General features: G+C 35.3%; 3 protein-coding genes across 8 annotated transcripts; all 3 read right to left on the reverse strand.

Annotated features, from left to right (window-relative positions):
• Positions 1-9,559: 9,559 nt before the first annotated feature.
• On the reverse strand, positions 9,560-21,454 carry LOC131636972 (protein FLX-like 2). The gene is made up of 5 exons (XM_058907548.1): positions 21,309-21,454; positions 20,614-21,193; positions 11,760-11,902; positions 11,565-11,662; positions 9,560-10,315 (listed from the first exon to the last, which is right to left on the reverse strand). The coding sequence occupies exons 2-5, from the start codon at positions 21,189-21,191 to the stop codon at positions 9,827-9,829; spliced, it is 1,308 nt and encodes a 435-aa protein (XP_058763531.1). The 5' UTR covers positions 21,192-21,193; positions 21,309-21,454; the 3' UTR covers positions 9,560-9,826.
• A 14,324-nt stretch (positions 21,455-35,778) lies between these two features.
• On the reverse strand, positions 35,779-40,838 carry LOC131636971 (uncharacterized). Of its 5 annotated transcripts, none has more exons than XM_058907547.1 (4): positions 40,432-40,838; positions 40,207-40,217; positions 39,601-39,681; positions 35,779-39,502 (listed from the first exon to the last, which is right to left on the reverse strand). In XM_058907547.1, exon 4 carries the CDS (start codon positions 37,701-37,703, stop codon positions 35,940-35,942), a length of 1,764 nt encoding a protein of 587 aa, XP_058763530.1. In that variant the 5' UTR covers positions 37,704-39,502; positions 39,601-39,681; positions 40,207-40,217; positions 40,432-40,838; the 3' UTR covers positions 35,779-35,939. The 5 variants fall into 5 exon arrangements, with proteins under 5 accessions (XP_058763530.1, XP_058763528.1, XP_058763527.1 ...); XM_058907545.1 differs by having other exon boundaries at positions 35,779-39,238; positions 39,345-39,502; positions 39,601-40,217; XM_058907544.1 differs by having other exon boundaries at positions 35,779-39,238; positions 39,335-39,502; positions 39,601-40,217.
• A 6,940-nt stretch (positions 40,839-47,778) lies between these two features.
• On the reverse strand, positions 47,779-52,349 carry LOC131636966 (uncharacterized). 2 transcript variants are annotated; one of them, XM_058907537.1, is made up of 7 exons: positions 52,196-52,349; positions 50,657-50,722; positions 49,758-50,204; positions 49,518-49,663; positions 48,914-49,190; positions 48,497-48,769; positions 47,779-48,415 (listed from the first exon to the last, which is right to left on the reverse strand). In XM_058907537.1, the coding sequence occupies exons 3-7, from the start codon at positions 50,064-50,066 to the stop codon at positions 47,924-47,926; spliced, it is 1,497 nt and encodes a 498-aa protein (XP_058763520.1). In that variant the 5' UTR covers positions 50,067-50,204; positions 50,657-50,722; positions 52,196-52,349; the 3' UTR covers positions 47,779-47,923. The 2 variants fall into 2 exon arrangements, with proteins under 2 accessions (XP_058763520.1, XP_058763521.1); XM_058907538.1 differs by lacking the exon at positions 50,657-50,722 and having other exon boundaries at positions 52,196-52,345.
• Between the last annotated feature and the right edge of the window lie 19,740 nt (positions 52,350-72,089).

The raw sequence follows: 72,089 nt of genomic DNA on the forward strand, positions 1-72,089 counted from the left end.
ACTCGTCTTGAGAAGTTCATTAAGAAGTTGATCCATCTCTATAACGACAGTTCTAATATGGTCCTCAAGCGCCTCTTGAAGTTGCATGTCTTTGATATATTTAGAGAGAGATTGTACATGTCTCTATTATACGTTTTTTTTCTTGTCCTTTAAGCCTTGTTTTGGTTTTTATTTATATCATTGAGTCACCTCTTCAATTGCGTATTTGAGGATCAAGTTTTAGATCTTAATATTTTAGCATGCATAATTCAAATTGTTTGTGTTTAAGTATGAGCATTATGCTTTCAGTTAAATAATATATATATTTTGGATCAAGAACCATATTTAATATTAGTTCAAGTCACTGAAGGTGAGTGAAACACAAGAAAGGGGGTTTGAATTGGGTTTCAAGATTTAAAATCAAATTCTTCCTAAGTCAAAAACAAAGAACACAAGAACAAAAATAAATAACACAGTTATTTTTATCTTGGTTCATTGTTAACGAAATTACTCCAGTCCACCCGCCAAGGTGATTTTGCCTTATCAACAAGGACTTAATCCACTATAACCAAATTAATTATAGTAGCCACAAAAAATACTAATTGTCACTTGTTGTAAACCATAAATACTAATTGTCAATGTCTTCTTGAGAATTCTGACTAAAGCCCTAGTCTCTCGAGGAACTATCAACTTCACTCATTGAATACAAAGGTTTGTGTTTAAAAGGATGCTTCTTGAAAGCATATTACACAAGTTTGAAATAGAATCAAATAACACGACAGTGTTAAGCAAGTATCGAACAAAAGCTCACTTGCTGCAAGTTAACGAACAAAAGTTCACTTGCTTACAAAACTATACAAAGAAATAATCAAAGAGATTTATGCAGCGATTTAGCGTAGTTTTGTAATGTTTTTCGTCAGTTTCTTCAATCTTCCAAGTCTTACTTTTATATCCCAAAATGAAATCAGTTGGAGGGTAGAATCGGAATACTCAATTCCAACTCTTTTGTTCCAACGGTTAGTGAAGGAGTGGTTGATAACATAGTATCGTCCTTGCGCCACCCTATCCGGGTAGTGGAGGCATGTGTACTTTGTACTGTTTCTCTCACATAAACCAAATTTGATCTTTATCTTCTAATCTTCAGAGGCTTCTGATAGTAGATGTTGAAGCGTGTTTAGAATGATCAAAACTTGAGTCACCAGAACCTAAGTCATGAGAGTCTTCAAAACTTGTTCAAACAGAATTATCTTCAGAGTCTTCAGCACTTGGTCTTTGAATATTTAGAGCCTAAGGCTTCAAAGTCTTCAAAACTAGTTCATCCAGAACCTTGTCTTCAGAGTCTTCAGCACTTGGTCTTCAGAAGCTTTGTCTTCAGAATCTTCAGAACTTGTTCATGTAGAACCTTGTCTTCAGAATCTTCAGAACTTGGACAATAGAATCTCAGAGCTAGAGGAGGCCCCAAAAGCTCTTTCATTAGAGTCACGATCAGAAGCTGTATCACTAATGTTCATCAGAACCGTTGTTATAGAAGCATTCTAGAACTTGAGTGAATTTTGTAAACACGTTGGTTTCTTCCAGAGTCAGAGTGTGTTGAGTTCAGAACCTAATGATGTCACACGTCCTTTTCTTTAGAGTCACAACCTGTTAGCAAAAGCTACACACTAGACAGAAATGTTAGAGTACTAAATTGTTCTCTAAGATATCATGTAATGTTATCACCAAAACATAAGGCTAGATGCAGAACTAAATCTTGTTCTTACAATCTTCCCCTTTTTATGATGACAAAACCATTTATTTTGATGAACAATTTATACTAGGTTTAAATTACATAAAAACGTATTCAGAGTTAGGTAAACAGCTCCCCCTGAGAAGTATACTCTCAAAACTCGTTTAAGTTCGTTCATAGGCTCCCCCTGAGCACAAGACTTACAAAATAATTTTGAAGTATAAAAAGGTAGCATGGAAGGAATACTTCTCTGTTTTCATATCCATCAGAGTGTGACTAGAAATACCTGGATCTTCATCTCAGATCCTGGATTACTATCAGAACACGATGAATTGACATAACATGGTAGAACCTTGTAGACATAACCTGTTTATGAATTTGCGCTAAGCTTCAAAACGAGGTTATTCTAGAATCTTTACCATGTTCAGAACATCTTAACTTGTTGGCTTCTCAGATCTTGACTAGTCTTCTGACTATCTTCCAGAGTTTTGCCTGTCTATAAAATTTCAGTAAACTTTTTCAAAGTTCCTGAGTCAAACATTGTTAGATGCAAAAATAAAAAACTCTTATTTCTTTTATCATGTATTGGAAAGATCTTATAAGAGTAGATATACTAAAATCATCTTTTGCTTCTCCCCCTTTGTCGGAAATAAAAAAGACTTTAACAAAATAACCAAAAAGACAACACTTCATTGATTAATTCAATAAACTACAAAATTTAAGAGCGGATGTTTGGGACAGTTTATGGAAATAATTATTAATGTGAATTATAACACACTTGCCTAAAACACTAGAATAAAAACGAGACAAACTTTCATTTATGATTAATGGAAAGTACAAGATAGGGACAATGAATCGAAACACGTAACCAGAGGAAACTACAAGAGAATTCACTCAACATAGTCAAACATCTTGCTTCATTATACAACCAAAACATCAGCAACCGTTCCGTTTCTGATCCTATTAACTATTCTTACTCGTATGCAAAGTTCAGACAGCAGTCTTCCATAAGGAATGAAAGAGGATATATTGTTTCTCGAAGTTAGAACAGTCTCCTTGAGATAGTTAAAGATGGTCTTATGAAGGTTGAAGTGATTCTTGAAACAAGAAAGAACAGAAAATTTGTGTCTTCATATGTGAGGACTTCTGTGTCTCTTTCCCTGGAACGAAAGTTTGACAGAAGCGCTTGATGCCAGATTCTTGCAACAAGACGAATAATCAATGGAGAGGAGGATCCATTGGCTTGATTGACCATGTCCAAAAAGAGAAGAATATGATTTCCAACGAAGGTGTTGTTGAACTGATGGTCTTCCACAGTCATGCATAAGTCGCGACACTCTATTGGGTTAGCAATAAAGGTTCGGGTGATTCTTATTAGATGGCCAAACACAAAGGAATGGATTTAGTTTCCATCAAACATAACCAATGCATTAATCTAGAAATCTTTCACAAGATTTGGAAAATTGGGTCCATTTAACATGGCGAAATAATTTTTTCCATCTTTACGCTTTTACATGCCTTAAGAGATTGAGACCTATAGATTTCAGCTCGATAAGGTTGACTGTCTTTTTAATAATCATTGACAACAGTTGTTCATCTCCTTGGAAAGTTCTTGAAGAGATGGTGATATAGGAGAATGAGATGATAAAAAGTGTGATGTGAATGAAGGAATGAGGGTAGTAAAGAGATATAAGTAGAGAGAAAAGAAGTGTAATTGACACGCAAAAGATTCGATTTAGATAATTATCTAACTCGAGACACCCAAAAGGGCTTAAGGATCAGAGAGAATTAATTACATGACACTGTTTTCAAGGAGGATGTCAGCAATTGGTGGATTTGAGGAATTGTGGATTTTGATTTTTTTAGTTTTGGGGAAGAAGTTGAATCAAATTAAAACCCAGAAAATAAATGTAACATCCGTTCTTTCTGTCGCTAAGTCTGTTACAAAAATTAAAAATTACACGTCGGCAAAAAATTGACGTCGTTAGTGAAATTTAGACGAAAAAATTAACGTAACACATTTTGAAAATTTGAGATACTTAAACAGTCGTTTTTAAAATTGAGATATCAAAATGAACCCCGCCCTAATTATACCGGACAAAAAAAAAGGGTATTTTGACAATTTTAAAGGAAGAGCTTCATGTTATCTTGGTTGATGTAATCTGGATTGGTGTTTTGAAAAGTAATAAATTGAAATGTTTATTGTGGTTTCAAATTGATATTACATTTCTTACCTTTGCTTTTTTTTTAGGGGTGACAAACGAGTTTGTTCGTCCCATTTAATCACACCCCACAAAAATTTTAATTAAATAGAGCGGGATGGGAGCATTGTGTAAGACGCAGGATTAAAACATTGATCTGTCTCAAAAAAATGAGGATGGGTGGTGTAGGTCCACGAACACCACACCTATATAGTTTTAAAATTATAAAAATTTATATTAGAGTCTACGTCTACAAAAGCTCGTAAAAAATAGAACAGTGCGGGACGATCATAATAAATGATGCGGATTTAAAACTTTGATTCGTCTCGCATAAAGGAACAGACAAATTATGCATACTAACTGAACGAATTTATTTTGTCACCTCTACTTTTTATATAGATTTCTTCTTACTATGTAATCATAATCAAAACGCTAAATATTAACGCATCTCTTGAAATAAAATTCAAACATTAATTTTCCGTGTTATAAGAGGTTAACATCTTTCACCTTATCGAAATCTCCTTTATTATATTATATGTTAGTTTAGCTTTGGTAGTTAGAAATTAGTTGCAGTTAGTTTTCACTATCACCAAGTGCACAACTGAAAAAAAGTAAAATAAACAACAAGAGAAGATAATTTAAACAATTAATAGATGGAATAGTTAATTAAAAAGCTAAAAATAAAATACCGTTATTAGCAGTTAGTGTAGTGGGTAGCCACTAAAGTTGAAAATGTCTGATGTGGAAATTGGCTGCATGTGAACCATATGAGATGTGGGGATGACAATGAACAAGGACAAGAGATACGAAATTGTTTCTCATTTTTCTATTCTTTGCACATTAAATGAAATGAAATGAAACTCTACAATGCACAAAGACACTTTCCAGAGGAAAATGACTTGAGAGAATTGTTTTCTCCAAAAAAAAACATAAGTCCAAAATACTAATACCATCATCACATTTTTTTCCATTAAAAATTTTTGATACTATTTCTTCAAAATATATATATATATATATATATATATATATATATATATATATATATATATATATATATATATATATATATATATATATATATATATATATATATATATATATATATATATATATATATATATATATATAGTCTCGCGGTGAAATTATGAGATGAGATTTTGAATTGGTAGAGAAAGTTTTTGGTGCAACAGAGAGGATGTTGACTTGTAAAGTTAATATTCCAAGCAAATCTTTGAGAGAATAAAAATAACGTGAGAATGATGTAAGAACAAGAATTGCATCTGCAAATAATCTATAGGTTTTGATGATAACAATTGAGTATTTGTGAAAGAACTATTTTATGTTCTGATGTTTGTTTGTATGCAAGACTATGTTTATTTAAGTTATCAGATGAAACAAACATTATCAAGAAATGCGTTGAAGATCTTTTGCGAGATACTATGTGTAATGCATGTCGCAAGCATATTGAAGAAGCGAGTATGCTTCTGTATCTAATCACAATCGGAAAAATCCAAGGATGTCTGATATTGCTGTTGCAATGCTCATATGGATTCTGTTCTTAGAGTGGTTCTATCTCTGAAGCCAGAGTAGATTCTGAAGGTATAATCCTCTGAAGAACCAAGTGCTGAAGACTCTAAAGACGCAGTTCTAAAGATTCTGAAGACTGAAGGTTCTGAAGACCAAGTGCCAAAAGATTCTAAAGACAATTTTCTAAGTAAACAAGGTTTTAAGCGAACAAGTTCTGAAAACTCAAGGCTTGACTATCTGGAGATTTAAGTACCATGACTCTACTCATGCTTCAAACATCTACCATCAGAAACCTCTATAGTTCAGAAAACAAATGTTACTGTTAGCAATGATTAGTACACAGTACGAAAAATCTCTATCCCACTACTTCTCCATTAGCTTGAATTGTGAAAAAGAAAACACGTGGCCGTACTACTCTCAATCATTGTGCAACGACACTTTTTCAATAGCCAGCTGTCCTTCAACGGCTCTAATTTTCTTAGCTATATAAAGGAAAAGATCATATGTTTAAGGTTGTTGGTGGTGGTGTTCAATGTTCAAATGAAATTTGTCACTGTTGGAACATAACATAATCGTCAATCAGTATAACAACAACAAGAACGACTGTTGATCAAATGGCTCTTTAATTATGTTGTTGATAATGAAGATGATCATGGAAGCTTCAATTAAAAATTCACAACATGAATGTTGTGCTCTGAAGTGATCATTGAATTAAATAGAGTAAGGGCGCTGCTGTCCAGAATACTCTAAGGTAAATCAAGATGAGGAAGTTCTTCTCTTTGCTATGTCAAGATCAACAAAGCTTTCAGAAGCTTATGAAGAAGAAGACGTAAGAAATTCAAGTGCTTTGGGTAGTTGTCTGTGAAGAAGCTACTTGAAGAAAAGAATACCACGCATTGAAAAACAATGTAATATTCTTAGTGTGTATTAGGATCTTCTGATGTAACTAATTGAGTTTACACATGCTTGTGTAAAAGCATTATATTGTAGACAAACCTTGTAAAAACAAATAGTTGTTTGTTATTTCTAAAAGACCAATTGGTCAGAAGCTTTAGGAAGGTTCTCAACAATTCTTCCAAAGGACCAGTTGGTTAGAAGCTTTAAGAATGTATTGTGTTCCTCAAAGAACCGGCTAGGTCAGAAGCTTTGGGAAGACTAAGATTGTAGTCTTAGTGGTGGTTAGTCATAATAGTTGTTTGTGAAAAGTGTAATCAGTTTGGTTATAGTAGATTATGTCCTTGAGTTCAAGGAGAAATTACCTTGGCAGGGTGGACTGGACTAGCTTGAGGGTTTCTCAAGTGAACCAAGATATATTGTATGCTATTTACTCTTACTTATGCTTTACTCTAATGTTTATTCTTTTGTGATGCATTTGAAAATATCGCGTAACACAACTATGTTAAGAGACAAAAAATTTGTCAAGAGTGAAAAACCCAATTCAAACCCCCCCCCCTTTCTTGTGTTTTCCTCACACCTTCAAATGAGAATGAATTTCAATATTTGAAATTGAACGCTTCACCCTTATTATATATTAAGAGTGGTTGAAATTGTTCGTGTATGATGCGGCGTGTTGGATGGGTTGTCATCTGCAGGGTCGTCTTTGAGGACGTGCAAGGTGGGCTACCGCACAGGGCCAAAAATTTGTCACACTTAAACCGTAGTTAAATAGGGCCTCATAAAATGTTTGCCACAATTAAACCTTAGTTAAACAGGGCCTCTATTGTTTTGTCGTAGTTAAACTGTGAGTAATCTACACGGAACCTCCAAAAAATTGAGATGACCTTAGTCGTCTTATTGAATCGGGCGGTAATTGATGCGATGAAGTGTAATATTGTTTGTTTATGACTAAATGAAAGTCCACATATTTTGTCATTGTTCCAATGAATGTTTGTCTTTTTCTATAGGTCTTGCAAATGACACCGAACAAGAGAAATATTCGTATTTAAATTTTACCGTTTTGATAATAGAATTGTCTTCAATAAAGCTCAAAACCTTTTACAATGTAAAATTCAAGTACAATACGTGAGTTTTACATCTAGCGTGAGACTATTATTACATGACGACTCTAATAGGAGGTTAAATAAACCTATAAAAAAACTCATTGTGAAAATTTAGAAGAACTTAAACTTCACCAGAATGATTTTACGCTTTGTTTGGTAGGTTGGAGGAAAGGGAGAAGATGGGTTTAAAAAAATAGAAGAATTCTATAAAAAGAAAGAAAAAAAGATTTATTTGTGAAGGATTTTAGAGAATTAAAAACAATAGAGGCCCTGTTTAACTAAGGTTTAAAAATTTGTGTTGGACGAAGAATTTGAAGATTTTAAAAGTCTTAAATAAATTGTTCAAACATAATTTATATTGTTATATTATTTTAAAAATCAAAAATAATTAATAATGAACATTACTTTATCACTATACAAAATCTTTTTTTAAAAAAACATATTAAAAAGTTCTTTATATTTTCTTTAAAAATCATTTTTGGAAATCCTCCCTTATACACCCCTCCAAACTTCTAAAATAAAACCTAATGAACTTGCTGCCTAATTCAAAACAAACAACAAATGGACATAAAAACAACATATGAAGAACCAGCAGAAAGCAGCAACTACAGAATGGAAGGAAACACATTTTGGTTGTGAATGTTCTCTTAGTATATGACAGTGGGGCCATGTGATTCAAATAACATGTTCTCTCTTAGTTGGAATTTGGGTCATAATTCAAAACAACAACACATGAAACAATACTTTGAACATAAAGGAATTTACACTGCCTCCAATTTCAATTCATTATAGTGACATGCTGCATGCATGCACGCTGCACATAGTGATGAGAAGTCATACTCAACCTATCAACAAAACTATATACCACAAATTGAAAGATTCGAATAATGAACAACTTGTTATGACTACTACCTTTTTGTCCCTGTACTTTAAAGAAGCGATACAAGAAGACAAATAGAGACTAGAAATTAATGTAGAGATTCAAATGAACAACACATGGGAGGGACACATGGGGGAGGTTTAACACCTCTAAGTTGTCCGTCCCGTTTAGACTTGTCCCGCAAACAAAAAGCGGTAATTGACAGGACGGATACTGTTGAGGGCGCGGATTTAAAATTCTGTCCCGCCCTACAAAAAAATGAAGGAGGATTCGCAAGCACTGCATCTTTAAAGACTAAAAATTACAAAAGTTTATGTTAATACATGCGCCAGTAAAAAACAAGCAGTATTTGACCAGACGAATATTGTTGAGGGCACGGGTTTAAAATTTTGTCCCGCCCTACAAAAAAATGAAGGAGGATTCACCGGCACTGCATCTTTAAAGATAAAAATTACAAAAATTTATGTTAATACATGCGCCAGTAAAAAAAACAAGTGGTACTTGACAGAACAAATATTGTTGAGGGCGCAGGTCTAAAATTTTGTCTCGTCCTACAAAAAAATGGAGGATTCGCGGGCACTACATCTTTAAAGACTAAAAATTACAAAAATTTATATTAATATCTGCGCCAGTAGTAAAAAACAAGTTGGACATGGCAAACATAGTAAAATGTGTGGGTCCAAAACCTTCACTCGTTCCGCGAAAAGTGCAAGCAAAAGAGACGTTTGGCTAGCTAGAATTCGGGATACAAAATTAAATTAAATATGAGCATTCAAGGAGAAGTCAAGAGGTACAAGACCATGCTTTTCTAAAAACGATTACAATAAACAGAATAAAGTCAATTACAAAGTGCTTATTCTTGTGCATGAATCCCCAAAGCAATGAAGATGTTTGCTAAGTTAAAAAAGTTGACAAAATCTGAATTTAAACCCTACACTATCTTAGCCTCTTCTCTTTCCCTTTTTGAGGAAACCTACTTAGTATTGAAGTAAAGCAAGTTGAAACTAGAATACTTATTTATCAAGAATTTTATTTAAGCTTTAAATAGTTTCAAGCTCCTTCATACACCAACTGATTAAGTAACAACACGGTCAAAATTTGATAATAGCAAAAGAGTGGATACATATCTTATAGGAGTGTAGTTGGAAGGCAAAATTACTTGACTTGCATAAGATCAAACATTTTCTTTGATATAAGAGTTGGACATAGCTTAAGGTGTTATAAAATTAAAAGCTAAAAGGAAGAGTAAGCAATAGATAGATGTTGCTTGCTTCACACAATAATAAAAAGATAGATGTTCATTGATAATTTGATACACATCAATTCTAAAGCAAATATATGCTGTAAGAATGCATTTTCTCAATGACTAATACATTTTTCTTGGTGGCATATGGTAAAAAGACAGTCCCGACTTTCGTGAGATTCACTTTCAGGTAGGCATTAGTCAAAAGCTCCATGCATTGGGATTCTATCTGACTTGAATCTGCCATATATTTATGATTGAAATGGAAGCTCATCTCCTGGCAGGGTTTACACCTCGGGTGGCATCATATCCACCACCACCCACGTTACGAGCGGGCGGTGTTGCAGACCCATAAGGCATGTTGTTCAAAGGTGGAACTTGTCCCTGTGGACCAGCACCACCTCTTGATTGTGCATCATAGCCAGCTGATCTTGATGGATCATAAGCAGGTCCTCTTTGTACTTCATAACCCGAACCTCTCTGTGGATCATAACCAGTCCTCTGAGCGTCAAACATTTGTCCTCTCGTTGCATCGTAAGCAGGTCCTCTAAATGCATCGTAGCCATTCAACCTTTGTGGGTCGTAAGTAGAACCACTCTGTGTGCCGTAAGTAGGCCCTGCAGATGCAATGTAACCAGGCCCTCCTCTGGTAGCCTCGTAACCAGTCCCTGCAGAAGCTGGACCAGGTTGAGCTCCAGCAGGAGTAGTTGTAGGAGCATTGCCACCACCACTACTGGCAGTAGGGAGAGAACCGCGTCCCTGTTAAAAAAAATGCATGACAGAGCATTAATATTCAAAATTCACATGGAAGATAAAGAATATAGCCCTCCTAAATGGTAGTTCCCGCAGCACAATAAAATCTGTTACATTCTAGCACTGGATTTTTTAGCACAAAATAACCAAACAGTTGAACATACAACTTCTATTACGCAGATCTATATTTCCTCCAAATCAGGTTAATTTTCTCTGCACATGCAAGAAATAAATCCCTCTATATTGTAATCAAGCAGACCAATACTACAGATTTTAACAGTGGACATAACTCTACAGATACCAGATATAACAACAGACATAAATACAGATTTTTAAATTCTTTATCCAAGTAACCAACACAACTTTTATATGTCAAGTTTATACCATCAGAATGGTGAAAAGTAAATATTAATGAGTGCCTATATTATACAAATCAGATAACTGTTAAATCTTGTGATATATCAGATCAAAGTCTGTTGAACTCGGGTATTCTCCAGATTTTAGGAGACATAACAAGAATAGTCATTCCCGGATAGCGGCACGGAGCGGCCAACCCCACAAGTGGAATAGCAGGATAGCGTATAGCGGGATGACCGCTCTATTTGATCATATTTTGGACAAATTACATATAATAATTATAAACTTATATTTAATGTAAAATTAAACAAATAACTCAACTCATAAAATATTCATAAATCAAAGCACACGTGACTATTGAAGTGCATAATCGACTATGAAGGAATGATAAGGTTGAGTCTGAACTCAAATTTGATTGAAAAACTTAATTATCCTTAAAACATTGTAACTTTATGGGGTAATTTACGATTTTTTTAAAGGGGAAAAGGATAGCGGGCCAGAAACCGCTCTGCTCTGCTATCCCGCTACTTACCCTATAGTGGCCGCTATAGTGTTCTGCACCGCTAAGGCTCTTCCCATAGCAGTTGGCCTCCGCTCCGCTCTGTTATAGCGGGATAGCGCCGCTATTGACTACGTTACAAAACTACTGCTAAGCATTATAGATATTTAAGAAACAATCATCAGGTTGGATTTAAAGTATTATAATTCCAGCAACATTTCATTGGATAGACTTCATAAAAATAACTGAATAAGTCAACACAAGCAAAAACTAATCCAGACACTAATCGTTATCAAAGAAACTTCAGGAATAATAAGTTAATAAATATAGATAACAGACTATAATGATGCACTCCCGCAGGGAACTTAAAACAACGTAACACATGGGGTCATCACACACCTGTGCAACAGCATAACCATCTTCATATGCATTTTGTCCCACAGGAAGACCAGAAGCCTCTTTATTATTAGTTCCAGAGGTGCCACCATATGGCCCACCTAAATTTTATTGCACGCCATGATCAATCCACAAAACATGAAAAATTGAAGACTAAGGACTCTAACGTAGAAAGAACATAACAGAGGAGATACATACTACTTCGATCAGAGTTAGCCGTGTTTGTAAGTTCCGCTCGAAGCTTCTCCACTTCCCTACTCATAGAAACATAGTTCTTTTCCATCACCTGAAGTGACTCAAGGTGGTCATTGTATAATTTCTTTTCATAATCATAAGTGGCCCTGCATGACCAGAACAACAGAACATCAGGGGCACTAAACATGGTATTCTGACGCTACACTAGCAAGATGTAAGGAAAGAGAGAATAGAAATAATGGGCTGGTTCAGGTTAACTTGGGTGAATTCCAGGTGGAAATTGGTGGATTGGTAGTTCATTATGTGAATCTGATGAACGGGTCAATTGGAAGTCATGGACTGGATTCAAGGGTTACATTGGTGGCTATTTGGATGCTAGATAGAATGGACATACGGACATGAAGAATGGAAAATTTACCAATAAACGAAAATACAGACCCAAAGCTGTTAGACCTGTTTTTGACTTCTAATCCTAACATTTTCAACCATCTAAACTGAACCAATCAGGTCTGCATAACAAATAGAAGTTTAGGATGACGCCCTGGTATTACAGGCTAAGTCTTATTCCCTCCCTGGCAATCAAATCGCTAAGAAAATCTAAAGATTTTGGAATGAAAACACCCCCATGAGTTTGAATGACTAAGCAAATGAAATGGCTCAGAATACAAACTGCGTGAGGGGAATCTTTCAAAGACTAGGTATTGTTCAAAACAAAATGACCATTGGTCTTGACTCATAATAGAGAGATTTCAACTTCGGAAGTCAAGAGGGCAGATTCTATACTTATGAAATTAGGATTTTGAGGTCAACAGATTCTAGGATATAACCAAGCTAAAGAAATCTACCAGGTTTAAGTGGAATTTTAATGACAGCAGATATAATCATTTCTGAGCAACTTAAAAGAAAGATAAAATCAGTTCTGAGAAATTGATGCAATTTGGAGGAAAGAAAAATTATGTAAGGAAATTACAATTACAGGGATTTCTGGAAAATATTAGTTAACCAGTTAAGCAGATAGAACAGAATAAAACGTTGCAGCTCAGAGCACAAGTCTACATCACTGTAGGACAAAGGTAAAGACATAACAGTGTTGAAAGATAGAAACTAGGGATCAACGAGGGATGGATTGCAATAGACCAAAGATGGTTTCTATTGATAAATCTGAACATCTAGGGAAAGGGGAAAATACTACAACCATTGCTATAAACCTCATAACTCAACTTACTAGAATGAAGAACAACCCATGCGTAAAGCTAAGCTAATAAAAAGGGAAAGGCCCTACTTTAAATAAAAAATATTAGTGCCCTAATGATATTGGATCCATAAACATGAATAGAGTTAGACAGGCTGGAAAGAACATTAATACTAACTAAAATTAAAAACCTGGCTTTAAAGCTTCATACATTTTTGCTGTCTGCTCCTATACTCTAAAGCTTCTAAACAAAAACAAAAATTGCATCTCAAAACACAAATTTCAGTACTGTATGATAGGAAGCAATGCTCCTACAATGACATTTAAGCATAGTTATCTTGAACACATCATGCATGGAAATATGGATATGCATTAGGCCGCAACAAGCATTATGGTCCCCACACATTATTTTTCATTATTCCCCTTAAGATTGTAGATTTAGAAAGAACTTTAAAGGTTCGGATATACTAGGATGATAGAGAGTTGGTAATGACTAATGAGGAAGAGGTAACATTTTAGAGGGGAAGTCGGGAACAAGAGATGCGAGAGTTTTAAGATATGCCAATAAAACCTAAAGATAAAATAAATCCACATTGTTACAACCACAACAGCCGCAATGCTTGTAATCATGGCAGCCACAACTGCAAATGTGATCATATTCACAACTGCAACCGCAATTTGAAACCGTGGAATCTAGCACATTTGACATTAATATAACAATATTTTCTTTAAAGTGAAACCAGTATGCAGCACAAAGGATGGGATATTCAGAACAAAGTATCATGTATGTCTATTGATAGACTATAGTAACCATGCATTACATGTGTAATAATAATAGAAGAAATATAGAATCTAATCATAGGAGATAACCTAAAATATGCTAAAGTTGAAAACTGATCCTAGGAGAAAAGCCAATATACTGTAACATAAAAGGAGAAAATCAGAGAGCTGGCTAGTGAGTCATAACCAATAAAAGTCATTGTCAGAATGACCAAGGTAGTCAGACTCGAGATCCTACTCAAGATCGGATAGGGGTAACAAGATCGTGAATCGGGGGATCGTAGCACGGATCGTAAGATCCTACTAAATTTAAAAATTCATATACAATACATATAAATTAATAATATTATTTATGACGGAACATAATTTAGTAGAAAAAAATTCAAATAACACTAAAATCATTTTAAAAAACTGAAATTTCAAAAGATATTTTTTTGAAAAGTTGTTTTTAACCTGAGAAGATAGAGAATGGTATATTGAATGAGATGATTGCTGTATTAAATGTGAAAATTTAGTGTGAGAGAATTAGAGTGAATTTGTAATTTGGGAAGTAACATTAATCGTGGGTTATTTTGGGAAGTTGCATAAATCATTTATTATTGGGTGGGTGGATATTAATTACTCCCTATTATTAGGCAGAAACCATTTAAATGCGGAGAAAATATATAGTACGATACAAATTTCACTTAAAAAAGAAACGTTTTTAGGGTTTTTCTGAAACCGGGTCACGAACCCGACCCGCGAGCCCAAACTTCTGGAGGCTATGAACAGATACGATACTTCTTCCCAAAGACGGCGATTCCACCGTTTTCACGTGGTATCACGACGATCCTGTCCGTTCCTACCAGAATCCGATTCTGGTGACTTTCCAGCACGGTGGGGAGTTGCAAGATCGTAAAGTCGTACGATCCTACGTGTGGGATCGCGATTTTGACTACCATGAGAATGACCATCAATGGAAAAAGAAGTCGTCCCTAATAGGACTCATGTGGGAAGAGAGTCGCCACCGAAATGATTGCCAGTGGGAATAAAAGCTTTTGATATGATCAGTTCATAAGAAAAGAATTGCATGACAAACACCAAAGAAGAAGAAGCAAGACTATAACAATAGCAAATCATGTTGCGGAGTTACAATAGAACCAACCCAGGTCAAATCTTGCTAGAGGAGACAGAAATTGCACTGAAAAATGGTTGTTTGCAAAAGAAACTGTGCCACCATGCTCCAGAACACAGAAAAAGAATGGATCTAGATCCAGATTGCACTGCAACCTTCGTGTGTAAAAACATTGCCGAAAGGTTCACCAGACCCACCACCACGAGCAACAAAGGCGGTGGCTAAATTTGGAAATTGTGGAGGCTCGTGCAATCGTCTGTCGGATCAGAAGGAGGTTTTGGGACAATGTAGATCGGTACATGGTGCTTCGAATGTCGGTGGACCCCAGAAAACGACACCATAAAGTGCTATGGAGCAGCTGTAGATGGTGGCTGGTCCCCATGATGGTTCCTTGAATGACAAGGATAATGGTTGTTAAAGGTGACTGCGGCTAAGGAGCCGGAATACATTCTGAAACTTATAACTGACAGCGGAATAGTAACAGGTCATAGAGGATCGAGCCAGATTATAACATGTTGAAGTTATGGGATTTTAGATAAAAGGAGAAGAGAAATAATAAGAAATACATTTATAGTGAATTGTTTGATATTGACTTGATATTAAAGACTAACACTAATCCCTATTTATAGAAATACATAGACTCAATCTTAAATAAAGTAGGGAAATCATGAAATGAAAACTAAGAAAAATATCACAATTAATCCTAGGAGATACCTGAGATATTTTAACATAATATCAAGATATTACGAGATATCATTTATATTCTAACAACAGATAAGGTATATGTATACAGTTGATCCCTTTTTTCCCTTTATTATAATGATAACAAGATTTTCTTTAAGGTGAACCCAGTACGATGATTGAGTATACAATGGGGGCATCCATATAATTTAGTGACTGCACTTTACCCACTAAACCAAACTTAAATATTATGCAAAGCAAAAAAAGTACCCGCAATGCTGATACTCTCATCAGAGAGACAGTCAAACTGAGAATTTCAGATGATATATAAGTAAGATATTACAATAAAAAAAATTGCAGCCAAGTGCAAACGGCTCACCCAACATGAGGAAAAATGTAAAAATGGAATGAAGTTCAAAAAAAACAATACTAGGCATCACCCTACTAGTAGACTAGTATTTGACTAAAGAACACACCAAAGATGGTTTATGGTTGCCATTGAATAGTATGAAGATCTACTACAACAACAACAACAACAACAACAACAACAACAACAACAACAACAACAACCAAGCCTTATCCCACTAAGTGGGGAAATAATACAAAGATCTAAAGGGAAAAAATAGTAAAGATTTAATCCTAACCCTATCAGAACTGAGTGATGTAGATGATAACCCACTTTAGCTAGCAAAGAACATGGAGAGCCTCGGCTTAAGAAAGAAACTATAACAAATAGTGCACAGCAGATATGGGATTCAGGCCCGTGCATCAAGCTAGTCAAATTGGAAAGAACTTTCACACCAACATTAAACAAATCAGACTTTAACACATTGATGTCAAAGATTCAACTCCTAAGTCATAAAATCCATATTAAAAGCATTTACCCCATTGATATAACACCCTTGATTCAGCATCACATAGACATCCTAGTATCAACTACTGCTGAGCAGTGTACCAACAGAAAAACTGTACATTGAAAAAAGACATGATAACACTTAACTGACAACAATCCAAGCACACAACCATGAATTCTAGATCAAGGTAGTCAGACTCGAGATCCTACTCAAGATCGGATAGGGGTAACAAGATCGTGAATCGGGGGATCGTAGCACGGATCGTAAGATCCTACTAAATTTAAAAATTCATATACAATACATATAAATTAATAATATTATTTATGACGGAACATAATTTAGTAGAAAAAAATTCAAATAACACTAAAATCATTTTAAAAAACTGAAATTTCAAAAGATATTTTTTTGAAAAGTTGTTTTTAACCTGAGAAGATAGAGAATGGTATATTGAATGAGATGATTGCTGTATTAAATGTGAAAATTTAGTGTGAGAGAATTAGAGTGAATTTGTAATTTGGGAAGTAACATTAATCGTGGGTTATTTTGGGAAGTTGCATAAATCATTTATTATTGGGTGGGTGGATATTAATTACTCCCTATTATTAGGCAGAAACCATTTAAATGCGGAGAAAATATATAGTACGATACAAATTTCACTTAAAAAAGAAACGTTTTTAGGGTTTTTCTGAAACCGGGTCACGAACCCGACCCGCGAGCCCAAACTTCTGGAGGCTATGAACAGATACGATACTTCTTCCCAAAGACGGCGATTCCACCGTTTTCACGTGGTATCACGACGATCCTGTCCGTTCCTACCAGAATCCGATTCTGGTGACTTTCCAGCACGGTGGGGAGTTGCAAGATCGTAAAGTCGTACGATCCTACGTGTGGGATCGCGATTTTGACTACCATGTTCTAGATCGAGAAATACCAAGTACTAAATGACTCTAGTATTGATAACCCGTAAATCACGTACTAACTTATTCAATATCTAGTACCATCTCTGGAATCTTTTTGCTTAGGTTATGCTTGATATTTGTGAGGAGCTGAAGGATGGTAACAAATTAGCAAAAGAAAAGTCAAATACATGTAAAACAGACGAGCAGATCACCTCAATAAAGACAACCAGAAAGGGCCAAGGGAAGAGACCAGAGAAAACCATTCAACCTAGCTATCCTAATTAATCAAATCTTATTTTGAAAATCGTAAGAGATCAATAAAAAATGGCACTTTAAGTAAAGATAAGTGACATGCAAAAACATAAACTGGTATATTTGTATATGAACCTCAAATTATTTCAAGATTCAAGTCATAAACTAAATGACATAAAAATGCCTGGCTACAAAAAGTTGACTAAAAAAGTGACGGGCTACACAAAGTTCAAGGGCAAGTTGTGATTCATCAGAATGAATCCAGATGCATCATAATGAATCGAGATTTATGTTGGATTCATGTCTAATATAGATATACAACAATTTGTATTGATTGGATTGAATTTTCTTTTGTAGTAAGGCTTGTGTCACAAGGTACAGATAACCATACCCATTATGACAGTCAGAAGGATGACAAAGCATCATGAAAGTAAGAGCACTTCATGCTAAACTAAAATCATAAATAAGAGGAGGGACTGCAATAACAGATAACGCCATTAGAGGTTTTTCCCTCCTATTTAATGGAAAAACAAATTTAATTAGACTGCTAAGCGAAAAGGGAAGTACAACCTGTGGCATTGGTATGAATTCCTCTAAAACAGATAATATTAAGGGCCTGTTTGTTTGTGCATCTTTAAAAGAAAAAACAACCTGTGGCTTGGTGAGAATTCCTCTAAAACAGATAATAGCAAGGGCCTATTTGTTTGAGCTTCTTTAAAAGAATAAGTGCTTAATTAAAAGTAGGGATAAACAACAAAGACAAACTAAAAGCATTAGGTTCTAAAATCATTTGTAACATTGAATCATTATGTTGGTAATTGGAAGTTTATTTTATTATTATCAAATGTTGTATATGCAGTAACTACTGTAGGGAGTCAGACTTATAAATAATATAGGTTGAAAGGGTAAAGGGAGGGCATTATGTATTCTGTGGGTTGTAAGTTGTTGGTTTGGGAGAGATTAGGCTCTTTCATTCCTAGAGGTTGGTTTATTTGTTCAATTGCTAATTGTAAACAGTTTGTATTATTTCTCAATTCAATAACTGCCTTGCTGGAAGTTACATCCGCGGGCTTTGTTCCTCTGTTCTACCGTTTCTATTCCTATTCTTTATTCACATAATCATCATATCCTGAATATACCTATTGAGTTATGACTGGTATAGTACCAGTTATCAAAGATATTGCCATTAATAAACAGTTATACAGTTTCTATGCCATTATTTTTCTATGCTTTAAACAATGACAAACTAAATAGTTTATTGGTAAAACAACATAAGTCTCTCCTTTCTCATTGTGGAAAACCTCTCAAGATAATCAGAGGACAGAACACTTTTCCAAAGTCTAAACTCAGGGAACACGCACTGCATCAACAAAAAATGCAAAAACTCTGGAGGGGAAAAGTAACAGTAGAACAATTCATGGACAAGGTAGCATTTATTTCTAAGTTTGCAAACTAACAGAATATTTCAGGAGGTCTGTGAACCTGCAGCATATTATTAGTGATAATCATATACATGATTGTCAGGATCGCAATTTAGATCCTAAAATATCATGCGCGCCTGCAACCTTCCACTATGTTGAATTGGTTGGAAGATCGTGGAAAGAGAAGAAATGGTCGGCGCGTGGAGGAAACGTGTGGAATCGTGAGATTCACGCGACCGTTTAGGGACTCGTAACCTTTCAATTGAGAAATTGCATAGGACACGAATTTCTCATTATTTATCCATTCAATGAATCAATTCCTTTCCTTCTTCCATTTTTCTCTATAAATTCTGATTAATTTCTTCAACCCTTTTCATCTTTGAAAGTGCAATTCATATTATCTCTTCAGTTTCTCTTTCTTTCTCACAAAACGATCATAGTGGGATCCTAATTTTGACATGTTAAAGTTGTTTTCCTAGTTATTTCCATAGTTTTATATATTTGGTGAGATCTTATGATCCGTGTTACAGTTACAGTCCTACGATTTACGCTTTCTCTACAATGAAGTCTAACATCTCAACTATGTGGGCACCCTAGACAACCACAATCAATCATACATTAAAACCTCATAAGTCTAAAAAAAATTAAAACTTCCTAGATTTGAGTCCCTATAAATTCTACCATGCAAAAGTGGGCACAGCAAAAGGATCATTACTTGTCGTTCAAATTGGTTTAGTGATATTCATCTTCTCCAGCAATTGTGATTTATCCAATCCCAATTCTCAACTCTTCTAAGAATCAAATAATTCACAATGTTTCCACTAAATTTAATGAATTGTATGCAACGCAAGTAATTTCAAAGTTTAATTCTTTTCTTGAATGGCCATAAAAATGAAAGGGCCAATAAGAGCCAATAATCTCCCACTAGCACTAGATCCAATAAGACATTAACTTAATATCTACTGGCCAGATCAAAGGCTGTGCAGCATGGGTATTCCAAAATTCATATCCTACCAATACCCAGTACTCGTTGGTACTTTTTCTACCATATTGTATGTTTTTTATTCCAATTTTTCACTATATAACCATTTATCAGACACCTGTTAAATAAATATCTTCTTCCTATGATAATTTTCTTGATTATGTATAGTTATTTCTCAATTCTATTTTGGTTTATGATGTAGTGAATTATAAAAGATGCTTTCTTGCTCTTTTTTTGTTAACTATTATACTTATGATATGAAAGACATTCCTTTGTATATTATTAGTGTACCTATATCTTAGTTTTTCTATAAGCCCCTCTATCCCGTACCCATATGCAGCAAAGATCAAAGGCCAAATATTTCAAAGATGTGTACCAAAAGAGATAGACAAGAACCAAAATGGGGAAAGTATAGGAGGATTTGCTGAGTTGACAGGTTAGTTAAGCTAAAAGAGATAGCTTATAAGTTGAAACCAGCTTCTGTTCTCCAAATTTGTCAAAAACTATCTAATTTAAGATATCCATAAACACCTATATAAGCCTCTAAGGATGAAAATCTATAAACTTATTTCAATCAAAAAATTCCTATAAATTAGAAATTAACCCAACCTAGGCCTTGTTTGGTGAATCTATTAAGAGAATTGTGTAACTATGCATTTAATATACTGAGCTAAAAGATTACCTGCAATGCTGATACTCTTGTCGAAGCCGCTCAAGCTCCGATATAAGAGCTGGAATCTGCTGCACATCAACATGAACCCTCTGAATCTCCTGATTCAAATGCTGAGCTTTCGCCATAAGCTCCTCCCTCACAACCACCAAACTCTGCGCCTCCCCACGCGCCTTCTGCAACTCCATCTTCACCGGCTCCACCGCCTTCAACTCCATCTCCATCTTCGCAATCTTATCAACCACAGCTCGCATCTGCTGCTCCCTCTCCGCCTTAAGCGATCCAACATGCGCGTGCAACATCTGCAGCTCATGCTGCGCCCCCGCAAGCTCCTGTCTCAAAACACCATGTGTAGCAGCCAGCCTCTGATTCTCAGTGGCTAACCTCTGCATTTCGCCGTGCTGCGACGCGAGTTTCTGTTCCATCACCTGAGGCGGCGGCATGAGATCAAACGGACCTGGTGGTGGAAGCGCGTGGTGGTGCATTGCGGGACCTAGTTGGTCGTGGTGGAGCATGACGGGACCTGGTGGATGATGTGGATGCGGACGGCGTAAATGCTGTGGAGGTGGCATGCGGCCTTTGCTTCCCATACCTGAAAGTAAAGATGATGCGAGAGTTGTGAAATTAGGGCAAAATAGGGGAAAGAATTGGGAAATTTTGAAATTGTGAAATGGAAGTGATTGAAAGAAGAGAAAGAGGATTGATACCGTGGGAGTGAAGAATTGGAAACCCTAATTTGAAGTGGAAGGTGAAGAATGAAGAGGAAGGAGATTGGTTTTTTTGTTACACTGCAAGCAAGTAACGTATGCAAGTGATCGCGTTCATAGACTTTGTATGCATCAAAACTTACTATTCTTTTTTTCTTTTTTTTTTTTTTTGATAAGTAGAAAACTTACTAATTTTTTTTTACAAATAAAGTTTGATTGTTATTATTGAGGGGGACAAATTTGAATAGTCCAATTGATAGAGACTAATCTATAGTTTTTCTTATATTTTCGGTTGTTTAATTTAAGTTGTATAACTATAAGGGTTATTTCGATCGGACTCAAATGATTATTTTAGATTTGTTGAAAATTGAACCCGACCGACTCATTGTAGATATAGAGTTCATAATGTTCTTAAGTTATTGTTTTTTTTTATGTAATTTAATAGTAGTATTGTGTACTTACAAAAATACAAGATATGCAATATTAAATTATGATTATTATTTAATTTATGATTTAAAATATGATAATGATCAAATTAATATTAAATAATATTAAAAATATTATCACGAAATAATAATTTTTATTTCAATAATAAAAAATTAATTCTTCTTTAACGATATTCTAAAATTTTGATAGATTTTTTAAAAAAATTATTAAAAAATAAATGTTTGTGAATTTATAAAAAATGAGTCGGTTTCATAAATTTATCCCGATAAATAGTAAACATTGTCGATACTCGTTGTTTTTCTAACCACTTAGGAGTGGAATTGAAACAAGTGGGGGAAGCTTCTACTTCTCTGAGGTGTGTAGGTGTGGAGAGTTCGCGCAACTAATTGCAAGAGTGCAGGTGTTGTTAAGGTGATGTTGTTTCTCGAATCCGGAGAGAGTACGGATTTAAGATTCATGTCTGCCGACCTGGTCAAAAGTTCCTTGAGAGGAGATGATCATTTACTTGTGTGGTTCGCATCTCTAGGAGTGGAGAGCAATATTGTGGCTATTGATATGTCTATTGTGTGTGGGTTTCTTGATGTTTTTTCTGGGGGATATTTCTGACTTGCCCCTAGAGCAGGAAGTTGGATCAACTTGATGTTATCCTTGCTATAAACTGGTTGGATTTCAACCATGTCCATATTAATTGTTTCGACAAGATAGTGTCATTTATTGAGCTTGTGGAGGAGAAGGATTTGTTTGTATCTGCTAAGCAAGTAGATGAATCTGTGAAAATGGTGTTTATGGTGTTAGCTTCGTTGGATGCCAAGGCCAAGAGAGTAATTAGTGATTTACCAATCGTTTGTGAATTTCCAGAAGTGTTCCCCGAAGACATCAGTGACTTCCCGCCAGAGTGTTAAGTAGAGTTTACGATAGACGTGGTACTTGGTACTAGTCATGTTTCGATGGTTCTCTATCGAATGTCTGCTACAGAGTTGAGTGAATTGAAAAAGCAACTAGAGAATTTTTTTGAGAAGAAGTTCATTCGGCCTAGTGTTTCACTGTGGGGTGCGCCGGTGTTAATAAAAGAAAAAAGTAAAGAAATGGCTAAAGAAAAGTGCTATGGTTAAAGAAAAGTGAGAGAAAGTAAAGAAATATTTTTAGAGAGAGTGAGGAGTGACATAGATAACTCATGTTTTCTAGATGTAAAAATATGAAGGGAGATACCTCTATTTATAGGCTAGAAGTTCACACAAAAAAGGAAAGATCCATGAGCCAAAATAGTCTATGTTTGGTTGCCCGGTAGAAAGCGTCAAAATCAATTATGGGCCTGTAAAATCAATTTTGGAGTGTTTGGCATTCTCAAACAGTCTGCCGCTGTTAGAATCCCATTTGTGCATAGTTTGTATATATGTTTTGTGGTATTTCTGAAACTCTTGTGCCAAATTTGATTACTTTTTGATATAATAGTATGTAAATAAATAACTTTATGTTTATTTTCTAAATTAAGTTAGTTTATTAACTCTTGTTATGTTTTCTTTAGGTTTTAACAACTTTTGGGCAAGATGGAATGAGAAGAATGATCAAAGCAAGCTTGCAATGAGGGTGGAATGGAAAAAGAAGAAGATTTGTGCAAGGAGGTCCGCTCAGCGGAGTCCAAGCGGACCCAGGCAGGGATGCAGCAATTTTTTTCATCAGCAAGTCCGCTCAGCGGAGCTGAAGCGGACGTGGGCAGTGAAGAGCAGAAAATTTACCTCCGCTCAGCGGACCTTGAAGACAAAACAGATATTTTTACTGCTCCGCTCAGCGGACCCCCTCCGCTCAGCGGACCTACTTTTTCAACTTTTGTTCTTAGCCACATAAAATTTATGATTAAGCTTGGTTAGCTTGGTTCTTATCATAACACACATTGGGAAAGAAAAGTTAGGGCAAGAGAAGAAGAGAACAACCATTTTTAAGAGAAAATCAAGATTTCCAAACAACTTTCTTTGATCTTCTTGAGTTTGATGTCACTAAATCTTGGTTTGTTGCTTGTTGTTGGAGCTTCCATGGATATGGAGGGCTAAGTTCCATCTTGTGTCAAGATTAGAGGTAGTTAGTGTGTAAATATGTACTTTCTTTGATCTATTATGTATGAACTTGGTTAATGATTAATACATGGTGAATATCTTGTTATTTATGTTTCATTTGTTGTTTTGGATTACTATTGAGAGATATGTTTCAAAGCTAGACCTAAAAGATATTCATCTATCAATAAACAAACTCTAGAGATAGATTTGTGAGTTGATATTCACAAGTATCAAGCTTTTAAGATTATCATGTTGATTGTCGGCATGAGAGATCATCTGACGGTGAATATGATAATAATCACGATATTGCTTTAGAGATAAACAGTATCGAGAGGATACGTGATTGTATTAATCATGAATAGGTTCATATATATAATCTTTAGAGTACATATGAAGCAAACTAATGAACACTAATCTTGACACAGTTTTACCAAATCGTTTTAAACTCGAATTTATTGTCTTTAATTTCTTTTAATGCTATTTATCTTTCATGATACTAAAAACATCCAGAGCCTTAACTCAAAATACACTAAGCTGTAGAACGGCGATAATATCGCATCAATCCCTGAGGAGACGATACTAAAAATACTTATCCTATACATTTCTAACAGCCGCCACCGTGCTTTTTCTTGTTCAAAATTGATTTTTTATGAAGCTACAATTCCTAGCTTCTTGAAATCAATTCTAGGAATCAATTCTCCCTTTCCATCAATTTTTCTTTTTTGCCATTAAATTGAACAATATCCTTAATTCTCACCATCTTTTTTTACCCTTTTCGTCATCTTTACACATCCAAAAGTCATTTTGATAAAAATATTCAAACAACATTTTTCATACAAATCACTTTTATTGTGAATATATCCAAACATAAATCACTTTATATTAAACTCAATTTTAACTAAAATCAATTCTACAAAATCAATTCTTTCAAAATTAATTTGTTTCACCGCATAACCAAACACACACATAAATGAACCAATCGATTAGGACCTAAGGCCAATTGATTGGGAGCCTGAAACCATCATTTGTAGAGGCTCAAAATGGGGAAAATGGATATAAAGACGTTTTCGTTCATTAAGAAACTGTCACAATCATTTATGGACAATGTTTGCATTAACCAAATCTATTAGGTATATGTTCCAATCGATTGGACAACTCAAAACTTTGTCCAAAATATTCTGATAATTCCTGATTCAACTGGTTGCGCTCCAAAATGCTTTTAGGTTATTTAATTTGAGAAATAGAGGCTTTAAAACATGTTTTATTGTGTATGTGATTTATCCATATTAATTTACGAGAATGCCCTTGTATTTTTACAAAACACGATTCACTCAGACACGATTAAGCGATCTTTCACACTTCCTCTCTTTTACACTTAGAAGCTTCAAAAATTGTTGAATAAAGTAATCATATAAGCACTTGCTTGAGTCTTCTTGGAGATGAGGTTTAATATATCTTCAAGTTAAATGCCTTCAATAGAGGATGTTTGCAGTGATCATTAAACCCCATTTCATCTACTTGATTCGGAGGAAAAGCTTTGAACAACACTATCTTATGCATCTTTAAATTTTTGAATATTCATAGGTTATCATCAAAGGTTGCATCAAATTTCCATCTATAAACCCAATCCAAGTTGCCATCGTCAAAAGCACATCATCAATGGCAAACCACAATTGTCGTCTTTTTCCTTTGATCACTTCTTTGAATACCCTACAAAACATGGTTTCATATTATGAAGTTCTCCATATGATTTAATCGAATCATTCCTCATCCCTTTAAACCAACCCATGTACCATACCTTCAGAGTGAAAACTAACAACTTACATTTCTCAGGGGGCTTGCTACCCAAAAATTCAAAAGAATGTCGACCAATTCCATGTATTCATCAAGAATAGTTGTTTAATCGTAAGTTCTCATTCAAAGTTGCTTTTGGAGTTTCCATTTGATTCGGCACTCTTAGATTCTTTTGCTGAAGGATTTTCAGAAAGATATTTCTTCCTTTTCACCAACAAAGACGAACATAGACCCTTGATTGACCGCCTCCTTCCCCTAAGCCTTGAGGAGAACACCTTACAGATGATGACCATATTCCAGGCCTACAATGAGCCCGTAGTCTCTAATGTCGGGAAAAGTCACCAATGTGGTTTATGACTACATCTTACTAGGGTCTAAGAGGTTGAAAATGGATGTGATCTATAATTTTGGCTTCTCGAAGTTGTTATCTCTGGAACTCTAAGGTTGCAGATTATTTGTTTTCCATCGACGCCTTAAGTTCACCTTCTAAGAGAAGGGAGACAAACGTCTCAATCTTTAAAGAATGTTATATATGATTTTCAGGGCCTGAGGATGAAGCAATGAGGACCTTCTCCCGACGGGGGCTTATGCTCATGACTTTGCTAGCCCTCGATCACGGGAGACTAAAATTTCATGTTGTTATTCTTCCACAGTTTGTCATGTTATGATGTTTGAGAAAGTGATTTGAAAGATTATATTTCATTTCCACAGACGACACCAATATTCCTTTCTGTAAGAAAGCTTTTCTTAAAGATGTACATGTTAAATATTTGTTGTATTGTTGTGGAGGAAAGGTGGTACTTTCAAATACTCTAACTTAAGTCCATGATTGTCATATATGAGAGATATAAAGTAAAAAAAAAATTGTATACCTTTATTTGATAATTGTCATCCCTTATATAGAAGTTCTACAAGAGTTTTTGGAAACTTATTGTCTTTGTTCCAATCAACATCGTCCAAGCGAACATATTGTTAGAACAAGATTTGTTCTGATCAATTATCTTAGTTTTGATGATAACAATAATATGAATTTTGCTTAAGATAATATGGTACTCTAATCCAATGCAATTTCCTTTTCAGGAAATATATAAAGAGTATGCATAAATCAGCGCTCAGAAGCTTTGTCTCAAATGGTTCAGCATGCAACATCAGAACATGGTCTGGCAAGACATCAGAAGATGGTCGAAGCAGAATCAGAACATGGATCTATGGAAGCATCAGAAGAACAAGAGATTAGAAGCACTGAAGTTCTGATGGTATCACGCTCAGAAGCACTTCAAGGTCAGAAGATCAGAAGATGCTATGCACCAAGTTGTTTGACTCTGATGATATTCAAACGTTGTATTCACAAACATCAGATCAGAAGAAAGTACAAGTGGCAGGCTACGCTGACTGACAAAAGGAACGTTAGAAGCTATTAAAGGCAACGTCAGTAGACACAGCGTGAACAAGGCTCGAGGTAGTTGACAAAAGCGTATAACATTAAATGCAAAGCTGTACGGAACACGCAAAGCATTTAATACATTCAACGGTCATCTTCTCAAACGCCTATATATATGAAGTTCTGATGAGAAGCAAGGTTAACCAACTCTGAACAAAATTATTCTGAAAGACTTGCTGAAACTCTGTTCAAATCAAAACTCAGAATCTTCATCTTCATCAAAGCTCACTACATTGCTTTTGTAATATATTAGTGAGATTAAGCTTAAACGTTAAGAGAAATATCACAGTTTGTGATTATAGCTTTTAAGAAGCATTGTAATACTCTTAGAAAGATTACATTAAGTTGTAAGTAACTAGAGTGATCGTGTTGATCAGAATACTCTAGGAAGTCTTAGCTTGTGTCTAAGCAGTTGTAATTAGAGTGATCACGTGGTGGTCAGGATACTCTAAGAAAGTCTTAGCTTGTGTCTAAGCAGTTGTTCCTGGAGTGATCAGGTTGTGATCAGGATACTCTAGAAGACTTAGTTGCGGACTAAGTGGAAAACCATTGTAATCCGTGCGATTAGTGGATTAAATCCTCAGTTGAGGTAAATCATCTCTGCGGGGGTGGACTGGAGTAGTTTAGTTAACAACGAACCAGGATAAAAATAACTGTGCAATTTATTTTTATCTGTCAAGTTTTAAAGCTACACTTATTCAAACCCCCCCTTTCTAAGTGTTTTTCTATCCTTCAATTGGTATCAGAGCGCCGGTTCTAAGGTGCAAGCACTTAACCGTGTTTAGAAAAGATTCAGGAAGAGAAAAACGCTTCATTAAAAGATGGCTGGTGAATCTCAAGCAAATCCAACTCCATCTACATCTGGCTCTGCTGAGCAACACAATGGAAACAATGGTTATACTAGACCACCAGTATTTGATGGTGAAAACTTTGAATACTGGAAAGATAAACTGGAAAGTTACTTTCTTGGTCTAGATGGTGATCTATGGGATCTTCTGATGGATGGTTACAAACATCCAGTAAATGCCAGAGGCGTAAAGCTGACAAGGCAAGAAATGAATGATGATCAGAAAAAGCTTTTCAGGAATCATCATAAATGCAGAACTGTTTTGCTGAATGCTATCTCTCATGCTGAGTATGAGAAGATATCTAACAGGGAAACGGCCTATGACATATATGAGTCCTTGAAAATGACTCATGAAGGAAACGCTCAAGTCAAGGAGACCAAAGCTCTTGCATTAATCCAGAAGTATGAAGCCTTCAAGATGGAGGATGATGAAGACATTGAAAAGATGTTTTCAAGATTTCAAACTTTGACTGCTGGATTGAGAGTTCTTGACAAAGGCTACACCAAGGCTGATCATGTAAAGAAGATCATCAGAAGTTTGCCCAGAAGATGGGGCCCAATGGTAACTGCATTCAAGATTGCAAAGAATCTGAATGAAGTTTCTTTGGAAGAGCTTATCAGCGCCTTGAGAAGCCATGAAATTGAGCTGGACGCAAATGAGCCTCAAAAGAAAGGTAAGTCTATTGCATTAAAATCTAATATCAAGAAATGCACTAACGCTTTTCAGGCTAGAGAAGAAGATCCTGAAGAATCAGAATCTGAAGAAGAAGATGAACTGTCCTTGATCTCCAGAAGGCTAAATCAACTCTGGAAGAACAAGCATAGGAAGTTCAGAGGCGTCAGAAGTTCAAAGAAATTTGAACGTGGAGAATCTTCTGATGACAGAAGATCTGACAAGAAGAAGGCTGTCTGCTATGAGTGCAATGAGCCTGGACATTACAAGAATGAGTGTCCGAAACTTCAGAAAGAAAATCCCAAAAAGAAGTTTCATAAGAAGAAAGGTCTTATGGCAACCTGGGATGAATCAGAAGATGACTCAGACTCTGAAGATGAGCAGGCCAACTGTGCGCTGATGGCGACAGAAGATGACGGATCAGAATCTACATCAGAATCAGATTCTGAAGAGGTATTTTCTGAACTATCTAGAAAAGAGTTAGTTTCCAGTCTAACAGAACTTCTGGAACTCAAAGCCCATCTTAGTATCAAATACAAAAAGCTGAAGAAGCAATTTGAATTTGAAACTAAGAAGCTGGAATTGGAAAATTCTGAACTGAAGGAAAAAGTTTTAAATTTATCCAAAAACAGTGGATCTCCTTCTGAAACAGAAAAGGCCATTCCTAGCATGAATCATATTCTGAAAGAATATGACTTTGTAAGTATAAGAGTGCGCCTAAGAGGGGGGGGGGTGAATTAGGTTTTTTAAAAATTTAATCGGTTTTATGAAACTTGTACTTATTTTTTTGGTTAAGTGTTTGAAGGCTTTTGATGGTTTGTATCTTTATCTTGGTAATGGTGATGAAAGCGGTAAATACGGAAAGATAAAGAACACAACGATATATACTGGTTCCCCTCACAATCCGAGAGTACTCCAGTCCCCTTTCAAACACGAAAGAGATTTCACTATAGTTAGAATTATTGTACAAGCCTATGCCTACTATCTAACCTATAGGGTGATCAAAGGTTCTTAACACCTTTAAGATCAATCAACACTAATGTGAATGAAGAACAATCCTCTTCAAACACACCACTTACTTCCAACAATCCTGGATAGTAAGGAAACAATACTATCTTATTTTCAACAATCCTGAAAAATAAGATATAATTTCTAAGTATAATTTGAGTAGAAGTTTGTAGAGCAATATCAATCTTGGATTGATCTTCTTCTTCAAATAAACAATTCTCAAAATGAATATAAGTGTTCACAATGTATGCATGAAACTTTGAATGGATTTCTCAATGAAAATGTGTATAGAAAGTTTCACTTGAAAATAAGATTTGATGAACACTTGGAAATATTGAAAGATGAAGAATATATGGCTTATGAATTGTTAATGAAGAAGGTGAATAATGATTTTGAAATATGTAGTATTTATAATGTGTTAAACACCTCTTTGAATGGTTATTTATCCATGAACCAATGCAATGATCAAGTGGTATGAAAAGGAATTCGTTTGAATAAGATCATGCAATGAAAAAACACACTGGTTCAGTAGGAACCGGTTCCTGCCTGGGACAACCCGGTTCCTGCTGAACGTTACAGCAGAAAATTTGAATTTTGAACTTGGGAACCGGTTCCTGCATAGGGACAACCCGGTTCCTCATAGTAAACCACAGATTGCTGAAAATTGAAAATGCTGGGAACCGGTTCCCCCATAGGGACAACCCGGTTCCTAAAACCTTTATTTTGGATTTTTACTTTGAAAAAGGTTTTAAAAGAACTTTTGAAAGATGATACTTTGTAGTATGATTATGATATGCATGAAAATATATTTGTGAACAATTATATGTCAAAGTGAGTATTGTTTATACCTTTGACATTTTAGCTTGATCCTTGAATCTTCACAAATTCTTCAAGACTTTGAAATGATGTATTTTTGCTTGATACTTGAAATTCTTTTTGCACATCCTTTATAAAAGCTTGATGTCCATATTGTCTTCATCAAAACATACTATGCTTGAGAAGCTTGCATTTACATTCTCCCCCTTTTTGATGATGACAACCAAGTCTTGAAAATGTTTTGAAAAAGAGTTGTTTTGTGCTTTTGAAATTATGTAGAACAATGCAAGGCTCCCCCTATGTTAGAGACTCCCCCTAAATCCATGATTCCTTGATTTATGGTGATGAGTTTCATTTGATAATTTTAACAATTGCCTGCATTTTTCTTTGAAACAAAACAACAAACACATGCATATTCTTCTCCCCCTTTGTTATTATCAAAAAGGATGGGGAAAAAGATAAAAAGTATATGAAAAATAACACAAACATAAATTCAACACAAACATAAATTTAAACGATACGAAACGTAGTTTTTTACGATTACAACACACAAACATAAATAGTCCTAAACATCACGAACATAAAATGGAACATTGTCTAGAAAACATAAGTAAAATACGAATAATAGAAAGAAAACATTACATAGAAATTAAAGCACATAATTTAGTCACTTTCATCCATATGTTCTTCATCATCATCCTCTTGTTCTTCTTCTTCTTCATCACTTCCTTCCTCTCCCTCATAATGAGCTAAGATACGCCTTTGAGTCCGTTGAATTTCCCGCATTTGTCTTCTCAGAAGGTTATGCTCATAGTTATTCTCCCTCTTGTTGTTATCAATGGATGTTTGAATAGAACAAAGCTTGGCAAACATCATATCCATTGTGTATCCACCTTCGGGACGTTGAGGATCTTGTGGCACGGCTGGCTCAAAATCAACTTTGTAAACAAATCTACCTTCACGATCCATAACTATTCCTGTATTTTTAAGAGCAGTAGCGGTGGTGATAGCACACTCTTGTTCATCCATATTTTTCTTTGGTTCCCGTTGGAGGAGAACACCAGCATTCCGAACAATATGAGAGATGGCCCTTGCATAAGGTAAGCCTCCTTTAAGGGAAGCCATAAGCTGCATGTGGCGCATAATTAAAAGCGCCCAATTGACTTCAATGCCCCGCCTTAGAGCAAGCAAAACCATCAACTCGAACTCATTGACCCTGGAATGGTTAGAATTCTTTGGAAATAAAACATAAGCAATGATAAGATGGAGCATCCTATCACTCACCGATAAGCTTGAACCGAACATGTTAAACTTGATAGCAAGCTGTTGGCGAACTGACTCGCGTTGAGTTGGTCGGCACATATCCACAAAAACATCAATCTTACTATACGGTTGCCAATCCTCCGGTATGTTACCTTGAAGGAGCACTAAGCCTTGAGATGGAATTCCTAACACTCTTCCAAATTCCTCAACATCTAAGCATATTTCCTTATTTGAAACTTTTGACAGTAATGTGAAATCATCAAATTCATCGGTTACTATCCTAAGATTGTGGTAAAATTCTCTAACCAAATCCGGATAATAATCACCATGGTCAAGCACAAAATTGGCTACCCCTGCATTAGCTAGTCTACCCGGAAAATTGAAGCTATGATTAGGGAAATCGGGTAGTTTACCGTATTTTGCCGCAAGGAGTTTTCGACTCCGGATGTTGAATGTGAGTCTCCGACTCTTGACCGTTGGTTGGATCTCTTGAGGATCTTCACTTGTCTCTCCCATTTTGTTCTTTCCCTTTGCACTTCTTGAAACTTTGGGTGCCATTGTTGAAAGGAGTTGAAAGTTGGGGTTTAAGTTGAGGTTTTAGGATTTGGTGAGTGGAGAAGGATTTGAGTGAATTGTGTGAAAGAGTGGAGGATTATATAGTGTTTAGAGGTAGTGGGTGTTTTAATTTTGAGAGTTTATGGTGAGATAATGGAGCTTTTAATGGAGTTGAATAATGAAGGTGGAAGGGTTTGGAGAAGATGAAGATGAGTGAATATATTGAATGAGAGTAAATGAGTGGATGTGAGTGGGTGAGTGTGTTTTTAATATATATAAAAAGCATTTAAAACTTAAAATAATAAACAACTTTTATGTTACAGCCAAACAAAGAAAATCTGGAAAAACATACGTGGGAACCGGTTCGTCCCTACATGGGAACCGGTTCCTGAAGAACACAAAAACAACGCCTCTGGAAATTACTATGGGGAACCGGTTCGTCCCTACATGGGAACCGGTTCCTAGACTGAAAATTTCCAAAAAACTTTAATTTTATGAAATATAAAGCATTCATATCATACATAATTACCAAGTCATAATAAATGAATATTTATAAAGTACTTTTAACTTATAAAAATGTTAAAAATGTGTACCTTTGATGTATGAAAATGAAGAAAAAATCTTAAACATCACCTTCGTCTAAAATTCCAAGCTCTCGTCGAATTTTGTAAAACGATTCTTTTGGGAGAGGCTTGGTGAAGATATCCGCAAGTTGATTATGAGTATCTACAAAAGTGACTTCAACATCTCCTTTAAGCACATGATCGCGAAGAAAATGATGTCGAATGTCTATGTGTTTGGTTCTTGAATGCATGACCGGATTCTTTGTAATATTTATAGCACTTGTATTGTCGCATCGAAGAGGAATACATCCGAGATCAAGTCCGTAGTCACGAAGTTGTTGCTTAAGCCAAAGAATTTGTGCACAACAACTACCTGCTGCTATGTATTCTGCTTCGGCCGTACTAAGAGCAACACATGCTTGCTTTTTACAAGCCCATGATACTAATGCATTTCCAAGAATGTGACAAGTACCACTTGTGCTTTTACGATCAGTTTTACATCCTGCATAATCCGCGTCAGAATAACCAATTAAATTGCAAATGCTACCTTTAGGATACCATAAGCCAACGTTGGTTGTTCCTTTGAGATACTTCATGATCCTTTTAACCGCCATAAGATGTGATTCCTTTGGATTTGCTTGGAAGCGAGCACAAAGACAAACACTAAACATTATGTCAGGACGGCTTGCCGTCAAATACAATAAAGAACCAATCATACCTCGATACTTGGTAATATCAATTGGAGTACCGGATTCATCTTGATCAACATATGTACCGGAGCCCATTGGAGTATTCATTGCTTTACAATTGTCCATATCAAACTTCTTTAATAGTTCTTTACAATATTTGGATTGATTGATAAAGATTCCATTTTTGAGTTGCTTAATTTGTAGTCCAAGAAAGTAATTCATCTTTCCCATCATAGACATCTCGAATTCTCCTTGCATCATCAATGAGAATTCCTCACACATTTCTTTGTTAGTCGATCCAAAAATGATATCATCAACATAGACTTGAACCAATAAAGTGTTACTCTTGATTTTCTTAATGAACAAAGTTTTATCAACCTTACCCTTTTCGAAACCCTTTTCACACAAAAAATTGCTAAGTCTATCATACCATGCTCTTGGTGCTTGCTTTAAGCCATAAAGAGCCTTTCTCAACTTAAAGACATGTGTAGTATTCTTGAAATCTTCAAATCCCGGGGGTTGTTTGACATAGACTTCTTCATTGATGTAGCCATTCAAGAATGCGCTCTTGACGTCCATTTGATAAAGCTGAAAATTTAATGAACATGCATAAGCAAGTAAAAGACGAATAGCTTCTAACCTTGCAACCGGAGCAAATGTTTCTTCAAAGTCAATTCCTTCTTCTTGATTGTAACCTTGGGCCACCAATCTTGCTTTGTTTCGAACAATTATACCATTCTCATCAAGTTTGTTCTTAAACACCCATCGAGTACCTATGATGTGTTTGTTACTTGGTCTAGGAACAAGTTCCCAAACTTGATTTCTCTCGAATTGATTTAATTCTTCTTGCATTGCATTTATCCATTGATCGTCTCCTAAGGCTTCATCAACTTTGGAAGGTTCAATTTGAGAAACAAAAGCCATGTGTAAGCAAGCATCTTTGAGATTTAATCTTGTTGCAACTCCTTGACTAATATCACCAATAACTTTATCAATAGGATGATCTCTATGAGTTCTCCATTCTTTTGGTAGATCATTGGTGTTTGATTCTTGTTGTACACTTTCTTGTTGAACACTTTCTTGTTGTACTTCCGGTGCCTTCACAATTATATCATTTGAAAGTTCTTCCGGGGGTAAATCTAAAGGATCATCATCATCATCACAAACAACTAATTCCTCTTTGGAAGTGTTAGTCTCATCAAAAGATACATGCATGGATTCTTCAATAGTTAAAGTTCTTTTATTATAAATTCTATATGCTTTACTAGAAAGAGAATAACCAAGAAATATACCTTCGTCGGATTTCTCATCAAACTTACCAAGATTGTCTTTGTCATTGTTTAGAACAAAGCACTTGCATCCAAAAATGTGAAAGTGAGCAATGTTTGGCTTTCTTCCTTTGAAGAGTTCATATGGAGTCTTCTTTAAGATAGGTCTAATGATTACTCGATTTCCAACATAACATGCCGTACTAACCGCATCTGCCCAAAAATGTTTAGGAAGATTTGCATCACTAAGCATTGTTCTTGCAAGTTCCACTAGAAACCTATTTTTCCTTTCGACTACTCCATTTTGTTGTGGAGTTCTTGGTGCTGAAAAATTATGAGAGATACCATGTTCTTCACAAAATTCTTCAAACGATGTATTTTGAAACTCTCCACCATGATCACTTCTTATGGATACAATCTTTAATGATTTTTCATTTTGGATTTGTTTTGCATACTTCTTAAAGGCTCTAAAAGCATCACTTTTCTGCACAAGAAACAAAGTCCAAGAATATCTAGAATAATCATCAACAATAACTAAAGCGTATACATTACCTCCGAAGCTTCTTGTCCTTGATGGACCAAATAAATCCATATGCAATAATTGAAGTGGTCTTGTTGTAGTCACCACATTCTTTGGTTTGAAAGATGATTTGGTTTGCTTTCCCTTTTGACATGCATCACATAATTTATCTTTGACAAACTTTATCTTAGGTAGGCCAATAACAAGATCATGTTTGGTTAATTTATTTAAATGATCCATATGAATATGGACTGCTTTTTTATGCCATAACCATGATTCATTATTGTTTACCAAAAGACATTTTACTTTCAAAGATAAATCATTTAAAGAAATCATAAAAATGTTATTAATTCTTGTACCTTTGAGTTTTACCTCATTGGTGACTTCATCGATGATCAAGCATTCTTCCTTAGTGAATTTGATCTTGAAGCCTTTGTCACAAAGTTGGCTAATGCTTAGAAGATTATGCTTTAGTCCTTGAACATAAAGAACATCTTCAATGGATGTGAAAGGTGGTGCACCAACTTTGCCTTTGCCAAGAATTCTTCCCTTATTGTTGTCTCCATAAGTGACAAAACCCTTGGCCTTTAACTTTAGATCTGAAAATTGGTTTAGGTCACCCGTCATATGCTTTGAACAACCACTATCTAGATACCATAGGTTTGAAGTGGTCTTCAAGCATACCTACAAAACAAATTAAGTTTTGTTAGGTACCCAAATGGCTTTGGGTCCATCATAGTTAGTTCCTTTCTTCACCCATACATAATGTCTACTAGGAACACTAAAGTTCCTTACATAACAAGCATTGGGTGTGTGACCAATAATACCACAATAAAAACAAGTAGGTTCAAAGTTACTTCTATATCTAGGAGGATAAGATTTCTTCTTAACAAAGTTCTTCCTTTTAGGATAATGTTGCATTACTTTAGGTTTGATCACTTTCTCTTGAATTGGTTGGTTACTAGCCTTGACAAAGATAGTCTTATTGGATGTTGGTTTATCAAATTTAGAGAAACCAAGTCCGCTCTTATCATTGGAATATCTTTGTGTGCTAAGAACATTTTCCAATCCAATTTGCCCTTTTTCATATCTTTCTAAAACACGTTTTAATTGGACAATTTGGAAGGAAAGTGATTCACAATTCTTGCATGCAACATTATCTTCTTGAACACTAATCATTTTTTCTTTGTCATCTTTATGTTCTACTTCAATTATCTTAACCTTCTCTTCTAACGATGATATTATTTTCTTTTGAGATGAGATAGTTTTATAGAGAATTTTACATTCTTTTAATAATTCTTCTATTGCACCTTGCGCACCATTATCAAAAAGAGAATCATCATAACTAACCTCGCCTTCTTCATCGTCGGAGTGGTGTGATGCCATTAGTGCTAGGTTTGCACTTTCGTCACTATCGGAGTCCGATGAGGAACTTACTTCATTATCTTCCCATGCTATGTAGGCCTTTTTATTTTTGAACTCCCTTTTGCCTTTGAATACATTTTTCTTCGAAAGCTTTGGACATTCCGGCTTTATGTGTCCTTGTTTCCCACATTCATAGCATGTAACTTCTTGTGATGAAGTGGATGCTTCTTTATCTTTATGCTTTGAGAATTTCTTTCTTTTGACATAGTTAGTATTATCAATATTATTTTTATTACCAAAAAATTTGCCTAACCTTTTTACAAGAAGCAAGAAGTTTTCATCTTCATCCGATGCATCTTTCATTTTGCTTTCTATTGAATCTACTTTTAATGCAATGCCTTTGGATTTCTTTTCTAAGTTCTCATGCTTTTCCAATCTTCCAAGTTCTGTCTCATATTCTTGAAGTTTTCCAAATAATGTTGCGGAAGTAAGTTTTGATAAATTCTTCTTTTCAGATATCGCCGTCACTTTTGGTTGCCACTCTCTTGTCAAAGATCTGAGCACTTTAAGATTAAGTTCTTCGGCAGTAAGAGTCTTACCAAGTGCCTTCAAGTGATTTGTCAAATGTACGAATCGTTTTTGCAAATCGAGAATAGTTTCTCCGGGCTTCATTCTAAACAGTTCGTACTCTTGGCTTAAAGTATTCAACCTTGATCTTTTAACTTCAGCGGTACCTTCATGAGTTTCTACAAGAGTATCCCAAATTTCCTTTGATGTTGTACATGTTGATATTCGGAAGAATTCATCCATACTAAGAGCACCATGAAGAAGACTGATCGCCTTTTTGTCAGCAAGAACCCTTTTTCTATCATTATCATCCCATGACGCTTTAGGTTTCTCCGATCCAACACCATTAACGACCGTTATAGGAACATGAGGACCTTGTATGACAGCCTCCCAAACTTCTTCTCCTTTTGCTTCTAAATGAGCCTTCATTTGGATTTTCCAAAAATCAAAGTATTCACCACAAAATAATGGAGGTTTGTTGTTACTACCACCATCTCTAAAAACTGGATTCTGATTTGCGGAAGCCATTCTGGATCTTTAGGAACAGGTTACCTATAACCTGCTCTGATACCAAATGTAAGTATAAGAGTGCGCCTAAGAGGGGGGGGGGGGGGGTGAATTAGGTTTTTTAAAAATTTAATCGGTTTTATGAAACTTGTACTTATTTTTTGGTTAAGTGTTTGAAGGCTTTTGATGGTTTGTATCTTTATCTTGGTAATGGTGATGAAAGCGGTAAATACGGAAAGATAAAGAACACAACGATATATACTGGTTCCCCTCACAATCCGAGAGTACTCCAGTCCCCTTTCAAACACGAAAGAGATTTCACTATAGTTAGAATTATTGTACAAGCCTATGCCTACTATCTAACCTATAGGGTGATCAAAGGTTCTTAACACCTTTAAGATCAATCAACACTAATGTGAATGAAGAACAATCCTCTTCAAACACACCACTTACTTCCAACAATCCTGGATAGTAAGGAAACAATACTATCTTATTTTCAACAATCCTGAAAAATAAGATATAATTTCTAAGTATAATTTGAGTAGAAGTTTGTAGAGCAATATCAATCTTGGATTGATCTTCTTCTTCAAATAAACAATTCTCAAAATGAATATAAGTGTTCACAATGTATGCATGAAACTTTGAATGGATTTCTCAATGAAAATGTGTATAGAAAGTTTCACTTGAAAATAAGATTTGATGAACACTTGGAAATATTGAAAGATGAAGAATATATGGCTTATGAATTGTTAATGAAGAAGGTGAATAATGATTTTGAAATATGTAGTATTTATAATGTGTTAAACACCTCTTTGAATGGTTATTTATCCATGAACCAATGCAATGATCAAGTGGTATGAAAAGGAATTCGTTTGAATAAGATCATGCAATGAAAAAACACACTGGTTCAGTAGGAACCGGTTCCTGCCTGGGACAACCCGGTTCCTGCTGAACGTTACAGCAGAAAATTTGAATTTTGAACTTGGGAACCGGTTCCTGCATAGGGACAACCCGGTTCCTCATAGTAAACCACAGATTGCTGAAAATTGAAAATGCTGGGAACCGGTTCCCCCATAGGGACAACCCGGTTCCTAAAACCTTTATTTTGGATTTTTACTTTGAAAAAGGTTTTAAAAGAACTTTTGAAAGATGATACTTTGTAGTAGGGCTGGACAACGGGCCGGGTTGGGCGGTTTCGGGCCCAAAACCCTCACCCAATTCAAACCGCGGTTGAGATAAATAGACCCATTTCCGCCCATTATTTTCAACGGTTTGAACGGGTTGGGTTAGAGCGGATCACGGGTTAATTTAAACGGTTCAATCGGGTTATTATGTTGATTTTATTTTTGAGCCCAATAACATATTTTGAGCATTTTAAAAAAAATAAATAACAGAGATGACAAGAACCAATATACAAATCAAAGCATAAAAGAATACAAAATCTGCAAAAGAATAATGATAATCTTATAAATTTAACATTTTATAAAGAGACTAAGCAGGTTCAAGGTTCAGAGATATTATTGCTCTATATAAATCCTTCAGCTGCCTAAACAATCCTACATAGAGAGAAACAAAATTCAGAACCAGACTTATGTGTATAAATGTATATAAAATATGTGAAGTTCATATTGGAGAGGTTAAGTATTTGAAACCTTTGTTTACCATATTCATCAGGTCATAGATTGTAGAAATGAAAGGACTACTAAAATTATTCATGGTAACCCGGTACTGATTTCTATAGCCATATATGCTACTCATTTTGTGTAGGATTTACCAGGAGCACCAATTTGATATTTCATAGGTTCATAATTATTTTCAATCTGTACATAATTACAAGTTCTAGTAAATAAATAAAACCAAGAAAATACTATAAAAACAAAATTGAATTAATTAGAAAGCTAGTAGTATATTTAATTACCTGTACTATATTTAATCCAACATAATTTTCAAGCAGTTTGGACATGGGGTACCCTCTGTAGAAAGACATGCATATAGTATCCTAACACCAAATTAAACCAAATTTTTTCATTTATAGTTGATCTCAAATAATTAATTCTGCTCATTAAAATGGTAAGGGCTGCTTCTTAGATCTAATTCTTCCACTAGGAGAAATCTCAGCAGTGATTTTTTCCTGGAAAAGAAGTTCCAGATCTATACAAGTTAGTAAATACTGCTGATGAAAATAGATCAGATAATGATCCAGCTGTTGTCCTCACTCTTTCTTCCATTTCTTTATTTGCAAGCATTTCAAATAATAATTGATTATAGGTATTGTGAGCATAATACAACACAAATTCAATTGCTATAATAATAGCAGGTCAAGCTACAACCTTATGGTTTTCTCTCACATGTCTTTAAGCTATACATCCATGGTATTTATTTATCACAAAAGAATCTAATTAACTAAATAAAAAGTATACCCAAAGAGCAAAAGGTGAAAAATAAGAACATACAGAGATAAATCAAAAGGTGGAAAATAGGAGCATACAAAGATAAACCAAAGAACATGAACAAGAAATCTAACCTTTGCTCTGTCTGAAACATTCACAGATAGATCAAAGAACATGCAAAAGAAAATCAAAAACAAAGTAAAATTTGTTAGAAATCTAAATCAACAAACCTAAAAATTAACAACTCAAAAATATGAAATGGAACATCAAAATAAAATACAAAAATGGTAAAAACTCTAAATAAATTCAAAATCTAAATAATAAAAGCTAAAATCAACATCATTAACTTAAACATTTACCTTTGCAAATAAGAAGAAAAGGTCTTTCCAAACAAGTAGAAGAAGAAGAAGGGACGACCAAGAATCAAGAAGAAGAACACAGACACATAGTTTCCTTCACCGGCGGCGCTAACGAAGTGTTCTAGGGTTTTTTTTGGTTAAGGATCTTTATTTGAGAGAATAAAGAATGAATATCTGAATACCCTAGTGCTGCTAAAATGACCATGTATTATGAATAATCGTATAATTTTAGTTTTGGTGCGGGCGGATGCGGACACCGACGGTGGTTTTCCATAAACCGAACCCGCCTGTTACAATCCGCTTGGGGCCGCACTGTTGGGCCCGTTCATCCGGTGACCCGTTTGAAACCATTCAGTGCGGTTATTCTTTTACGGTTTTTGCGGTTTGGACTGGTTTACGGGTTTTTGTCCAGCCCTACTTTGTAGTATGATTATGATATGCATGAAAATATATTTGTGAACAATTATATGTCAAAGTGAGTATTGTTTATACCTTTGACATTTTAGCTTGATCCTTGAATCTTCACAAATTCTTCAAGACTTTGAAATGATGTATTTTTGCTTGATACTTGAAATTCTTTTTGCACATCCTTTATAAAAGCTTGATGTCCATATTGTCTTCATCAAAACATACTATGCTTGAGAAGCTTGCATTTAGAGACTTGAGCTTCAGAAAATTCTTATCTAGAAGCATAGGCAGAAGTCAACTTGCTTCTATGATATATGCTGTGTCTGGAAATAATAGAGTAGGCATTGGTTATGAGGGTGAAACCCCATACAAACTTGAACCTGTTGATAAGATGAAAATCACATACAAGCCATTGTATGATGAGTTCAAGTATGGCCACTCACATGATATTAGGCACACATCACATGCACAGAAGTTTAACACTGTTACACACACTAAGAAGCATGTGACACAACCTAGGAAATATCATGAAACTCACATTAAGAATTATCATGCTATTTCTCCTATTGCTTACAATGTTAAACCCAAGTTCAATCAGAACTTGAGAAAATCTAACAAAAAAGGACCCAAGAAAATGTGGGTACCTAAGGATAAGATCATTCCTATTGCAGATATCCTTGGCTGCAAAAAGGACAAAGCACAACATGTCATGGTACCTGGACTCTGGATGCTCACGACACATGACAGGAAGAAGGTCTATGTTCCAAGACCTGGTGCTTAAGTCCGGAGGAGAAGTCAAGTTTGGAGGAGATCGGAAGGGCAAGATAATTGGCTCTGGAACTATAAAGTCTGGTAACTCTCCTTCCATTTCAAATGTACTTCTTGTAGAAGGATTAACACATAACCTCTTATCTATCAGTCAATTGAGTGACAATGGTTATGATATAGTCTTTAATCAAAAGTCTTGCAAGGCTGTAAATCAGAAGGATGGCTCAATCCTATTTACTGGCAAGAGGAAGAACAACATTTATAAGACAGATCTGCAAGATCTTATGAGTCAGAAGGTGACTTGTCTTATGTCTGTTTCTGAAGAGCAGTGGGTCTGGCACAGAAGATTAGGTCATGCTAGTTTGAGAAAGATTTCTCAGATTAACAAACTGGATATGGTCAGAGGACTCCCTAATCTGAAATTCAAATCAGATGCTCTTTGTGAAGCATGTCAAAAGGGCAAGTTCTCCAAACCTGCATTCAAGTCCAAGAATGTTGTTTCTACCTCAAGGCCATTAGAACTCTTGCACATTGATCTGTTTGGCCCTGTCAAAACAGCATCTGTCAGAGGAAAGAAATATGGATTAGTCATCGTTGATGATTATAGCCGCTGGACATGGGTAAAATTCTTGAAACACAAGGATGAGACTCATTCAGTGTTCTTTGATTTCTGCATTCAGATTCAATCTGAAAAAGAGTGTAAAATCATAAAGGTTAGAAGTGATCATGGTGGTGAATTTGAGAATAGATCCTTTGAAGAGTTCTTCAAAGAAAATGGTATTGCCCATGATTTCTCTTGTCCTAGAACTCCACAGCAAAATGGAGTTGTAGAACGAAAGAATAGGACTCTGCAAGAAATGGCCAGAACCATGATCAATGAAACCAATATGGCTAAGCATTTCTGGGCAGAAGCAATAAACACTGCATGCTATATTCAGAATAGAATATCTATCAGACCTATTCTAAATAAGACTCCTTATGAATTGTGGAAGAATAGAAAGCCCAACATTTCATATTTCCATCCTTTTGGATGTGTATGCTTTATTCTGAACACTAAAGATCATCTTGGTAAGTTTGATTCCAAAGCACAAAAATGTTTTCTTCTTGGATATTCTGAACGCTCAAAAGGCTACAGAGTATACAATACTGAAACATTGATTGTAGAAGAATCAATCAATATCAGGTTTGATGATAAGCTTGGTTCTGAAAAACCAAAGCAGTTTGATAATTTTGCAGATTGTGATATTGATATATCAGAAGTTGCTGAGCCAAGAAGCAACGCATCAGAAGCAGAGCTTCTCAGAAGCAAAGAATCTGAAGATCAAGTATCAGCTTCTCTGGAGGATCTAAGCATTTCTGAAGAACCGTCTGTCAGAAGATCATCCAGACTCATCTCTGGTCATTCAGAAGATGTCATTCTTGGAAAGAAGGATGATCCAATCAGAACAAGAGCATTCCTTAAGAACAATGCAGATTGTCAATTAGGTCTTGTATCTTTGATCGAGCCAACTTCTGTTGATCATGCTCTAGAAGATCCAGACTGGATAATTGCTATGCAAGAAGAACTGAATCAGTTTACAAGGAATGATGTTTGGGATCTTGTTCCTAGACCAGATGGATTCAATTTAATCGGTACAAAATGGATCTTCAGAAACAAGCCCAGAATGTGAAGATGAGAAGTTCTTATGTATGGGTATCTTCTGAAATAAATTTTGTTTTAAGAAGTTCTGATTGAAATCAATTAGAAATTTGTGATTCAGTTATTACTAACGTTTCATTATCTAAGTTGATTCAGAATCTCTTTAAAAGCAAAACAGCTGTAACTGGCTATCCAGATGGTAAACACGTGTTCACTATTTCATGGATAAGCGCGCGTGCAGTTGAAGGGACGCCGACCATAGGTAACTGTGCAAGTCACCTCATTTGTCTTTTTTATCTCTCCTCATGTCACGTAACATTAAATGCTATTCATCATTCGTTTCATTTTATTTTCTTTTAAATACTCTTCAAACACTTCTCCTTCCCTCTCATATTTTCTATATTCACTTTATCTTGTTGCATTCATATCAAACCCTAGCTGTTCATTATCTGCAAATCCATCATGAACTCTTCATCAAGCCCAGGAAATCATGAAAATGATCAAAACAACAAGAGAAAAGCTGTTGAAACATCACCTTCCAAACCCAAAAAGATAAAAATCACCTATGATCCTCTCAAGGTGAATCCATTCGAAGCAATGTTATCTGGAAACTATTCTAGACGTGTGTTTCATCCACCTGGTGAAAGCCCTCCATCATCTCCATCTTCTTCCTCATCTCTCTACTTTCAAGAGTCAACTTCCTCCTCATCTAACCTTTCCTCTCCCTCAACCCATTCCAACGAAATCTCCTCATCTTCACCTGCTGAGAATGTTGTCTCTGATAAAGAGTGTGGAAGATCTGTATCAGAACCAAGTCTCCCTGACCCCTCGCCTGGAAGCCCAAGAAGCAGTCAATAAGGCGTTTCGCTCCTTCATGGCATGCTGGCACAGCCTTTGTCTTAGCTAGGGTCTTAGGTTTTGGTCTTAGTAGTTTTCTTTCCTTGTTAAACATCTTCTCATGTAATCCTTTTTAATTATCAATGAAAACTTTCCTTGTTTTACATTCCAGTGTTGTTATTTGTCGTTTTATACATCTGAATCTTTTAGAATATTCTTTTTGATGTTATGACAAAAAGGGGGAGAAGATAAATGATAAATGATTTGATTAATCTATCAGTTGCTGGGTAAAACTCCCACACATTTACTAACAAGAACTGCAAGTTCTATATGGTTTAAGTGTTTTGCAGGTATAAAGAAGTGAAGAAAATCTTCAAAGCAAACACAAGAAGCAAAACCATGGAAACTGAAGCAAGCTGAGTGCTATCAAGCTTCAGAAATCAGAAGCACTGAGAATAGAATTTGATCCAAAATTTGTCTATTTGCCTTGACAAAATTCTATTTGCTCTGATACATTTTATGTTCTGACTCGTTCATGCTGACTTTTGTCGTTTAGTTTTTGTTCTGTAACATTTCAGGATGTAGAGATGCTCTGATGATGCTCTGGTACATTCAACAATGTTCTGATACAAATCTAGCATGAAGTGATGTTGGAAGAAATTCAAAGCTCTGAAGCTATCCGAGGGAAGCAGGAATCAGAAGCTGTGAATGTTCTAAAGATCCAGAAAACTCAAGTTCTGAAGCTGTCCTAGATGGAAGCAGGAATCAGAAGCTGTGAATGTTCTGAAGATCAAAGAAATTCAAGTTCTGAAGCTGTCCTAGATGGAAGCAGGAATCAGAAGCTGTGAATGTTCTGAAGATCAAAGAAATTCAAGTTCTGAAGCTGTCCTGAATGGAAGCAGGAATCAGAAGCTGTGAGTGTTCTAGGGATCTAAAGAAATTCAAGTTCTGAAGCTGTCCAATGGAAGCAGAAGTCAGAAGCTATGAATTCTCTGAAGACAGAAGCTTATGTGATCGTCTCTACCGAAATAATCAGGGAAGTCTTTTATTAAAGTTCTTCGAGTATTTATTTCAGGGGGAGATTATTTATCTCAGGGGGAGATTGTTAATCTCAGGGGGAGACATATTCATATGCTTATGCTGTAGCTGTGTAATTTGTCTTTTGCCGTCTGCTCTTTCTGATCGCAAATTCATATCATTTATATATGTTTTTGTCATCATCAAAAAGGGGGAGATTGTTAGAACAAGATTTGTTCTGATCAATTATCTTAGTTTTGATGATAACAATAATATGAATTTTGCTTAAGATAATATGGTACTCTAATCCAATGCAATTTCCTTTTCAGGAAATATATAAAGAGTATGCATAAATCAGCGCTCAGAAGCTTTGTCTCAAATGGTTCAGCATGCAACATCAGAACATGGTCTGGCAAGACATCAGAAGATGGTCGAAGCAGAATCAGAACATGGATCTATGGAAGCATCAGAAGAACAAGAGATCAGAAGCACTGAAGTTCTGATGGTATCACGCTCAGAAGCACTTCAAGGTCAGAAGATCAGAAGATGCTATGCACCAAGCTGTTTGACTCTGATGATATTCAAACGTTGTATTCACAAACATCAGATCAGAAGAAAGTACAAGTGACAGGCTACGCTGACTGACAAAAGGAACGTTAGAAGCTATTAAAGGCAACGTCAGTAGACACAGCGTGAACAAGGCTCGAGGTAGTTGACAAAAGCGTATAACATTAAATGCAAAGCTGTACGGAACACGCAAAGCATTTAATACATTCAACGGTCATCTTCTCAAACGCCTATATATATGAAGTTCTGATGAGAAGCAAGGTTAACCAACTCTGAACAAAATTATTCTGAAAGACTTGCTGAAACTCTGTTCAAATCAAAACTCAGAATCTTCATCTTCATCAAAGCTCACTACATTGCTTTTGTAATATATTAGTGAGATTAAGCTTAAACGTTAAGAGAAATATCACAGTTTGTGATTATAGCTTTTAAGAAGCATTGTAATACTCTTAAAAAGATTACATTAAGTTGTAAGTAACTAGAGTGATCGTGTTGATCAGAATACTCTAGGAAGTCTTAGCTTGTGTCTAAGCAGTTGTAATTAGAGTGATCACGTGGTGGTCAGGATACTCTAAGAAAGTCTTAGCTTGTGTCTAAGCAGTTGTTCCTGGAGTGATCAGGTTGTGATCAGGATACTCTAGAAGACTTAGTTGCGGACTAAGTGGAAAACCATTGTAATCCGTGCGATTAGTGGATTAAATCCTCAGTTGAGGTAAATCATCTCTGCGGGGGTGGACTGGAGTAGTTTAGTTAACAACGAACCAGGATAAAAATAACTGTGCAATTTATTTTTATCTGTCAAGTTTTAAAGCTACACTTATTCAAACCCCCCCTTTCTAAGTGTTTTTCTATCCTTCACATATGTCAAATTATGATTTGTTCGATAATATAACGTTCTTTGTCAATCATTTCCATGGATCGGTTGCTTAAAGCATATTCTTGCTTACTCCTTAGGTCTTAGAACATACTTTTGAATAACTGCTATGAAAATGATATTTTATCATCTGACAGCATTAGGGATGTCGCCATAAATATATTTTCATTATTAGACTTCATATTTTTATTGAGATTCTTCCATTTATATGGGCCAAAATTCGAGGTTATTACCAGATAGGAACAAATCGTAACAGTAGAATTACTATTGTGGATTATATAATGATAAAAGTAAGTTTGATGTATATGTGAATTTGGTTGGGATTTCCATACTAGTGAAATTGAGAATTGGAAATTTTACTGTAGGCATGTCTCCCTCATAGTCGCTTCAAGTAAAGTTGTCAAAATGTTCAAGCGTGTTGGACAATCAACATGCTTTCATAGGCATGTCGCCCTCATAGTCGCTTTAAGTAAAGATGTCAAAATGTTAAAGCGTGTTGGACAATCAACATGCTTTCATACAATTTGTATTGAACACTTTTGACTTCTTTGCACCAGAGACAATAGATGTTATTGAGAGTCCAGAGACATATGCATAATCATGTTATGTCTCATAGGATTATGACAATAGATGTTATTGAGAGTCCCAAGACACATGCATAATAATGTAATGTCTCATAGGACTATGAGTGTAGTTTTTAAAAGAGACAATAGATCTTATTGAGAGTCCAAAGAGATATGCATAATAATATTTTCTCATAGAACTATCAACATAGTTTTTAAAAGGATTGATTTTGTCTTCCAAAATAAGGTAACGACACAACTGTCTCATAGAACTATTAACATAATTTTTGCCTTTCATTTCTTTTAAAAAATATATTCTACAAATAAATTCAAATTAAATTTTGCAGAAAAATGATAAGTCCTAAATTATTACAAATATCATTTATTGAGTTCATGATATAAAATCTCATAATGACTTTGCATTTTTTAAACTTTTGTATCATCATATATAGAAGCACCCAGTTGCAGCAGCAACACTTATGACTGTTGCACCATGAAGCTTTCTTTGTTTATTTCCAAGTGACATAGATACAAACTAGTCTCATTCTTGGCCTTCTAAAGGCAATCCAAGTTTAGACTTTCTATTTAATTGTGAAGATACGCAAAAATAAGCCAATGAGCCATGTTTTCTCTTGCTAATCATGTTAACAGAAATAAAACTAAACACTAAAATAAATAGTAACAGTGTTACATTTATTTGAGCCGAGTTTACATTGTTTATTTGTAGAAAAGACTTGCAATAGTACAAAAGCTCAAAATTTGATTACTTTTTTCTTTTGCACCCATATCACTTGCTTACAGAACAAAACAGAAAAAGTTTTAACTTGGAAAAGCTTTTGCATCTAGGTTAAGAAAATTCTTTATAATTCCCATCATTTCTCCTCCAGGGAAACGCCCCAAACATCCCCTTGCAGCTGCAATTTCGTTTAATTCATATACTGAATCGCCGCTATAAGATTGAGAGCGTTTACCTCCTCTATCTCCACTTTCCAAATCATAAGCCAAGTCTTCGCCAGACTTAACACTTGGAAGAGGAAATGGATCGAGAGAAGTTTTGCGAACAACGGATTCGCCAATTGCACCTACAAAGTCCTTCAACCGACAAATAGAAAACGGAACTGGTTCAAAGCTATGGTCTCCATATTCTACTGGCGTAGAATGGTCTCCTGTGACACAAAGGAAAAACTGAAACTTTCCAGTTGATTCTGCTTCCCAGAGTAATCTTGCCAACTGCCCGATTGCAGTATCAACAGCTTCTAATGCTTTGACTTTGAGAATACTTGCTTTGTCATGGCCTGCATCGTCTATTGCCTACAGTAACAATAACATATGAGATCCATTTAAAATGAAATGATTCAAAAATATAAAGAACCAAAAACTTAAAATTTCAACCTTAATATGAAGGAATCCAAAGTCATAGCCATCTGAGGGGCCTGCTTTATGCTCATCCTCTCCAGGTACAAAAACTCGGGGGCAAGACTGCGAAGGAGCCGAGAGTGCCTTTGCTATTGCTGTTGCTTTCGAAGTTAGTAGAGTTCGATAGTCTCCAGTTGCTCCAGGAGCTTCTAGGATATCAATACCAAGTGATAAGCCTAGACCAGCAATTATTTTTGTTGGAGCTACCATGCATGGCCTCAAACCATGTTTATCCGCAAATGGCGTAACCTGTAATATATAATGTAAAAGCAATAAATGCAATAGCTATTACATAGACGCATAACCGTTTAAGTATTGGTTTTCTTAATTGTTGTGTTATTTAATATTTGAAAGATAATTGTGTAGATTATGTTGTGAACTTAAAGAACAAACCTCAATTCGAATGCCACATCCTCTTAAAAGGACAACATTTGCAATATTCTTCCCTTCTGCAGCACGTTGAGCATTCACAGGATGAGAAACCAAAATTTTTGTTATTTCCTTGGACAGCTCGTTAACAACATCAGCAGTGTTCTTTGCTTCATGAGATTCATCTAAAGCTTCTGCTTTCAAAAGTAAGCGGTTGTCCTTTAACGGGTCTGTCCCGGATATATTTCCACTCAAATTTGGTCCTTTAACAACCACTCCACATCTATGTTCTGTAGCATACCTATGAAAAGAATTACAAAGACATAAAATAACCTGTTGAAATCATGAGTTCATGTCTTCATGAAATTGTAATCATCTACATATCAACTTAACTTTGAGGGTTGAATTTTAAATTTTTGGAAAGAAATCTTTAAACCAGACAAAACAGAGCACGACCATCCAAGATCCTCCAAAATTTACGATAGGACTAACAGATTTAATGAAACAATTTCTCTAAAAAATAGGAGACTGCAAACATTGAAAATGAAAACTTAATATTAACCATAATGAGAGGTCACCTACACAAACAATTAACCGTAAGTGTTATAGCAACCTTAGACATCTTCACCTGACTCTGACTTCGTATTGAGGGAAAGACGGAAGCTTCATCCCATCAAGGGCAGCACATAGTATGGGGCCTTCTTCTTCAAAGTGCCTGTCAGCTCTCCTACTAGTGACAATTCCAGTTTTCTCATCAAGAGTTGCAAAATTTGACTGCAGGAAGAATAATGCTTTTGAAAAGTAAGGTTAAGGAGAACTTATTTTAATACTGCATAGAAATAATAACAAAAGAGAGTTCTGCACAAACCTTAAAAGCAATATCACCAGGCGACATGGCCAGTCCAGCCCCCATGGATTCAAATGCCCCTCGACCACGATAATAAACTCGAGGATCATAACCCAACAGAGAAAGATGAGCAGTATCACTTCCACAAGCTAAGCCAACTTCTACAGGGTCCATCAATCCATTAACCCCAGCAGATGCTATCCCATCCAAATTGGGAAGTTTTGCTGCCTGAAGAGGCGTCCTGTATCCCAACCTTGGCAGCGACACATCACCCAACCCATCAATCAACACAAAGGCCACTCTTTTCTTTGGCAACTCTGGATTACCCATTAATCTCTTTAATTTTTCTTCTCAGATTATAAATAGCACCAGGGTTAAACAGCAAATAACAAACCCTAATATCTATACTCAACAACTTCACTCTTATGGTAACTTCACAAATAGCACAAGCAGCGTGTTACCAAATTCCTGTCACCATGAGTATACTTCAATATGTATATATGCTACAATACTATAAAATATTTTATAATATCTAGAGTAGTCCATATTGGATAGCGGCGCGGAGCGGCTGACTCAAAAAATAGGATAGCGTATAGCCGGATGGCCTTTTATTTGATCATTTTTGGATAAATTACATGAATAATAAGACATAAAGTGATTTGGTCATCCTAACACATGCACAACACACAAATGTTATAAACTTTTGGTTTAGGCTAAGGTATAATCACTAAAGATCTAAGACAACTTTGGTGTTGCCTTAAGAACAACATAAAGTAGGGTTTGCCATGTCTTTGCAACATGGCATTTCTTACACGAAAGAAAATGTGTATTTAAGGGACAAATGGTGAAAGCAAGCTCTTGAACAAAGCAATTAAATTCATACTTTAAGGCCCTACAAATTTGTTAATCACAAAATCTACCTGGGAATAGGAGATGCGTAAATGAAGATATTGTAAAGTCTTTGAATTGGAATTGCAAAACAAGGCCTACAAATCAAAATAATACCAATTACTCAACACAAAATACAGAAATGCAGCCTTTAAGAGAATGTACAAAAACACATGAAGAACAAAACACAGCATCCCCAAATAACTTTCTTGTCTTTCAACAGAACCATGACAATACTATCAACCTTTAAACCAAGGCTCTGGCTCATAACCAAATCTTTAACAGAAAAAATCAAACAAACTCTTTTTCCTTTAAATATCAAGCATAAAAGACACGCCAAAGAAAAAAGATTAAAAAATACCATCGTACTTATAACTGAAACATGTTATAAACATTTTCATTGAATTTTCCAAAAATAAACAAACAAATTGTAGAATTCCAATTAGATAGACATTGTATATTCAACTAGCACATAACAGAAAAAGAGCAATCTATGAACACGTTTAAGAATTCTTGAAGTAACAGTTGCAGCATGTTTTCTAGGAATAGGTTCTCATCTTGGATCAATTCTGTTTGTTTCTGTTAAATCACAAACTATTTGAAAATAAATTTCAGTAACATAATAAGAACTATACGGGCAATGTCGTTCCGCGTCTTCTAGTAAAAATGAGTTGCCAGCTGCTCTCAATTAAACTTGAGTTTGGTGCAGAACAGAACAAAATTTCATCTCATGTAACTGCTTAATTTCTTTCTTTGATATTAGATTTTCATTATTTTAAAGAGGACACTAGTCATTGTCATCAAATGATTACGTTAAGATTATAACCTACAAATTTGTCATAGCAATAGTACGAGCACCAAAAAAACAAGCAAAATCAAAAAAATGTACCATTATGATTAAGAATCACTCCCTCAAAAACCGACATTGTTTCATGATTAAATTTCACACAATATATCACTTTATTTTTTTTATAGATTCTTTCCCCTGCTTTTATGTGAGAGAGAAATAAACCAGTTACCTTAAACTTATATATGCCCCTGTTGCATATAATTGTGTTTCTCCAATGTGTTGACCTATTATGTTAAATTACTTCATTTCAAGTATATATATACTGATTACAATTTCTATCTATCTATAATATAACACATGCATGCACCATTTAGTCATAAGAGTACATAATACCACCTATGAACCACAGATACTTCAAAATTGTTGCCAAATCGTATCCGATACGTACCGACACGCTGATACGCTCTGACACATTGCTGATACGTATTGAATGAGTATTTGAATTTTATTATTTAAAAACAAACAGCTATCATGGCAACTGCAGATTCCCAAAAATCACAACAACAATCACTAATCAAATATCAAGTAAAACAAACAGCAACCACAGATTCCCAAAATACCTACAGACTTAACTGAATTCATTGCATATGAACACAATTTCAACAAAGCAGTACATGCAATCATGGCAACAATAAACAACTATAAACGGTTGCAAGACAAAACCACAAATTCAATATATAAGAATCCAGTAGGAAGGGTTTGATGGATTCGAAGGACTTACAATTGACGCCAAATTCCAACGCAAAAAGATTCGCAAATGAATCGATTTTGAGAAGAGTTTCAGATTTAGGAATCGTGTTCCTCTTTCTTACTTCGCATGCCAAAGTTCAGTTTCATAGATGAACAAATGCTGTGTTTCTCTTTCCTATTTGGCTAAACTCAATTTACTAAACTTTTATTTTAAGTAAAAAAATAATAATAAATGGGAAATAAAATTGTTGAGAGGAAATAAAAATAATATTTTATAAAAAATATTAGAATTATAATGTTCTATAATATTACTCAACTCACCTGGAAGTGTAAAAATCTTGTTATCAGAAAAGTTTTATGTTTATAAGCCATTAAACTCCATATATATTTTCTTAAAAAGAAAATGCAAACAATCAAACACTAAATGAAAGGAAAAATATGGAACATAAACCTTAATTGGATGAAGTGATACTACATATCTGTTTGATTCGTTAAAAAATAGATATTCGACGGTGTGGGAAGTGATCGAGAAGGAGGGTGAATAGATCACCTCCTCTTTTTAAGGATTTAAAAAATTTATCAGAGTTTTTAAAATTTGTGAAAGAAATCGGTCCCGAATCGACAACCGTCTATTCAGAACCAACTACTAAAAAGTCGGACATGCGATAGATTGCTGGATTCATTCGGATGAAAAACAATGTATTAACACAAAACTATAAATGAATCAATGCACTTATCACCAATGCACTATTTCCAATGAACGAAATCAAGCTAACACTTTTGTGGAACTATTGGTATTAGCTTATTCAATGATCAACAACAATGGTGTTTTAACATGAGATTTTCTACCACTATTGTATCATTAAACATAAATTTCAGAACACCAATTGAATCACACATATGTTGTAAATGTAAAGAAAAGGGATAAGAATACAATACACAAAGCGATATGGTAAGGAAGTTCCCCACGTTCGTCCTCGCGTGAGGGTACGTCTCCCCTTAATTTTGAAAACGAAATTGAGACTTTATTTCCAATTTGCTGCAAATTGTTTACAAGGTTACAATTACACTCCAAGAACCTAATCACACAGATTTCCTTCTTCTTGTAGTAACCTTCCCTTGATCCGAGTCGATCAAGTCTTCACTTGCAAGATACACGATCAATCCTCCGCTCCACTACTCGTTTGCGAGATCACCCCGATCTCCAAACCCTTCGCTACGGTTGAATCTGTCTCGTCTGATCTTGACTAACAAACCCTCAAGAATCAACCCGTTCTTGAAGGAAAACACTCAGGTTTTTCCTCGAAACCCCTTCAATACTCTTCAACCCAACTGAGATTTACAAATGCATAAAGATGATTATGTTTCAACGTGATTGAAAGAATTGATTGAGAAGATGATGGAGATGAAGTTTCTTTCAGGTTTCTATGACTCACAAAATAATGCTCTCCAAAAACGTATTTGTGTGTATTATCTTTTTGAATGAAAATCTGAAACTGACTTATATATGTAACAGAAAGATATTTGAAAACAAATAGAATTATGAGTCGACACATATCACACATGAGTCGACACATGTGTGTTAAAATCAATGAATGTGTCGATACAACGCATTATGTGTCGACACATGCTGTTATGAAAAACAATCCAAAAATGAAGTTGTATGTGTCGATGCAAAATGGCATGTGTCGACACATATTGTGTTAAATTGATTTCTCAAAATAGTGAAATAGCATGTGTCGATGCATAAGGATACATGTCGATGCATGCAGTCATGACAACAGTTTTCTAGAGACATGTATATGTCATGTGCCGATGCAAAAGCGCATGTGTTGATACATATTTAAAGATTTGAACTCATGTGTCGACCCAAGTACATATGTGTCAATTCACACTAAAGGAAAAATTACTTTTATGAATTTAAATATTGTATGTATAGATACATGGCAGTTTGTGTCAACCTAAAGTCTCAACACTTATGAAAATTTACATCTTGACAATTTTAAAACATGCTTCTATACGCTCAACTAATTTTTTTCATGACATTCTGACACCGAGATCAAACGAGATAATCATCCATGAACATTTTTATCAGAAATAATTGCTATCACTCAAAAATACCTAAAAAGTAAGATCACTCACAAACTCCCCTTTTTTGATGATGACCAATACTTGCAAGATGTGTGATGAAACATAGATGAATGAGACACAAGCTCCCCCTGAGTTTGTGCATACTAATTGTCTCCAAGCATTAAGCGTATTTTCTTTCTCTTCTCCCCCTTTGACATCAAAAAGAGGAAAAGCACCAATATGTTAGCAGCATCACATTCAAGTTAAGAGTCAAAAAATAACATTGAAGGCATACGTAGCAAAATCGGAAAAAGAACGACATTCACCAAGAATGAAGCATAGTTGGGAAAACACGATATGCACTCACAAAGAGTGACTAACAAGGCAATAATAAGTAAACAAACATGTCAATTAAATATTGTCAATGACAAGAGTGTAACATAGGCAAAATACGCACGAATTACATCAAGATATATCAAACAAACACCAAAGTTTTAACATGAATACAATGAAGCTAAAAGAAATGCAATGCAATGTATGATATGCTTATGGATGGAACTGGTTTCCTCCAAAAGACTCCTAAACATTTCCAAAGCCCTGTTGTTGATTTGATGGAGGAGGATTCTGATCGGAATCACCCATGAAGTTGTACCACCTAAATCGTTGTTGCACCTCAACACCTCTGATATTATGTATAAAACCCAGATTATCATGGCAGTCAATCCATAAAACCAGCCATCTCATTATAGAAAGTCTGATGCCACCAGACTAAATTAGAATGCCATAAACGCTGCTCATGATGCATATGTGTACGCTCCTCATGCCACTCTTTGTGCTCTTGGTACCACTCATGTTGTTGATTATGCCATTCAGTCAAGAAGGTAGGTGTTGCAGTAGAAGTACCGACAGCAGCAGTGTAGGAAGGAACAGACGTATCAGGCCGATAGTTGGTCAACTAATTTTTCATGACATGCGGACACCGAGATCAAATAAGATAAACATCTATGAACATTTTTATCACACATATTTTCTATCACTCAAAAATACTTAAAGAGTAAGATCACTCACAAATTTTTACCTCGATTGAATACATAAATTAATCTTGGTAGCGGACAAAATAAATGTCAAGAAACAAGACAAAATAATGATTTCTTGTTTCCCATTAAATCATGGGACAACTTTTTGTCTCAAATACAAATTATCAAAAAATAATAATATATATCATTTTTTTTACTCTTTCTTTCTCATTATTTAATATTTTAATTCATAAATATAATATTAATATTTTTTACAACAATAAAAAATATTATAATAAAATTATATTATTATATTATTTTTATCTGATTCATGACATATTCAATAAAGTAGAGAAAAAAAATTATTTGTCATTTTTCTTTTCTTATTATTAAATATTTTGATTCATATACATCAATATTTTATATAACAATAAAAATATTATAGTAAAAATTATATTATTTTTTATACTGCATAAACATATATAAAAAATATATATCACTTCATTGTTTCACTCCTTTTTCTTATTTAATATTTTGATTCATAAATATTAATATTTTATATATTAATAAATAATATTTTAGTAAAAAAGTATATTATTTTGTCTAATGTATAAACATATCAAGCAAAATTGAGAAAAAAAATGTCCAATATATTAATCATCAAACACAATATAATAAAAAAAAATTTATCTTGTATTATTTTGTAATGTCCAATTCTATTATGTCTTTTATTTTGTAAATCAAAGACACCCTACAACACACTGAAAATTCTACATACTTAAACCAAAACAAGACAAAGGATATGGAATTGAAATTTGATAAGAGCATCAATTGAAGCGAAGGTATAATGGTTGAAGAAAAAGTTAAATTAACAAACTAAAAAAAAATAAAAGAACACAAAGATAAGGCAAAATAAATGAAAACAAAATGTTACACATCTAGGGTCATCCTTAATATGCAACATTCACAAAAAACTACATACTTGAACCATCAATTAAGTTAATGTGCTATGTGAAACAACTTTTTAAGCATAAGAAATCTATTTGTATAACTAAGTTTGCTAATCAATGAGAAAATTTCAACTACATATTTAATTAATTTTATAGAAAAGATGAAGCTAACCAACCATGAGATTGTTAACAACCATACATTACAAATTCATCACAAGCATACCATGCATTTCTATGTTACATGTTCATTTATTCGATTTAAAAGAGTCTATTTTGAAAACAAAAATGCTCACATTGTTTGTTATTTTTGTTTGTGTACATATGACTTGCGATTAAACCCTTATATTAATATATTTGAATCATCTTCTTTTTATATATCTATTATAAGAAATTACAATAACATGACATTAAAAACATAAGTTTGTCCACTTTATTTTCTATTTCATAAATTCTCTATGTCTAAATAACGATCAAACCACTTTCTCATTTTTTTTGTCAAGGCCATGAAAAGATGTTAAAATTAGGGGTGGCAAAACGGACGGTGGCCCGTTGAATCGGTCCGCGCATCTGTCAAAAAGTAGTAGGTTGGATTGGAATTTAAGGCCCGCTACTCGCCAAAGCCCGCCCCGCCAAAACTCGCCGCCCGCCATAGCCTGCCGCTCGTCAAAACCCGATCGCTAAATTATGTTATTATTTTATTATATTTTGATGATTTTGTTAATCCCTAAATTATGTTATTATTTTATTATATTTTGATGATTTTGTTAATCCCTAAATTATGTTATTATTTTATTATTTATTTACATAATTAATTAATAATTAATATTTTTTACAAATATATTTTGAACATTATTTAATTAAGTCTTTTTATAAATATATTTTGAACATAACATTATTTAAGACAAATTTTAAAATAATAATTTTTGGCTTTTAGCTCAATTGATTGTAAAGCTTCTCCGGACCAGCCCACAAATGTTTTCTTAATGAGTTTGTTTAAAGATTAAAAGTCTCTACATCTAAAATGATGTGGGATTATTTCAAGTGCTCAAGTGATATACAAATCAGATGGTTGAGTTACAGAACAAAAATCTTTCTGGATTTTCGCTAATCACCTTGTCGTGTGTACATTTCAAATTTTGAAGTTGAGACTCCATATTATGGAGTCTCAATTATCCATATCACTGTCCTTGATCCATATTACACTTGAATCCTAACAATCTTTCCCCACAAGTGTGAGTCATCCACATCACTATCATTGATCCATACTACACTTGAATCCTAACAATCTTTTCCCACAAGTGTGAGTCACACACATCACTACCCTTGATCTATACTACACTTGAATCCTAACAATCTTCTCCTACAAGTGTGAGTCACCCACACCATTATCCTTGATCCATGCTACAATTGAATCATAATAATCTTTTCCCATAAGTGTTAGTCACCCACATCACTATCCTTGATCCATACTAGGGTCTCACTTCCGCTCCTCCACCAATCTTAATCATGGCTCTAATACCACGTGTTGGGATCTAAAGAGCATTCGGAGTGTCAATGGGATAAACACTTAGGATCCAATAGACCTTGACACCACATATTCGCCAAAAACTTTGAGGTAGTGAGATTATGGGTCACATCTCTTATATACCTATCATTTTCTCAATTTCTAGTAGATGCGAGAGTTAAACACTCACACTTGAAACTCAACAATTGTCCTCCTAATGAAGGTTATGCCCTTCCCTATCATGTGTGATGTGATGGAAGAAACCTTTCTCAAAATAATTAGGCGATTTTAACTCCAAGCTAGGAACAATTGTGAAAACCTCAATAGTGTAAATGTTTAGACCCTTGTAGGAATGTACTTCACAAGATGAAGGTGTCGTCTGAACCGATATGTGTGCTTGTTGATATTCTAGAATTGGTGTTTTTTGGAATTAAGGAAGGAAAACAATTTTATATTGAGTTTGCTAGTCAAAAATTTATATTCTTCAAAGGGCCAACACATTTTTGCATTAAAAATTGAAACAAATTCTATATAACTTATAAATCATATAACTAGGAAAGAATAATGTGGCAGTAGATTTTATAACAAAAAGCAAACAATATTGTAAATTTGGTTCCAAACAATAACATATTTGATTTAAATTAGTAGCCTACTAAAAATATCTTTAGCTTTAAATAAGTATGTTTTATGATATGTTTAATGTTTGGTTATAATGGACTTTTACATTGAGAATTTGAGAGTAGGTTTTGCATTCAATAAAAGATGGAATTAACTTGTAGTAACGGGCCTAAAATTTTAAGGAAAAAAGTCGCCACCATTTATTTTTATCCTAAAGTAAGAGAATTAAACGGATTACCCTATGGTTCAGAGATTCTATGTTCGTGAGCCAATTAAACGAAGGGAAGGTGTTAGGCACCATTTGTCTCCCTTGTATTCAAGGGGACCCCTTATAGGTTTAGGTTTAATAAGTTTTAAATTGAAGAGAACGTACCTTTACCTATATCTTAAAAATTAGTTTATTGATATTTTAAGGACATTAGGTTAAAAGTTTGTTTTTTATGGTTTTACTCGCTAGGGTTTCAAAACCCTATGCCTACGTATCCTCTAGTGCAATGAGGAAGTCAGAGTACCGTAGTTCATAAATTTTGTTGGTTAATGGCTTTTAATTTATGAAAAAATATTTTGATCTTGAATTAGGATTAGACGCACGGGGCGTAAGGTAATTTGAATGTTGCGCGGAGCGAAAAGAAATGTTTGATGGATTGCAATGAATTTTAGAATTTTGCATTGTGAAAATACTTTTGTTTTTTTTTTCTTCTGTTTTTTAATTAGATTTATGTACAATTAGGAATGATTTAATCTAAGAGTTAAAGACATGTTTTTTAGATTTTTTATGATTAAATAGAAAGAATGTATTTTTTTGTGTTATGGTATTTTTATCAGTAAACAACCTAAAAACTAAATAAAGAGAACGTTTTTGTATTTTTGATTTATTAAGCAACCTAAGAACTAAATGAGAGATAATTTTTGTCATTTTTGATTAACGATTAGAATAAAAACTAAACTAAATAATTTGGTAAAATAAAAGCATAATCAAATAGTTACTTGAAATAATTATTTTAAAGTAGAACTAGGAGTTGTTAACTAGATATGGAAGAAGGGATCATGAAAAAAAATGGGAAGGCCCAAACTTATCACCACTCATATTCTAATAAAATAAATAAATAAGTAAAATAATAAGTAGAATGTAGGGGAATGCATCGTTCCACTGCCATATTTTAACAACAACAATTTACTTTTGACTTTTCAATAGGGATGGCAACGGATCAGGTCGGATGCAAGTTTTGTACTATCCAAACCCGCACCCGAAATCAACACTCGAATTGAACCCAAACTCAAAGAGTATTCGGGTGAAAAAATAACACTCACGCCCACACCCGTTGAGTTCGGGTTTTTTCACCCGAACCCGCAATAAAATATATTTTTTCTACAACTTTCCACAAAATATTTATATATATAATATAATATAAATATATATATATATATATATATATATATATATATATATATATATATATATATATATATATATATATATATATATATATATATATATATATATATATATATATATAATATATAACATATAATATATATATATATATATATATATAATATTTATATATTTTATAATATATATATATATATATATATATAATATTATATATTATATATATTATATATATAATATATATAATATATAATATATATATATATATATATATATATATATATATATATATATATATATATATATATATATATATATATATATATATATATATATATATATATATATAAGCGGGTGTGATTTCGGGTTTCGGGTGCAGGTTTCACACTACCCAAACTCGCACCCGAAATATCGGATGACACCCGAACCCAAACCCAGTCAACTCGGGTTTTCACCCGTTGACTTGGGTCTTATGAAATTGATGACTGTGACTCTTGAATTGAAGTACAATTTCCATTGGATATTGACATAGGCATTATTTGAAGATGATTAGGCCATTTGGATAATGCCTTGAAGCTTCTGAGGGCTTCCCAAATGTGGGCCCTGATTATAGTCTCTGATAGGTGCAAAACCCTAGTCTGATAACCTGAAATTTCACTGTTGATTAATCCTTGTGTGGGAGATGTCTTGAGCCAATAGATTAGGTCAAGATGATGTGTTGGAGGTCTTGAGGTCATGTCCCAAGCCTTTAGGTCAAGTTCTGAGCAAAAGTTAGGAGTGGGTTGTCTTCAGTCAAAACCCTAATTTGGTCGATTCAAAGCTTTTGAGCTTGCTGAAATGAATCTTTGAGGACCAAATGTTGCTTGTTGTTGATGAAGATAGTTCATTTGAGATGAAGGGAGATTTCTTGATTATCACTTGATCATCACTTGTACTTGTTGCACCCCAAAATTTGCCCACTTATTTATTCCCAATTGGCTTTCATGTCACATTCACATGTATACCTCATGTAGTTCATCCACTCAATACATCCATTCATATCATTGTTACTGTTCAAGAAAATTGATTAAAAAAAAGAAAGAGCTTCTATGTGGGAGATATCTTGATTCAAAAGAGAAGGTTTGAAGTCTCATTAAATGGCCTCATTTCCATTGAAGTTCTCCTCAAATCCAGGGTTTTCAGACTAGGGTTTTGACCAAAGTCAACCCTGTTGACTTTTTGGTCAAAATTTAATCGGGAGATGATTTTGAACGTGAAATATGGTTGCCTTGATGAAAAATCATTCACGGGAGTTCATTTGTTTGGAAATTGATTGAGAATTGGATCAGAAACGGATTAATCGGGAAATTCATCTGGAATCGGAGAAAATTAGAACAGTTGACTTTTTAGTCAAAATGAGAGTCAACTGTCAAATATTGACTTTTGGTGGAGAATCGGTCAAAGAAAATCAAAGAAATAAATAAAATCAAGAAATATTCAAAATTGCCATTTTGGGAAAGTTAGTTGAAATTGGAATTTGCCAAAAATAGAAAGTTTAAAACTTTGAGAAAATTTTGAGTTTTCCAAAATGGTTGAGCAGTCCACATCAACATCAGTTTACACGTGGAAGATGGCATTATTTCAAGACAAGCTCAACATGAAAAATGTTCACTTCACAGCCCTCTACAACTCTATAGTTGGGCATTTTCTCAATTGAGGCTTGGGTCAAAAGTTAAAAAAGCTGGAAGTTTGAGAATCATCATTTGATCAAGTCATAATGGCAAGGCAAAATTCTGGGCAGCGTGATGCATTTTATCAAACACATGGTGTGCCAAATGGGAAGCTCCTTATAGATAATTACAAGTATCTAATTGAGTCAACCCCAATGCAAAGCTCTTCACCTCCATTCCCTCTATACAATGCGCCAAGAATCACTCATTTTGGATGTGTGGTTTGGAAGATATGATGCCTTAAAGTCATGACCTTGCTAAGGTACGCATGGCCAAGAACATGGGCACAAATCCAGGGCACGCGTGAGCAATTTGTCAAACAGGTGGCAGGTGGAATTCAAAGCTAATTTTAGATAAGCACAAGCATCTTATGGACTCCATTATGATGTCATGATACTCTACTCCATTCCTTCTTTACAGTGACCTTGATTTTGCATCATTTGGAAATATAAGGATGGAAATCTATGCATATAAAGTGGGGGCTCTTGGACGTGTTGGTTATAGGAAGAATATGGACTAAGGATTTTTTCTGCATGGCAACATGCTGGTTTTCTCTTCACCATTTGTATCACTCCCTCCATTTTTTCAAGCCTGGTAGAAACAATCAAATGCTAGCCTACAGCAGACCTACACTATAACACCATGCACTCCACACTCACTATAAAACAAAACCTCACCCTCTCATTGAAGGGGACGCTCCATAATTTATTTTCCACAGTTCACAAACTCTCTCATCACTCTCTCCTCTCCCTCATCGTCTCTCTCCTCTCTTCTCACTCTCTCAACAACCTAACAAACCCAACCACTGCAACAAACTCTCCAACCCCATAACCAACCATCTTCATCGTTGCACCATCACTCTAATCTTTCTTTCTCCGCAAGCAACAACATCACAACTGCTTCCACCACCATACCATAACAACTTCATCACCCTCGAACTCAAGACCTTCATTAAGATCCGTTCAACACCATTTCCTTCATCACCGAGTTCCACGTCATCACTATCATCATCATCATCAGTCATAGAATCATCATCATCATCATCTGTTTCTTGCTGATTTCACTGAAACATCATCATCTTCATCATCAAAAAGCTGAAAGAAGATCGAGTAGGTGGAGGCTGCGAGTATCAACGTCAATAACAGAAGCAGTATGAGTTTTCTGGTGTCATTGCGGTTCGACGTCAGGTGAGTTTCTTGAATCTCGATCTCGGCATGTATGTGGTGGTTGTATGTTGCACTTCTGTGAATCTTTTTTCCGATTCATTTGTATGCTGCATTCTTGATTTGCTATCTTCGGTTTCGAATTTTCGTTTCCATAGTTCTTATTGATAGAGAAACTGTATGTCAAAGTAACTTTAGATTTGGATTCAGAAGGAAAAATCGAGTAGGATAGTGGTGGTTCCTTCCATTTCCGGGCGAGTTAGGGTGGTGCTCCGGCGAGAGTTGACGGAGAAGACAACCGGAGGCGGCGCTCTGGTGTCTGTGTTGTTTTATCCACTTTTCTTTCAGACGCTTACATGGCGCAATATTACTGGTCCTGGTTCCCATTTAATTGTTCTTTCATTTTACCTTCAATTATCAGAATGCGAGGTGGCAGGGCGTGATTGGTTTATGGTTCATTTTGTCCTATATGACTTAAGAGTAAGCATTCCCCATTGACACAAGTGATGTCACATTTTATTTTAAAAGCATATGTAAAAAAATTGAAAATGCGTGTATGCTGGTTCATTGAAAATAAATAAGGTTGGTTTGAAATAAATAGAGAGGAAGATGGGTCTGAGTTTAATCTGTCTGCATGGGCCTGAATCAAGATTTCTTGAATCTCACGCCTCTTTTGCTTCTGTTAACGCGTATATGAGTAAGTGGGCTTAGCGCTTTTCTCTTCACACCACCCTTAAATCAGGCTCAAGCGCCATTTACCTTGTAAATAGTTCACTTTCTTTTTACTAATACACCCCCATGTTGGAAATAAAAAAAAACAAATAAAAATAGTTCTCTTTTTTTTATTCCATTGCTTGTTAATTGATTTTTTTCCGAATAAAAATGGTAAAAAATATGTTTTCTAACCAATTAGAATTTTAGGAATCCATAGAAATCTTTTACGATTTTAATTGATTTGTTTTGTTACGTTTTCTTTAATTTTTTTGATTGGTCCACACTATAAAAAAATATACATAGTTTCTTAGTTTACTTCATAAAATTGATTTTAAGCATGATTAAAAATACCAAAAATTGCTTGTGAATATTTTCATGGTTAGTTTAGATTTTAATTCTTTCTTTTTGTGAATATTTTCAATACTTTGTGAAATATCCGAAATACCCCTAGTTGTTAAAGTTGACTTTAGTCAACTTAAACAACTCTCTTCTTAGTTGAGCTTTCCCTTAGATTTTAGTTTAGATCTCAAATAGGAATTAGAATGACAATTAGATTAGAAAATAGGTTAGTTCCCCTTTCTCATTTCTTTTTCTTTTTCAACATTAAAAAACTTAATAAATACTGATAAGGATCATACTGTTTTTTTTCTTTTCGTAGTAGAAAAGAAATGATTGGGGCGTAGGCCCCGATGTATGTTCTTTCCTACTTAGCGGAAGAGAAATGATTGAGGCGTAGGCCTCGGTGTATTTCTTAACCGCTATTTAGAAAAACGATTGTGGCGTAGGCCTCGATGTGCATTATCTAAATATTCAAAAAAAACTCTGTATTTCTTAATCGCTATTTAGAGAAACGATTGTGGCGTAGGCCTCGATGTGCATTCTCTAAATATTCAAAAAAAACTCTGTATTTCTTAACCGCTATTTAGAGAAACAATTGTGGCGTAGGCCTCGATGTGCATTCTCTAAATATTCAAAAAACTCTGTATATCTTAACCGCTATTTAGAGAAACGATTGTGGCGTAGGCCTCGATGTGCATTCTATAAATATTCAAAAAAACTCTTTTTTGGTATGATCTAAATCACAAATAAATTCCCTTAAAAAAACACCCAACCAAAATCACATAAAACATCTAATAAATGGTCAGATTTAAAACAAAGTAAGGAAGTGATGCGGAGCCTTGTAGTGGGTTTTGTCATCATGGAATTACAATAAAAGACACAAACCCAAGTTCATTTTCTTTTGCCTTGTTAGGTACCTAAGAACAAGTTAAGTCCTTTCCAAAGTAGGCGTATAAGTCTCCAAAGGTCGAGCATCGTGGATTGTGACCTTAACCTCTATTCAACTAAAAAACATAAAACAAATGGAAACTATTGAGCCGAACTACGGTCGCTCTGATTCCTTGTAAGGGATACGTAGGCATTGGGTCGCGGGGCCTAAGCGAGCACACTTGTAAATAATTCCTTCTTTTCCCCGTATTTCTTTTTGCATTCATTCGCATTTAGTTTTAGACATTAGACACCCTTTAGATAGAAACAAACTTAGGTGGATACCATCGAGTACGATGGGCGTGAGGGGTGCTAGCACCTTCCCCTTACGTAACCGACTCCCGTGCCCTATTCTCTGGTCGAAAGACCGTGTTCTTATTTCGAGTTAGGTTTCTGATATTCCTTTCCTGCGATGGGATGAATATATTAGTGGCGACTCTGATTCCATTTTTTGCGGTAGCGACATCTGGCGACTCTGCTGGGGACGTTGACCTATTGCGGGTCCAGACTTAGCGTGTAGATCCTAGCCTTTGTTTATTTCTTTTCTTTGGGTGTTTCTTTTTTTGTTTATATGTTTACATCCTGTATATATATATATATGTTTGCATATCATGTTTATTTTCTGCTTGCATATCATATTTATTTTCTCGCATTCTGGACTATATTATGGGTCCCCGTGGGGGCCACATATTTTCTCTGTTTGGAGGTTGGGTGGGATGTTTCTATGAGGTAAAAGGCGCAATACCCAGGCCAGAGATGAGACATAGGATACCTAGGATAAAGTGGATAGTCATGACGCCGATGAGATGTCAGGTCTTGTCTAGTGCGATCATGAGACCCACGCCCCGTCGAGGTCCAAATGGGGTATCATTGTTGGCATGTAGATGCAACAATGGTGGTACTTCAGGAGGACTGATAACGCTGGTTGCCATATTGACCTACCCTGACCTAAATTCACCTGTGAGTGGGGAGGGATATACATGACAGGTACCGTTGGTGACTCGGTTTTATTGGTGACTATTCAGTTTTGTTGGTGACTATTGGTTTTCTTGGTATTCAAAAAGGTGCCCGACCTTTGATCTTGTGACATTCGACCTACCGAGGCTTTACATCAGTTATTCAGAGGATTGTACAATGGTTATTCAGATTATGTGGACCCTTGATCCCATGCTTTTGCATTGCATAACATTATTACTTTATCCACTTCATTTGTGGGAAATTCTAAAGTCTATTTCCAAAAAAAAGAGGAAACGAAAAAAAAAGTAGAAAAATAGAAAAGATGGAAAAGAAAAAAGAAAAGATACTATATGCAAAAAAAGAAAAGAAAAAAGCTTTGATAAAAGAGAAACAAAAAGTGTGAAAGGACTTTAGGATCCATTGTAAATGAAACATGCATTCATTTTATCATGCATTTTATAGTTTCCTCAAAAGCTTATGGGGGCCCTTTCTACTCAAGTTCTGGTTTCAGCAACAATGCAAATGACTTCTCACTGCTACGTGTTCGAAAGTTAATAATGGAACAAATCTGTGAGGATTTGAATGAGATGAGAACAGAAATGGGGACTAATGTGAATCAGTGTATGGAGGCTATTCAAGCGTTTTCTCTTAGGCAAGGAGAAGTTGAGACAAGTTCTTCAGAGGCCAAATGCAAATGTTAATCTCACCCATGAGAAGGTCCTTTGAATCAGAATGTCAAAAATATTATTGAGGTTCCAATGCCCGTTAAGGAAACCTCGCGTCATGAGAACAATTTGGAAATTAAAGTCTTCAACTTCCCGATAATTGAAATTGACAAAAGATTCCACCTCTTGAAGACAAGGTTGAAAGCCATAAAAGATTGTGACTCCGTTGATTTAGACATTGTTGGATTGTGCCTAGTGCTTGATGTCAAAAGCTGCAAAGGTCTTTTATTCTCTCTCTGGATAGTTTGGACATGCAAGCCAGAGTGGTAATCATCACTTATACATATGTGGAAGTTGCTTGGGGCTCCCGACCGAGGGATAAGCAAGACGTATTCTTATCTTGAGCATTGCATCATTCGCGTTGCTCGAATCCCTAAAGCATTACAAATTTTTGTGCAACTTTGTCAGAATATTTTGCCATGTGATAAACAAGAGTGTTCTGTAGAGGCATTTCTCGTTCTCAAGTTGTTGCTTCCTATCACGAGTCGTCTCTTCCCGGAATTTTCTTCTCAGTGGCCTTTGCTCGTCAATAGAGAAAGAAAGAATATGATAAATGAACCGATGTAGTTTCAATACCTTGTGCTCAGTTATATCCCTGATTGTTGGTATTTGAGTTGGTGTTTTGGGTCTTCTTCACCACAGATAGCTCTCTTGAGTTCGATGATAATGCAATATTCTTTCAGTCATGATGGTGATTACCGTTCTAGCATCTATATTTGGGGCTCCCGACCGAGGGATAAGCAAGACGTTGTCTATCTTGAGTATTGCATCATTTGCATTGCTCGAATCCCTAAAGTAAGGCAAAAATGCACCGCTCTTGTACGCCTTTGTTGGAATATTCTTCTGGGAAGTAATCTAAGGTGTATGGAAGGAGCATATGATAATGCTAAGTGGCTACAATGCTGGGGCACCTAGCCATTCAACTAAAGGTGGTAGGACATTCAAAGGCAGAATTCAAGTCCTCGTTGATTTCAGAACAACCGCATCCACTCCAAGAGGTTTTATGCATAAATTGAAGTCTCGATGGGGTATCAAAACTGCAAAAGGCATTCGAGAGAAATAAGTCCATACGGAGTCAAGTCTCCTCAACAATGGCTTTCATTTAAGATCTTTATTGCATTCTCATTCCTAACATTTCATTGTTTGTTTAAGTATTACTAGCATGTAAAAATTTGTTAATTTCTGAATGAAAATCATAATGCATTGTTTATGTTTGTCTTGAAGTAATCCATTCGTTTTCACTCATAAAAATGTTTTTGGCATTACGATACCAACTTTTACTTATCTCTTGCTTAGGCAACGAGCGGAGGGAGAATGATGATAAAAAATGCAAAATCCCTAATTGTGTGTTTTTGAATAAAACCCTGCTGAGGATGTACATGCATTGTTTCAAATCCCCAAACACCGGAGATATAAGGGAGATAGACCCTCGTTAACCCCTTTGAGCCTTGAAGTAGGAGTTTCTTTTTCTAATCAGAAAAAACCTTTATCTTAACCCTGGGGCAGGGTAGTGTTCATTTAACTTGATCAAGTATTCAAAACTCATAAAGGGCATGTATCTAAGGATACAACAATGGTTATCCTTCAAAAGGTTGAGGAAAGTCAAAACTGTGATGGTTATCCTTCACCTACCAAGAGGACAAAAGATGACGATGCCACAATGGTAATTCCGCATCAATCAAAGGAGTGAGGTAGTCGCAATCACCTCCAACAAATCAAAGACAATGCGAGGTCACACGACTTGTTCAAAAAAAAAAAGGAGCAAAAAAAAAAAGATGGTAAAAAAAAATGAAAAGAAAAATTATGAAAAAAATATAGCAATAAAAATAAAAATGATGGTGAAAATAGAGCAAGAACAGAGTCGTGTGATAATGAATCAGAAGAATAAAAGGTGAGCGACTGCCATGTCTAAAAAACCTCATTAATTCCTCAATCGTTTCAAAATTCCTTGTGAGGGATGAGCACTCATGTTGAGTTAATTGAACTTAGGAGTGGAGAACATCACGAAGGGGGTGGGCACCAAATAATTTTGAGCCTAAAAATCCCTTGTTTCCGAAAACCGTGAACCCGACCAAGTTACAACCCCTAAAAGTCCTAATTGAAGTAGGGTTTATTTCGAAGACGCACTCCGATGAGATAGCGTTTAGCTGACTCCCAATGAAGCGTAACACATATCTATGATTGTATTGTATGCCCGATTTACATTTAATTCACAAGAGGTGGCCACCTCATTGCATAAAAAGTTTTTAAACTTCAAGACTAGCATAGGCTTTGCATTAGAATTATCATTATTATAATCAACATTCTTTTGCATACAAATCATTTGCTTAAACATCAAGGAATTTTCATGATGAGAATCCATGAAGAGCTTGATCATGTCAAAGTAAAAGGACTTGAGAACTCCGTAGAGCAAAAAGTAATCATTTCTGAGACTGATTATCAAAGCAATTTGTTTGAAGGCTCCATTGAGCATGTGCGGTTTGATGCCCTCATTGTTTGATCATTAAGGGACAAGTGCATGAGAACTCCGTAGAGCCAGATCAGTTTGATACTGTTCTTGATTGGTTACCCTGAAAGGAAAGGTTTGAATGCTCTGTTGAGAAAATCGATGGATACCTTCTTTGATTGACTACCCTGAGGGGAGAAGTCTAAATACTCTGTGGAGTAGATGCATTTTGATTAAGTACCCTAAGGGGAAGAGTTTGAAGACTCCATTGAGCGTGATAAAGTTGCTTCCATAGTTTGGTTGACTTCAAGGGAAGTAAACTTAAAGATTCTGATAAGATGTACATATTCAGGGGCAATCAGGACAAGGAATCTCTCTCGCGAGTTCAACCAATTTGGGGCAATCAAATCGAGGTTTGACATGTCAAATTCAATAAATTTAGGTCAATCAAGTCGAGGAATCTCTCTCTTGATTTCGACCAATCTGAAGTATTGATGTCGAGACATCCCTCTCAAAGTTTAATTAATCTGGGGCAATTACGTCGAGATTCGAAAAATCTCTTCAAGGATCTGTTGATCAAGAGAAAGAATATTTCAAATAATTGAATATGCTGGGGCAGAATTTTCTCAAGTAATTATGGTGTAAGGATCCTTTCGAGGCAAATGTCTTCGTTAAATCAGATATCTTCACAAGTCAGGCAGCCTGGGGCATACTCTTTTGGTTTATATTGAAGAAAACGTCATTTACCTGTAAGGTGCGGTTGGCCATCACATAGTGGAGAAGTATCACAATGCTTTTCCCCAGCAAGTTACTCTCTCCCCAAGCATAGGAGTTTATTTCTCCTGAGAGTTGGTTCTATTCCTCAAGCATAGGAGTTTATTTCTCCTAGAAAAGTCTCTCCCCGAGCATAGGAGTTTATTTCTCCTAAGAATTCATTCTCTCCCCGAGCATAGGAGTTTATTTCTCCTAAGAATTCATTCTCTCCCCGGGCATAGGAGTTTATTTCTCCTAGGAGTGTTCCAATCCTCCCAACAAGGGTTCCTTATCCGGATTTCTAATCCCCACCATGGTGAATTGAGGGAATCTCCTCAAAGCTGAAAATTCTCCAAGCAATGACACATGGTGAGAAGTCAGAAATTATTCTTCAAGTCAATAATCAGGAGTATATCTCGCAAGTTAAAGTCCAATGTCTATTGGCACCCCCACAAAGTTCTTAACACTGAGGGGATTCTCCCTGGTGTTTACCTCTCCCAAGGTCAGATACGAAGTTCAATCGATAATTCAGCGGAACATTCTCTAAAGGGCCCTCGTTATCTCCGCATATAGTAATCATTGCATTCATATTGCATCTACAAAAACGCGTAGCATTTTCATGAATATGGAGCATTACACCATGGAAAAATTCAAACATGCATCAATACATAAGTCAAGTTTGTATGTGCTCCAAACGCACAAGGTAATATATCCCCGGGAGAAGTCTCACTCTCTCTAGTGTGGATTGGATACAAATTCATTCTTCATCAAGATCATTGTCCCCTTAGTTATTTCCCTTTTGTTGAGTTCAATCGTTGGGATAACCCATACTTTGTGTGTGTGGCAATTCAAGTGATTGTCACTCTTGTAGAATTACACCCCGCCTTTTGGCCTGAGGGAACCATGTAGTTCTTATGTTCCGTGAGTAACAATACCTCTTTCAAAGTCCAGTATTTAGTGGCATCCTCTAATAGAGTCTGGTCGTTACCAGTCCTCTCTTTGAATTCACTTTTGTGAGTTCCCTTACTGCCTTTTGCATAAGGGATGTCTCTTGCTTCTTGCAAGTTTGCCTTGGTTATTTTCCCGTATGTTGCATGCATATTAGATTGCGAATGAGGATGGGCATTCAACCCATCTCATTTTTCAATCATTTGGGTAATCATACTTGGTGTGTGGCAACTCGAACGAATGCCACTCTTGAAGAGTACACCCCGCCTTATGGCCTGAGGGATCCATGTAATTCTTATGCTTCGCAAGCATTCATATCTCTGTGTTTTCCAGTGTTAACTGACATCTTCTAGTCGAGTCTAGTGGTCACTAGCCTCCGTGGTTATTTTCCCATTTGCCGAGTGCAATTTAAGTGAGGGTAATGTCTCATATCTCGATCATTTGGATAACCATACTTGGTGTATGGCAATTCGAGTGATTGCCACTCTTGAAGAGTTACACCCCGTCTTTGGCCTGTGGGATTCATGTAATTCTTGCACTCCGCATGCATAATTGCTTTCTTGAAAGTCCAATGTTTATTGGCACCCCTTAATTGAGCCTAGTCGTTACTAGTCTTCTTGCAGTCAAGTCCAATAATTATTGGCATCGCTTTCAAGTCCGGTATTTGCTGGCATCCTCTGATTGAATCTAGTCATTACTAGTTTTCGTTTCGTGTCAAGTCCAATAGTTATTGGCATCGCTTTCAAATCAAGTGTTCATAAACATCCCATATAGAGTCTAGTCATTACTAGTCCTCCTCAATAAAGTCCAATGATTATTAGCATACCATTTCAGATCTAGAGTCACGCTACGGTTGTGTCTCTTTTTCAAAGTCTAACTAAGGTTAGCAGTTTGGTGGAGTCGTCTACGGATGGTTTCTTCCTTGTGGAGCCACGCTACGGTTGTGTCTTCTTTTTCAAAATCTAACTAAGGTTAGCAATTTGCTGGAGTCGTCTACGGATGGTTTCTTCCTTGTGGAGCCACGCTACGGTTGTGTCTTCTTTTTCAAAGTCTAACTAAGGTTAGCAATTTGGTGGAGTCGTCTACGGATGGTTTCTTCCTTGTGGAGCCACGCTACGATTGTGTCTTCTTTTTTAAAGTCTAACTAAGGTTAGCAGTAAGGTAGATTCATCTACGGATGGTTTCTTCCTTGTTGAGCTACGCTACAGTTGTGTCTCTTTTTCAAAGTCTAACTAAGGTTAGCGATTTGGTAGATTCATCTACGGATGATTTCTTCCTTGTGGAGTCACTCTACGGTTGTGTCTCTTTTTCAAAGTGTAACTAAGGTTAGCAATTTGGTGGAGTCGTCTACGGATGATCTTCTTCCTTGTGGTGCCACGCTACGGTTGTGTCTTCTTTTTCAAAGTCTAACTAAGGTTAGCAGTTTGGTAGATTCATCTATGGATGGTTTCTTCCTTGTCGAGCCACGCTACGGTTGTGTCTCTTTTTCAAAGTCTAACTAAGGTTAGCAATTCGGTAGATTCATCTACGGATGATTTCTTCCTTATGGAGCCACTCTATGGTTGTGTCCATTTTTCAAGTCTAACTAAGGTTAGCAATTATTTTGGTCCGCCTTTGGCTGGTATCTCTTAATAACACTCAACACTTTTTCTCTACCATAGAATGCAAATTTTGATGGTACTTTTGGGTATTC

Source organism: Vicia villosa, unplaced genomic scaffold (genome assembly GCF_029867415.1).
Source record: "Vicia villosa cultivar HV-30 ecotype Madison, WI unplaced genomic scaffold, Vvil1.0 ctg.001880F_1_1, whole genome shotgun sequence".
In the NCBI taxonomy this organism is placed as follows: domain Eukaryota; kingdom Viridiplantae; phylum Streptophyta; class Magnoliopsida; order Fabales; family Fabaceae; genus Vicia; species Vicia villosa.

Bases quoted from the DNA above. Each gene is read 5' to 3' on its own strand.
- LOC131636972 (XM_058907548.1), bottom strand. From the start codon at position 21,191: ATGGGAAGCAAAGGCCGCATGCCACCTCCACAGCATTTACGCCGTCCG. The intron at 11,903-20,613 runs GTAATCTTTTAG...CTGGTCATGCAG, and splicing joins CAAGAGTATCAGCATTGCAG to GGCCACTTATGATTATGAAA. The intron at 11,663-11,759 runs GTATGTATCTCC...AATAAAATTTAG, and splicing joins GGCTAACTCTGATCGAAGTA to GTGGGCCATATGGTGGCACC.
- LOC131636971 (XM_058907547.1), bottom strand. From the start codon at position 37,703: ATGGCTTCCGCAAATCAGAATCCAGTTTTTAGAGATGGTGGTAGTAAC.
- LOC131636966 (XM_058907537.1), bottom strand. From the start codon at position 50,066: ATGGGTAATCCAGAGTTGCCAAAGAAAAGAGTGGCCTTTGTGTTGATT. The intron at 49,191-49,517 runs GTGAAGATGTCT...TTCTTTTCATAG, and splicing joins CAATACGAAGTCAGAGTCAG to GTATGCTACAGAACATAGAT. The intron at 48,416-48,496 runs GTTGAAATTTTA...TTGTTACTGTAG, and splicing joins TTGGATTCCTTCATATTAAG to GCAATAGACGATGCAGGCCA.